The sequence below is a fragment of the Rhea americana genome, unplaced genomic scaffold, assembly GCF_003343005.1.
Source record: "Rhea americana isolate MKP2758 unplaced genomic scaffold, rheAme1 scaffold_130, whole genome shotgun sequence".
Lineage (NCBI taxonomy): Eukaryota > Metazoa > Chordata > Aves > Rheiformes > Rheidae > Rhea > Rhea americana.
In genome coordinates this window covers 1,589,571-1,661,659 of record NW_028185373.1, presented here as the reverse complement: position 1 = coordinate 1,661,659, position 72,089 = coordinate 1,589,571, and the positions used below count along the sequence as shown (strand labels likewise).

The following is a 72,089-nucleotide window of genomic DNA, read 5'->3' as shown; positions in this document are numbered from 1 at the left end:
CTTCATGCCTTCTAACTGTCAATTTTGCCCTCACCTTGAAAAATAAATAAATAAATAAAATAAAACACTTCACCATAACCCAGAAGTCGTTGCCTTCTCTTTTTCTTTGAAAACAACAACAAAATTGTAATAATAGAGATGTTTTTCTGGCTCTTAAATAACTCAGATTGGTTCAAAGGCCATCAAATTTGTACCAGAAAAAATAGCTATCCTTCCCTAGTATCCCTTATAGTAGGGACAGTCTCTGTTTTCACAAGTGCAAAATATCTGTCAGTCCTTATGAAGTACCTTCAGGAAGCCTACCTAGGTCCTTGCATGTTTCAAGAACTATATTGCCTTCTCTCTTTTTTCAGCCAGTATTTCTCTGTATAATTCTCAGGCTGCAGCAAGGCTAACAATAGTACATCTATGAGTCTGTAAAAGAGGGAATGCATCTGATGAATTAGGAAGAGGGAATTAGCCTCTGTTTCTCTTTGAAAAATGCTGTTATCTGTGTGCTCTGCCAGTTGAAACACTGAAGTGATATACACAATCACAGCGTACTTTGGGCAATGGCAAAGCAGGAACTTTCCTAGGGGTACAATTGCTAAAATCATAAGTAAAATATGGGAAAGGCAATAGCCATTGCTTCCAGTCCCAGTCCTGTTGCCATGTAACAGTATTAAAGGATTTCTTTCAATTTCATTGCTAATTTATGGATAAAGAATGCATTACTGAAAGCCTAAGTGAGGTAAAAAAGGACCATCATTTAAAATGAAATATTTGTTTCTTGTTGGATTAACTTAACCCACACATGTAACCCTAAGCACAGTCTGGGTTATTGCATTACCCTTTTGCTTCTGGAAACCTGGCCTCAGCGCTGATCTAGGTCACAGACAGAAATGCATTTATTGTCCTTAACTAAATCCCAGAGGGGACGTTTGCCCTTGTGACCATCTCGCCAATACCCCAGCAGGATTTGGTCCCAGCGCCGCATAGCTGGCTTTTGCCTTTGTGAAAAGAATCATGATGCGCCTGTGAAGGTCAACAGAGAAGAGGGCAGGAGCGGCATGCTTTGCGGCAGGATTTTTGTCTTCTGCCCTTCTATATGCAAACACACAGAGAAGTACAGGGCGGAAAACTGAGACTTGCGTGCTGAGTTTGTGAGTGATGACAATTTAATTGAAAGCACCAGCACCATCTGAAATGTCAAGGAGGTGCTCTAAGAAGACAGAAATAATCACATTTTGGAAAGCTAGGTGCAAAGTGAGGCCTATATGTGAAAGATAACCCTTACAGATCGCAGATCAAGAAAGACAGGCTACCAGATAGCCAGCAGGCTTTGCCATCAGGAGACACGAGCTGAGAGCTCAGATTTCTGGGGCCCTTCTGGGCATGCCCACCAATCTCCCCTTTTCTCTTGGGACGCAGTTTGAGATTACACCAGAGCCACCTAGCAGCAAATGAGACGCAAAGGGGCAGTGCTAGTCCCGCTCTTTCACCTTGGCCCTCGAGCCACCGGTCCTCACCGCTTGCCTTGCATGGTCTGACTCTGCAGCCAGCAAGTTAAGTCAGCCAAAACCTGACTCCCCCAAAGCAAGACAGCAGCTTTCACTTGGTTTAGCTCCCTGAACAGGCTGGCTGGAGGGAGAGGTGGGTGCTGGTACCAGCACAAAGGAAAGGAGAGCCTCTAGTTAGCAGAGAGCTGTTATATTGCTTTAGCTATAATGTAAAGAGTACAGCAAGTAGCTCCACAAATACTGGTATTGTTGCAGCAAAAGGGATGGGACTGAGCTAGGAACGGACAGGGAAAGAGAAGAAATGACAGAAGACACTTTAACTGCCATTGCCATTGAGAAAAGATAGCCTAAGCCAGTAAATCAGCAGCTGTTCGTAGGGAGAGGAAGTTTGGTTTGATAGTGGGTTGTTGTTGGCTTTTTTCACTAGATCAGTTGATAATTTTGGAGAAACAGAGCAGCTTTCAGGCACAAAGCTCTTCCTCATTTCTGAAACAGAAAGAAACAGAAAGAGCAATCTTCATGTTAAAAACAGATTGAGATCAGTTGTTCTGGGTTTAATTGAATTATGTTAATCAGCGGGACAGCTCAGGAACAAGTTTAGTCAGCATTTGCAAAGTACTCATGAGGGAGAGGTTTTAAGAGAGGTGGGTAAAAGCTGTTTGTGTGATAATAAGGTGCTAGTAGGAGGGAAAAAATCTGTAATATGCCTTAAAAGTTAACATCTTGTTAAATCTGAGATGTCTTTTTAGTTAGTAGGTTAATTCCACTTTCTTTTTTGTTTTTTTTTTGAAATTATTTTGTATGTGCCTCTGAGTGTCTGTTTTATATATAAAAAAAGTTCCTCTACTTTTGATTTAGCGTTTTTGTCTCTATGGGTTGCTTGTGTGAGTTAATTCTGCTGATTAGTGGTTGCTTAGTGGTTGCTTGAGCTCCCCCATGCTATTTCTTCAAAGGTAGCAGTGCACTGAGTGGTATATACATCATTCTGGAGTGTGCATGTGAGTGCTGCATCCCTGACTGATTTGGTTGTTGTGGATGTGTCATGGCAAGTTTTGCATTTATTGCGCTAAAGTAATTGCCCATATGGGGGGCCTAGGGAAGAGAGTACAGTTAATTAATTCATGTGAGGACCTCATACTCTACTGCAATAATGCCTAAGAAGTACCTGTATGATTAATAAGAATGGCTTTTAAAAAATCATTTATCTTCAAAATAGTATTATTGAACTTGTAAACATGTGGCTTCTCATAGACTTAGCCTTTAATGCTACTGCAGTTTGCTCTGTAGCATCATCTGGTGGTAGAAGCAGGGAAAAATTACCTTTCCCACAGCTTATTTCTTCTACATCTTCCATTATTATAATATTTCATAATCCTTCTTTGCCTCTTTATCTCCTCCCCACCATACCTTATTCTCTTCTAGGTAATTTATTGCTCTTAGAGTCACTGGAGTACACAAAAAACACAAGATGCATTTGATCTGGGTGACCCTGAAAGACTGCTAATCCCTTGGCACTTTTTAGAGGCAACCCTTGCTCTTGCAAGGGGAGAGGGGGATGCAAAAAGCTTTGAGGCTTCATGTGGAGTTCAGCCCCTGCAATACTAAGTGGGTGCTGGTCCTACCCCTGCATCCCTTTCTTATTAAATGCCATTGTGTCATTACCTGATTATTGTTGGGGGCATTTTGCTTTCTTCATTTCTGAAACATGTTTAGTGATCTGCCTATTCAGGAAATGATAGGTTAGAGGACCCAGGTGTTCTCTAAATTTATATTCCTATCTTGTGCATTTAAGATGTATTCTGTTACTTGGGTCTGCTGTGTTTCCTGGCTTCTCTTTGTCTTGACAGGATCGCAAACGTTTCCAAAGGGCCAGAAAACTTGTGCTGGTGTTTCTAATGGAGATATTGAAATTACATATTTGTTATTAAATTCTTTAGTTACTCTATTACAGAAAACTCAGAAAGTATCTCTGTGCTGTCTATTTTCAAATTCTTTTTTCCCCAGCAGAGCATTTGCACGTGGCAGACTGGTTCTGTGTCCTCCAATGGATGGGTTCCCCCCCCAAGCAAGTCCTTATGCCCCTTGTTTTCCTTACATAAGATGCCATATAAAGACCTTTTCCATGTGCCCACAGAAACTGGAGCACTCATTTATGCTAACTCAAAGGCTTTCTGATCTCCTTTCAGACTGGTGGTTTTCAACCCCTCTGAGTCAGATTCTCTTCCAGAAAGCTATCAGCCATCCTCTCCAGACACCGTAGGATGAGAAAGGAGATTTCTTTCACAGTTTATATTGTCACAGCGCCAAAAATTCTTCTAGGTTTCTAATTATGAACCTAATTAGAAAAGGGCAAACTTATTCTTGTTGAGCTGATATGCCTACATTATTTCTTCCATTTGCTTCCCTTGAGCCACAATGCCTTAAAATTATCAAGCACATGGAACAGACTATTAGGTTTTACCCAAACTTTCCTCTTGGCCAGATGTCTGAAGTTAGCATCTGCATAAAACAGGATTAGCCATTAAGCATGTTGGCTGAGTAAAGAAATATACAGGGGTGAGGGTAATAAGGAATTCAACAAAACAGTCCCATTTAGTAGAGCAAGTAGTGTCTTCTGAAAATGTTCCTTTCAGGTCTTATTTTAATTGAAATGGCCTGACCTATGCACCACCAAGGAATTAAGCTTATATGACTTACAGAACCTTGCAGTGCCCAACTAGGCTTCAGTTTCTCACAGTGGGTGGATGTGAATGTCTGGCTGGTAAGTACATGAGTTCCCGACAACGGGCTTTCTCTGAAGTGCTAAAAACTTACGACAGCCTGACACCATCAGCTCTCACAGTGCTGGTAGTGCCTGAATCCAACTCTGCTAAAAATCCAGTGGCCAAAAAATGGGAGGAGATGGTCCATAGGAGATCAGTGGTCTTTTTAGGAAAGTTGGTGGTTAGTCTGTGGTTCATGAGGCACAACTGAAACTTGTGTCATCTCTGAGTTACCTAAAGAACGAAGATGGTAGTACTTACGTGAGTGGGCAGAGGGAGCTGTGTGTACATATACAACAGCTACTGCACCTGGTTTTTTACTTCTTGTTCTAGCCATTATGAATTCCAAGTATTTTAGTGAAGAGCGGAAGGCAGTGAGCCTGTCAAGTGAAACCTAGACCAATATTGCCATCCAGTGGTTAGTGCGTATTAACACACTTGGCATTGCTAATATGCCCTGAATGCCTTCAACTGAGTGTCACGAGGGCAATTTGTTGAAGTAAGTTTGGATTATAGAGCAAAACTGCAGGTTTCTGCGACGACACGTTACAGACTCACATAATGTTGTGCATACGAAGTTCAGCTAGCCCTTATAAAACAGTTTGAAAAGGAGCTCTGAACAGAGGGTGCTGGACAGGGGGCAAGGAAAAAGCTAAATGGTTTGTACTAGAGAAACTGGAATCTCCCTTTCACTTCTAAGCAGAAAGCAGGTTTTTCTAGCATACTGCAGAGCGAGCTGTTCTGGCACAGGCTGCCTGTGCAGTCGGCTCAGGTCTGGAGGAGGAGGAGTGCAGCTTGCAGAGGCTGCCTGGGCAAAAGCAAAGAGAAAATTCTCTGATTAAGCAGGATGGTAGCCGAGGGTCCCGAAGTCAACATATCAGCTGCCACAGCTGGCTTTGCTGTGCAAAGATTGCCCATGGTCAGTGTTGACGCAGTGAAAGGGAAGATACCTGCTACAGTGGAGGTAATTGTTCCTCCCGCAAAGGCAGGATGAAGTTGAGGGTCCCATCTGCAACCCAGTAGCAGCTGCTGCGATTGCTGTTTCTCCACAGCACCCTCACGAGGCTCAGGATGTCCCGGAAAGCCAATGGCTGTGGCAGAAACTAAAGAGCAGATGGCTTTGCACACCTCTGGGAGGATGGGCTCTTCGAGGTACGGCTGGCTCTGAACTGCTGTAACTCGGGTGAGTGTCCAGCACTGCTAGGAGGCAGGGTTGCCAGAGGGCAATCCCCACTCATTTGTGAAATGAGAGAGGGGCTGGACACAGTAAAAATTGCTCATCCAGAGCTAGTGCCATGGAAGTGGCCTTCTACGTGCTGAATTTAATGGTCTGCTGTTGATCATTGCCCCTGTGCAGGAGAGCATGTTCCTACCCGCAGCGCGTCTGGGACATGCCTAGATCCTAACACCACCAGGCCACGCTATAAACAAGAACAAGAATTACTTGGTGGAAGCTGGCTGGCCTGGTTACTAGCCAGAGGGGCACCAATGGAGTCTGGAATGAGTATTTAGCTAAGGTTTTGGTCTGCAGTGCTGCACAGCACTTGGCTGCAGTGGCTGTGTTACACCTGCCCAGGCTGAGCAGCACATTCAATCTGTGATGAGCAAAGGTTACGGCCATCCCTCAGATCTCTTGGCATAATGGCATGTGGAGTTACTCTTTAACCAGGTTATGTCAGAACGATCCAGGCCAGCAAATCTCCGCTACTGACAGTGTGTGAATTACTGACAGGACAGGATTAGGGAAGAGCTGTGCATGAAGTTAGGATGTGGTGCTAATCTCCAGCAGCTGGGTGCAGTAACCTTTTTGTCCTCTGCAGTTGCAGGCAGACCAGCATTATCGGAGCGTTTCCCAGGCATGTGACAAAGTGGGCCACGTGCCAAGCAACGTTAGGAGGTTAAAATTATGCCCGTTCTGGAAACGTACAGGGACAGTCCCACTGGACCCGCGTGCTCATTCGGAGTCCTGGCGCTGACAAGAGCTGGACGCTGTTCAATGCAGATGCGGGTTTCAGCGGATGTTGCAGCCTGTTCCAGAACAGCTACAAAGCTTAGCCTGGGAAAGGCCTACAGACAGGTTTCTAAAAGTCTCTTGATAACTATAAGTGAACGCAAGGGGGCTTTTTCTTCCTGTCAACAAAACTGACAATAATAATGCCCGAGTCCTGACTGGGAATTTGTGTATTGATCAGCTTTGGCCACCATTTATGAAAGCATTCCGGATTATATGAACCTAGAGAGACGACTCCTCTGTATACGCACTGGGTGCAAAGTCTGCATGTTTTTTCCTGTGGTGCACTTTGTGCTTTTGGCAGGCTGTAGGAAGTCTGCTGACCAATGGAGAAAATTTCCAAACAGATGCAAAGGTAGTCATATAAACATTAATGATGCAGCAAAGTGAAAACTCTATTACAATACCTGTCTAATGCATCTTGCAGCTCTATTCCCACTTACTGGTATTACTGTAGCATCCAGAAGCCTCATTTCGCTGACTGCTGGGCTGCTCACATGCCCCATGTGTTCTGCTTCTTAACGTTTCTTACTCATGAAACAACTCAGTCACTCCCCAGCCACCTAGTGTCCTGAGAGAGTTAGCTGTGTGTTTAAAAATCTAAATAAAAACACATCTTCATCCATTATTTTGGAGACCTGTCTAGACTATCCTAATATGTTTGACAAGCTTGATTTCCCATTGCAGAAATGTGTTAGTTTCCCCTATTGTATGATTTAGATATTTTCTAACTGTGTATTAACTAGCATTTTCACCATGTTTATTTTGTACTGAATCAATATGACTGGATTCCCAATTGCCATGATTACCCAACATAGTAAAGGTAAGAGCAAATCACCTCATCCTTTGGTGTGCTGTCACATTCTGTATTATGCAAATACTGAAGAGCAATACTGCAAACAGTATGTGTCAGGAAGTGCTGAAAAATATATCCATATTAAACTGCATGGGACGTTGACTCTGGTATATGCTTATGTGGGTTGAGATTTGAAAAGCAATTTATACATTGAGTGACATCACTGAGAGTTTAATTCCAACTATAATGACTTCACAGAGAAAACCCTAGCTAAAAATATAAGAATAGTTTATTTTTATACATTGTAAATGAAATCCTTATTATTTGTCATTTTTATATATTGAAAATGTATTTACCTTTGTACGAAAAGGTACAGGCTATCTTTGAACTTTATTGATTTTACGCTAATTGATATTTTAAATATATTTTCCTCATATAGTATTTCTCTATGTATGTATGTGTATACATATGCGCAATGTTTCAGTTGCATTCATTTAGGTGCCTGGACCCTCTCAATGGGCAAAATAACATTCCCAAATATGTAAACATTTTTACAATCTCTAAATTTTTTTAAAAGTCCTTCTTACAAGTTTCTGGTCTATATTCTGTCTCTGACCAGCTTAAAAAGCAGTATTTTTATTTCTTCTGATGACTAATTGAATTCCCAGTAACATGAAGAGCGCTTAGGTCTGAGTCCCAGTGCTGCTCTCCAACACGTGAAGCCGGTCACGGCCGAGCACGTTCAAAGGCGCCTGCCCATCTTCTCCCTGCTGGCACAGTCTCAAGACACGGCCTGCCTGTAGCCACTTGTCAAAAACAGGGTGAAGGGCTTTGACTTGCCCTGGGCTGGCTCTGCCTGCAGCCCCATCTTCCCGTGGGAGCAGAACCTCTGGGCTTGCTGTTTGCTCCAGTGAACCCACGCGCGGCAGTTGAACGTGGGGCTGCCTTGCCGGCAGCTTTCTGGGCGCTCGCCCAGACGCACCAGGCAGCCAGAGCTGCTGGGGGCTGCGGTGGCCGGAGGAGAGGCGCCTGTAGGCTTGGCAGGATGCTCAGCCAGGCAGGTTGTGGCTGTGCTTCTTCGCCCATAATCCAACTAGGCAAATAAACTACTCGAAGTGGAGAATGTATCCACCTAGCAATGCTAGTTTAAATAGGTGTTTCAAGAGAATGAGGCCCTTGATTTCATACTGGTGATACTGTAATATTTGGTGTAAGTAGTTCAATTATTTTTAATGGTCTTCTTTTAAGCATTGTTCCTTCCTCTCATTTAATTCTTTCTAATTCTGACTTTTCTTTTTGTTATTTTCCTCACAACTCCCCTTTTCCTATCATATCTCTATCATCCTTCTCTATAACCACTCTCCCTTTCCATCTTAGCTCCTAAGGTAACTTGCATGTTCAAAATCTCCCTTTGGTTGTGGGCTCTTGAAAAACCCGTTTTGGCAGAGGATTCACAAAGCTTGAGCGGAGATGGAAAGTGGCTACACAGGCAATGCCTCTGCAAGCACCAGAGTCCCCCTCTGGCTGCCCAGGGGCTGAATGCTTTCTGTGGGTTTCTTGGTTTCTTGTTTTTTACAGAGAGCTTGAAATGTTCAGAGCAAGCCAAACTGTGGGAGAGCAGAAGGCTGAGAATGGGAAAGGAATCACTGACTCCAACCTAGGGGAAGAAAGAAGGTTTCAACTTGATTTTTCTGCCTCTTATTACCATATTATTTTATCACGAGTTTTCTGATAACTAGTACATTTAGGAATGTAATCTGGTCCTGGACTAAGAACATCTGAGAGTTGCAGATTTATTTTAAGTGCATTTGTAGCCACTCACAGAGAAGAGCACAGAAAAGTTGTCAAAGTCCTATTTTAATGTCTCAGAACAAAAAGAAAAGGAGCATAAACAGTTGTGGGGGGAAATTACCGCTTATGACTTCAGGATCTAAGAGTTTTTTGAACACCTAGGACTGGCAGCCTAGGAAAATGATGATTTTCACTGCAATAAATGGATATTTTTATGATAATCTGCTTTGTCTGTTTCTTGGGAGAATTCATGTTTTTTGTGTCAAAACGTTGCAGTGGCAGGGTTACAAAGCTGGAAAAAAAGGGTTAACAGAGCAAAAGCTTATCATGATAAACTGCAGAGAAAGTCATGTCAGTTCATGGAAGCCAGAAGTCTCTATTTGATAATGGAAAGGCTGAAATTATGCCTTTTCATTATTTTAATCAAAATATTATTTGATTTTGATATAAGCTATTCAAGCCTAGTAAAAAACACTTAGTTAATACTTTAAAAGCCATCCTAAACTTCAGATATGCTGCCTCCCAATTTAGTTTGATTGCACTAGCCCAGAGGATCACTTTGTGTTATCTCTGCAGCTCTCAGAAAGGCTTCAGAAAAATTGTCAATTATTTTTTCTGCAAACTCCAGAAAATCCAGATAATCCTTTTTAGTGAATGTGACACACTAACTCCTGTTGCAAATAACAATCATTCTAGTAACTCCTAGCTGCTTTATGCTCTTAATTTCAAACTCCTAGAATGTTTTGATGGAAGAAATCTCGGAAAGGTGGCTTTCAATGTAAAAGGAGGTAAAAATGTAGCTCTTGTGTGGGAGGTCTGAACGGGGGCGCTGCAGGACTGAACATGCTCAGGAGAAACTCCAAGAAACCATTTTTCTCCTAAATTTTTTAGTCAAAGGTCCACACAGCCTGTGGAGGAGAAAAAAAAGTCTAGAGACTCTCTTATAGGCTACTGCTGTTTGGGAGAAACGTAGGTAAACCATATCATAGCATTACTAATATAATTACGAACTTATAAACATTTTAATTGCCCACTGGCAGCTTTTAGGAGCCCGATCTGAAATTCTCCTGCCTGGAGGTACTGACTGAAGTACCTTCTCCCAGCTATTCCCACTGTCATGCTCTGGCATGTACCTCCCAGTTTCTTAAAAGTGTGCCTATCATGGGGTGTATGGATGAGAGAAGGAGTGTTAAGCATCAGTTTTGCACTGCTTTCACAGAGGATCCACTGCTGACTCTGAGATCGCCAGCTGTCTGTACAACAACCTGCGAACTCCCCTGAGAGAGAGTGGAAATGGCCAGTCCTGTGCTGGTTCAGCAGGGGATCTGTGTGATTTATTAGATTCCCCAGAAAAACACACTGGAATAACACAAGCAGGCTTTGGCACTACATTAAGAATTTAAAATCCAGCTCTTTGAATGTTAACCAGCAAAAAAATTCAGTGGATGGATCATGAATAGCACCAGTGCCTAAGAAAGGTTGTAGTAACTTGTGGCTACAAGCACCACACTGGGTACAAAGGTCTTCATCAATATTTACCCAAACCTGTCCTTTGAGACTCATATTTCAGGTTTATTGAGCTTGTACAGCAATAGAGAATTAGGGACTTACTAGGAGACAGCTTATCTCAGCTTAGCTACCAAAAGCACAAAAAGATGTAAAAAGATGAGTGTTATTTTTAATCTTTTATGTTCCATTTAAAGCCCTTCCAGGCTGACACTATTTTAATTATATCAATACTTTGGTTATCAGCACTACCACCTGTTAATTGGAATTACTGGCTTTGCACTAGGGAGTCTCCGTCACAAAGTTTCTAGCGTATTAACTCCTGATTTCCACAGTGCTTTTTATCTTCAAAATGCTATACAAACATTAACTGAGTTAATTACTTCTCCCGGAATCCCTTAGAGGTAGGGAAGTGTCATTACCCACACGCAATCTCATGGGAAGTTTAATGGCACACACAGTTTTCTCTGGGACAATGCAAAGGCTCAGGGTTGGACTGGGTTCCTCAGCATAGATCCTTAGCGCTCTCTGGGATGCAGCAGAGAGCCTGAAGGGGTGCACAGGGGCTGGCAGGTAGGCAATAGAGCTCCAGGACCCAGGATCCAGCAGCAGCTACAGGCCAGAGAAGATACCTGGGGATACCACAGATGGAGCTAGACACCTACGTGTAGACAGCTGAGTCTAAGTGAGAGCAAGTATTAGATTCCTTCAGATTTCAGCAAATAGGATCTACATTGTGGGACTCTGCAGGAAAATCCCCCCACACATAAGCCTATTCTAGGCCATTCGTAACAGAATAACAATCTGCATGCAGAACAGCCCTCTTCTTATCAAGCAAGCCTGAACAGACATGTACATCTTGTATTTTCTATGTATTAGGTGATTCCCGAATGCCACCCGTTTTTTATGGTTCCACACCACGAGCTGATACTAACATTAGGAATTTAGCTTCCACCTTTCCAAAGGAAAGCTTTAGATGGGAACACCACACAAGCAGTGTGTTTATTGCAGTGGGAAGCCACTGCTCACTCACTGTCTTTGTGCAACCGGGGCTCTAGCTCAACAGAGCACACTCGGCTGCTGAGCTTGAAAAATAAGAATAGCCATAAATCTGCTGCCAGAGGAGGAGGAAGATCCAGCCCTGCTAAGATTCTCAGTTGCTAGAACATGAGGCTGCAGAGAAGCAACGGTTGTCTGCTTTCCTGGCATGCTGGGATAAGCACACCTGTACTCATCTCGCCAGCAATCTCTTCTTCAGAGATTCAGAGATACACATTCAAGGAATTAATGATCCTATAGGAAGTATTATTATTCATGTTGGCTGTTCACCTCTCTTTAATGTGAAGGAATAAACAGAAAAATGACATTAATATAGATTTATTGTCAGTGAGCTCGATGGGTGAGCACCTATGAACACAAACTCAGGAGATCTGGAATGATGTCTCCCATGGCAGTCTTAGATTTGCCTCATATCTTTCCAGAAGAGTTGTCAGAAGTAGAAATACTGTGTTTTTTCACGTGGCATCAGAGATACGGTTGCCATGGGAACCACAACTCTTGAACTTCCCTCTAACTTTTTAATCTATATAAAATCATAATCAGAATGCACATTAATGTGCTGCAGAAACGTTACGCTTGATAGAGGCCATATTTTTACACCACAAAAAGAGTTTGGGATCTTTTGGGTTTTTTGCACATTTTGCTTAGAAGTTGATAGTTCCTATCTATAGAGATTAGACTTCCATTAACCCACATGACACACTAATTATTTAAGTTGTTGAAATTAGCCCTTTAAATAGGCAAATTAGGAAACAGTCAAGGCTAACATGAATCCCAGTTCTTCAGAGATCTACCTGTGAGTCTCTTTATGCAGTGTGAGCAAGCCTTTTGATCAACACGAAAAACAACTTCATTCTAGCGGGGGCTAGAATGGATACGCTATAAAACTAATTTCAGAGAGGAGAAAATATTCAAAACCATGTGTCAACCCAACGTTCAGCCTATCACTCCCATACCTGCTTCAAGCCTCCAGGCTCCAGCTTAGCTTTTTCCATCAGTATCTATAAGATGTGAATAGGCCCAAATTCTAGATTTTTTCCAAGTAAAGATGGCAGAGCAAAGGTACAGGTCAAAGAAGAGTGGAGCTTTGATGTCAAACAGTAAGTGCTAGGGTTGTAAGAGACCACACTTCATTCCTCATGTCTGCCAAATCCTCAGTCTGACTGTAGTTAGATGCTGTCAAAGTTAGTAATCTCACCTGGCACTTTGTTCTTTCCTCTCTGGCTTGACTCTGATGTTCTAAATAATAAAACAATTTGTTATTGCCACCAGACACTGATCAATTTCTTTGTGGTGGATTTTCACAGAAATTATTCCCTGCTAGCAAGTTTTAAGAAAGTAAATGACTGAAAAGGAAGTATGTGGGAAAAAAATTCTGTAGCTTCTTGTGTAAGACTCCTGTGAAAGAGTACTCCATGTAAACCAATACTTTTGTATTACTATTGTGTTGCACAAAGGAATAGAATTTAAAACACTCTAAGGGGTGAGGCTATAGCCTGTAAGAGCTTAGTGATCTGCACGTGCCATATAAACTCTCGTGTATTAGTCCTTCAAATTCACATTTTACTTTAGCCTTCCACTGCTGACATTACATTGTCATGTCATGTTTCTTAACATTGCATCTTTGTAAGCTGCGCTCTACCTTAGATATCAAGCATCTCAGAGTTCAGGTCAGGCTTTTTTTCGTAGGTCTCTGTAACCTGTTCTTCACACCTACTGTGACAAGCTTTTGAAATCATTATTCGGAATTATTTTCCTTTACATACTAGGAGGCCTGACACATTTGGCTCTTCTCTTTGATAAAAACTGCTTATGCTTCTGCTTGTCCTATATTCATGTAGAGGCATGAAGAAGGGTGGATCTTGAAAACATAACTCCAACACAGAAAGAATAAACCTGCCTGATAAAATCAAAGGCAGATCTGGAGATAAGCCTAAAAATAAGGAGCAGTATAGCAAAGCACTCATGATGTTCCTCCTTATGAAAGGACACTGACAAAAAATAGTGTCACAGGAAGCCAAAGATCATTGATACCATGAGTCACTACTATCCTTCCATGTTTACAAGCAGTGTTTAAAATCACACAAAACCTGCCTTGAGGCATTGAAATACTTAGTTTTGAACCAGCCAACATTCAGGATGCTGCAGTTTGTGCCATTACCACAAACTTGTTCGTTCATGACTACTTTACGAAGTCTTTTCTCCTCACACACAGAAGGTATGAAACTCTGGGAAGATTATCAACTCTCAGTGCCAAGACTCCTTCCTCCCAGACAGGATGCAGCCTAGCTCTCCTTCTGTCCCAGCTTCTTTTCAGGATTAAACTACAATCACTCTTATCTGTCTTTCAGAGTAATATTCCCTGTGTTATTTATGTTTTTCTTTCCTGTTTCTTCTTTCTCAAGCAGAGAAATACACCATTCAACCAAACTAATCCCTCTTCCTCGCAATTAATGTCAAGCCCCATAAAATTCCCAGGAATCGTAGCGGAGCCTAATGCATGAAGCAGACCTTGTGCTCCCTTCCCTAACCTCAGGGCATTTTCAGCCAGGTGTCTTAAAAAACACCTGGGCCTTCAGTCACACACAGGGACTGCCTCAAGTTACAGGTATTATAGGATCATTTTGGATTTTTTATTCAACTTCTTCAACAGTGCAGCAGGAAAACAAGGAACACAGGTTTACCAAAAAGGCATTTATCAAAGGCAGTCATTTTATTCTTAAAACACCTGGAGGTTGCAGATCTTCCAAAAAAGTGCACAGATGCATCCTCCCCACGTCTGATGTTCATTTTCCCTTGGAGTCTAAGACTTGTAAGCGTTTCAGTATGGAGAGAAGTTGCTTTGTCATCTCTTCCCTACACGTTCCTCAGGCAGGTACTAATCAGTGGTGACACCAAGAGACTTGCCATTTTAAGCAGAAATCCCTCTGAGGGATAAGCAGCCCGTTACCGTGGACAGCGTGTGTGCACAGGGGTCTCCGAGAAGCCCTCTGTAAAAAACAAGTCTGCAGCTGAGCAAAACCGCCTCCAGCTCCAGACTGAAACCTTGAGGGAACGAAACACTTTCTGGACAGGGCCTCTACCTTGAGACACAAAGCTATGCTGTGGCAACTTTGGAGGCGTGCCTAACTTTTAAATTGGAGTTCATAAATCGATATATTCCTGGGGGGGGGGGGAGGAGTACAAAAATACACGGAAGAAAACACTTGCACAAAGAGGAAGAAAATTTGCAGATGATTCTTCACATTACTGCTTCAGGGTATGCCTGAAAACCCAAAACGTTTTCCATGCCTGTATGAAATCGTAACACAAGGGGACACTAAAACCGAAAGCTCCTCGTTAGGAAGAGGAGGGTACAAAGCGAGGCTCCTGAGGAAACGCGCATTTCCCCAGGGGCCGAAGCGTCGCCACGCTGTGAGACACAAGCGGCAAGCCCCAAACCCCGGGGGCTGCCGCTCAGCAGCAAACGCGGCCACCGGGGCGCCGCACGCCCCTCCCCCCCCCGGCGGGGCGGCGGCCGCCGGCCCAACGGTTCCTGCGCGGGGGGGGGAGGGGGGCGGTAGGGAAGGCCGCGCTTATCGGCGCCGTCAGCCCGCGGCGCGCCCGTTACACAAGGCGGCGCCCGGCCCCGTCCCGCCGCGGCCTCACCTGCCCATTGGCTCAGCGGAGGGAGCCGCGGATTGGCGGCACCGCCGCAGCGCCCCCTCCCCCCCCCCCCTCCATTGGCCGCAGCCCGCGATGTGATAGCTCGTGGGAGGAGGGGGGACCAAAAAGGCGCGCTGTGATTGGCCGCGGCGCCGAGCGGCCGCGCTATATAAGAGCCACGGGTGGGGGGCGGGGGCGCTGGCGGGTGTTGCTGTCTGCTGCTGTCCGCCCGCCGCGAGAAGATGGCGACGCTGAAGGCCGTGTGCGTGATGAAGGGGGACAGCGCCGTGCACGGCATCATCCACTTCGAGCAGCAGGCAAGGGGAGCCGCGGGATGGCGGCGCGGCCCGCTCCGCCCGCGAGGGCTCGCCTCGGTGCTGAGTCATGGCCCGACCCGGGGCGGGGGAGGATTGCAGCCCCGAGCAGGCTGCGAGCGGCTGCGGCTGGGCCCGGCTCTGTGGCGGGGCGCGGGGTAGCTGTCTGCGGCCCGCAGGGAGCCGCCGCTGCCAGGGGTCTGCAGCGGAGTTCAGTACTGGAGCCTGCCGCAGCCCTTCTGCGGAGCCTGCTTGTCGCTGCCAGGGTGGGACTTAACGTGGCTTTGACCGCTGCGCGGTCTGAGCCCTTCTCTATGCTTCTCGAGTCAGTTATCTCCCACCACCCCAACTCCTCCAGTTTCTGGGACGGCATTAGGGCAACGCCGTGCCGGATGTTAGCAGCGGCGATGTTAGGGTTGGTTGCAAGCTGAAGTGCGTAACTACTCTTGAAAGCAAGTAATCTGATAAAAGGCATTCCCGTTGTTTGCTACACTAATAGGAAGAATGCTTTCTAGATGGCTGAACAAATGCCAGTGTTCTGTGAAGTGCTGTCTTGGTAGATGGGATCAGTTCATGCAGGAAGGTAACCATTCCTGTCAGCTGCTGAACATGGAGTGAGGTCTGACTGAGAAGCTTAATTTGACACTTAACCCCCTTAATACTGTAGTTATTTGGGCCCTAACAAACTCTCTTTCCACTGAAGGGTAATGGACCAGTAAAGATTACTGGAAAAATTAACTGCTTGTCTGATGGAGATCATGGCTTCCATGTCCATGAATTTGGGGACAACACAAATGGTAAGACTTCTATTTATGCTTTCCCTTTAGAGTTGTATCCTGGCTGTTCAGCTTTAAAGAGCTTCTGGTGTTGTAGCACTGACTAGTATGAAGTGTACTTAGTAGTTCTCTTGAGTGTTCTATGAAAATCTGTTTATGCAAATTGTTTTTATGAAATGATGACATTTCCTGGGTATTTCTCTATCTAATACTCTAAATTTGTAGACTAGTATTCAGAAATCTGATGTATCAAATACCAAGATATTATGATAACCTAGTGTTAACTGAGAATACTATCTTCAGCTAAACCAGGAACATCAGAAAATGTTTTGTATTCCAGAACCTTGTTGTTTGACTCCAAGAGTAATGCTTACAAGTCTGTTGCAGGTTACTTCACTCCAATGATCAGTACGGATTTAGCATGAGAGTAGCTGTTTCATCATTTGAAAGCTCATTTCCTCTGGCTGTGGGAGGACTATCCATCCAAACAGGTTTATGTTATTAGCTGTGGCAAAAATCTGTACTTCTGACTGTGATCTGTTTCAGGGTGTACCAGTGCAGGTGCTCACTTTAATCCTGAAGGCAAGCAGCATGGTGGACCAACTGATACAGAAAGGTGAGTTTAATGTACCTGATCCTTTATTGGATAGCTGTTCAACTTTAATGTAGCAGCTATTTAAGTGAGACCCTTTTCTGCCTGAGAGGCTGCTTTGTGAGTAATGCCAGGACAAAACTAGGTAGAAAACTGATAATTGCAGCAAGTCTTCTAGAGTCTGATCGGTCAGCAGGACCTGTATTTTTAAGCTATCTTTGCTTCAGACAAATGTAGACAAAATGTCTTTGAAATGTATTCTTGGCTTAATTGCAGCTTAGAGGAGAAATAATTAAAGATTTTTACTGGGTGAGGGTACTTCAGGATGTGAGTGGAGGGGGATTCATGTGTTAATGCCTTACTTGGTCAGTGGTGACCTGCTTCTGTGTCAGGGGCCTGCTCAGCAAACAGCCTTTCACAAAGGGGCCTTCAGCTGTAAATGACCTGTTGACCTGTATGTAGGCCTATCATGTGGCAAAATTGGGATCATCTGTGGAAGGGCCTGGAGCTTTAGGGGGACTCTGAAATGAATAGAAGCTGAGTGTGCCTGGTGTGGTGGCTGTTTGTTGGATGCTACTGGGCTGTGCTTAACCTGTCAGCTTAGGCATGGTAATGCTTACAGGATATACCCCTTAGGGGTTTTTTGAGTGCAAGTACGGGGTCTGTTTGTGCTGAACACTGCTGTGCCTTCGAGGGAGCTGAGACCTGGGACTGAGGCCCAGTTCTTCCATAGGAACAGTTTCACAGTCTGGTTTCCTCCTTGGGGCCCTCACGTGTCTGAGACCCATGCTATCTAAGCCTGAGCAAGTGACTTAAATAGTATGCTGAGCATATAGTATGGGAAGGGGCTGTGCAAGAACTGTAGGCCAGTGTGGCAGCAAGTGTAAGAAATGGGCTGGTCTTGTGCGAACAGGTCTGGAGTAGCATTGTGACTGACTTGGCAGTGACTTGCTTTTAAATGCTCACCTTAAGTCCATAGCTACAACTTCTGTGACTGATCAATTAATACTTGAATGTTTAATTGCTTGCCAGACCAACCTAACTGTCATCCAGACAAGTGGCTAGCAGCCAGCAGTGTGAAATGGCTTGCTTGTGGCCTTTCCAGGCAGTCAAACACTCCTATGCTAAAGATCAAAATTGCATGAACATGACCTCTGCTGGTTCTGTTTAGTTAGACTCCTCTCCTAGCATAACCTGCATGCTCAAGACGGTTGTAGTCTAGGGAATTCTCTGTGAAGACAGAACTAGGTAATGCTTCAGTCTGTACAGAGTTGAAACAGATTGGACTAATCTTCCTGGAAGCTAAAAATGGAGCAAACTGTTAAAGGGAAAACTGCCCTTGTTCTCATTTTATGACTTAAGTTCAAAATAAGGAATCTGTGCTAGACCAAGAAGCTTTTAGTCAGCATTCAACTAGCTGAGCTGGTAACTCTAGAATACATGGAGAGTTTATTAGAAACAAGCTGATACTCAAGTTTCTGAGTCTAGATTGAAGTGTCTTGTAACTCTGTGAGCTTGTCTTTCTAATGTCTGCAACCCATTTGTCCCAAATAAAAAAAATATACTGGAATGTCCAGAAGCTGCAAACCAACTTGCAGCTTGAGGCTAAAATTCTAATGGAAAGTCCTGATGGAGAACTGGCTCTAAACAAAACTGATGAACTAATGTCACGAATATGGAAAAGTACTGAATAAGATACTGAATAAACTTGAATAGTCATTCCTAGTACTGATCAGAACTTAACTAGCATTTAATGTATCCCTTGTTGACCTATCACTTGGCAAACTGCTTTTACTAATCCTATTTAAACAAAAAGTCTGACTGCAGCTGCTTGTAGAATAGTGGATTTGTGATGCATGTTAAAAGCTTTAAGCGTAGCAGCAGTGCTTGTACCAAACCTTGTATGCACAGAGAGGTTGTTTCAACTAATTGAGAGCATCTCTCTGAACAAAGGAAAATATCCTTTAATAGGTAAACTTGGAAGAAATTCTTGGTTTGCCATATGAGTTTTATGGCATCAGCTTGCCTTGCTAGGAGCCATGGTGTTCTTTTCCCACAGTTTTGATTAACCTTTTGATTTAAAATTCAGTCTTAAAGAGAACTTGATCAGATCTCTTGAACTAAGTATTAATAGTGGATATGTAGAATAACTGGTGATGTTGATCATAGATCATAGAATGGGTAAGGTTGGAAGGGACCTCTGGAGATCATCTAGTCCAACCCCCCTGCTCAAGCAGGGTCACCTAGAGCATGTCAGGCAGAGTTTCATCCAGGCAGGCCTTGAAGATCTCCAGAGAAGGAGCAACAAGGACCCTGCCTTGCTGAAGCCTGGCTTGAACCAGAGACCTTTAGATCTGCAGTCTAATGTTCTCCCAGTTGAGCTAATTCAGTTAAACGAATGTTCAGCTCAAGGTGATGGAGGACCTCAGTATGATAAATGTGAATGTTGTATTGGCCAGACCATCATTTAGGGTTTTCAGTGTACCAAATTTTCTGTAAGTTTGTCTGTTTCTTTGTCCACTTGTTCATAGGCATGTGGGAGACCTTGGCAATGTGACTGCTAAAGGAGGAGTGGCAGAAGTCGAAATGGAAGATTCAATCATTTCTCTTAGTGGACCTTATAGCATCGTTGGACGTACCATGGTGGTAAGTGATTTGATGCACACTTAGATGCTTTGCAGAACTCTATAGCAGTCTTGTAAGCCACTGCTAGAGGCTTGTGCCTGGTGGGTTTTATGTAAATAGCAGCTCAGCTTCCATTGTGGAAAGGTTCTTCAAAGCTTTGCCTGAAGATGTTAATATCACAGTAATTTATTACCATAGTGATATATTACACTTGCTGTGTGGCTTGCTGAGGGTATTCCTCTGAATTTAACCTTGCTTCCTTCAGCTGAGTGATGAAAGCTTCCTTATTTGAGGAAACAGCTGGCAGTCTGGCCCAAGTGCTGTGTCACTGCAAGGCATGACAGTAGCACTTCAGGGCTGTGTTCCCTGTGACTGTTCTAATGGCTGCTGGCTTAATTGCCCCATGGCCTCCCTGGGGGAAAGAGGGAGAAAGGAAGAAAGGATGTGGCTGATGGGATTAACAAGCCTGTGGACTTGACAGTAGATGAGTGTCCTCAGTCTGGTTTCCCCTGGGACATCAGTGTTTGCTGAGACCACTCTACTCTTGCTGCATGAAACATGGGCTTGGACTGATGACCAAGTAGCTGAGATGTGTAGTGTAACACTTGTAAAGGAGCAGCCAGGGCACTGTGCCTTTGCCATAACCCAGCCTTGCTGTGTAGGGATGAACTTGAATTTGAATCAATGTTTGTTTTGGGTGAGTTGTAACACTTTTGAAACTTGGGTTTTTGCTAACTTACTGTTCTAAAATTCAGTTGAAGGCTACTTTTTGTACAAGTCTAAAGCTTGGCATTCAGGGATACAGTAGAAAGAACCAGTCAATTATGTATACTTTGCAGACAGCTGGCAATGCTACTTCTTGCTCTTAGTACTAATGTGAACAGCTGTGAAATGATTATTAGTGATGTAATAACATGGATTAAGATATCTTCAATTCTCTTTTTAGGTCCATGCAAAATCTGATGACCTGGGTAAAGGGGGAGATAATGAGAGCAAATTAACTGGAAATGCTGGACCTCGTTTAGCTTGTGGTGTAATTGGAATAGCAAAGTGCTAAGTATTGTTCCTGAAGTGCTTAAGATGACAGTGAGAAATGGGCTGTATTTCATTGCAAATGCTGTATCTGGCCTTGTTCAAAAAAGATTTACAGCTTAATCTCATTACTACTTTGCATTCTGAGTATCAGTGAAACTGGTGAAGACTGACTTAATTTTGTACAATGTATTTTGCAATTAAAGTGACCCTGATGGAATGTCTTTGTAGTCTTCTGCTAAAGCTTCTGCTTTAATCATTAAGTATAATCTTCACTAACTGGAACTTTTGTTCTGTGTAATGGAAGATGTTTAACAGTGACCACAAATGCTGAACACTAAAATTTAGTATTGTGTAATTTGATCACCCTTATGAGCTCTAGCAAGACTACTCACCAAAGAGCAGTAAACACTGTATGCACTGGGGCTTCCTCCTGGCAGAGTTACAGCGTTGTAGGTTTCAACCTCACCTAATAAATGTGCTGGGCAAATACATCTTGGTCTTGCTGTCTGTGGTGGGGGTGGGGAGCTACCTGCTTATTCTCTACTGCCTAAAGATACAGGGCTGGACTTTCTCATGCCAGTAGTCAATTTGCAGGACACTACCAGCATCCAACAAATCACTCCTAGTCAGTAACCCAGGACTGACTAAAACCTTTACTTGATCAGTATGCTCAATAGTAAGGAGAACGCATGATTTTTGTAGTAGTACTCCAGATTTTGTGGCAGTACCTGATGTTCTCTGCATGTTACAGTTGGGTTGCATTTACCTAAGGACAACTTCTTGTTTGAAGAAATACCATCTTGCTGTAAAGTTTAATGGGGTAAACACTTAAGATGATTGAATGTGACTGCAGATTTAGTGTGTGTGTGGGGCGGGCGGGGGGGGGGCGGAGCTTAAGCATATAGAACAGTTAGGGTCCAGCATGCATCCCTATGCCTTATCTTTGGGACCTTAGCTTCATATGGTTGGATTGTTCTGGGCAGATGTAGAGACCTCCCATCAGAAAAACCAGGGCTGTTGTGCAGTACAGATTTTTGATGCAGTAGTCAATGACGCCTTTCTTGAGGCTATGCATCTAGCAGTGTCTAGTTGGGGGATAGGTCTTTGATTAAAAGATATATGGCCAGAAGTCCCATATTTAAATATGTAAGGCCTTTCAGCAGTGTAATTACTGTGTAATAGTGCCACTTTTTTAATGTGTACACATCTTAAAAAGACTTAAATCTGTTCAATAGAGAAAATTAATTTTAATGAAGACTTGTATCAACATTCCTTTGTATCTTGTACATAAATGATATTCATGGAAGTAGTTGGTTGTTCTTTTAGGCACCTGAAGTCCAGTGTAGCATGTTACAAATGGAATGGCTCTTAGTATAGCAAGAATATTGTAAAAACACTTCAAACTTACATTCATTGTAAGTGGCAAACAATCGTGTGTATAGCTTCTACCCACCTGAATATTTTCCAGTGGATTAGTGTATACTCTGAATAGCTGTAGCAGCAGAATTAAGATAGTGAATGCATATTTCATGTCACTTAGCATCACAGACTGCTGAATACTTTGAACACAATTCAAACGCCACCACCATTGCCTCTTCTGTTTACATTTTAGAAGCTTAGGAGACAGTTATGTTGCCTTTCCTCTCTCTCAAAGGGGAAATAATAAGTACTAGATTGAAGTACTATGCTCATGTCTTCTCCCAGCTGTTCTCAATGCTGAACTTTTTTTTTTTGTAGGCTTTTTTTTTGAAGTCTCATGTGTATACAGATATTAACCAAATAATAGAGAACGGATTTCAAAGTAAACTGCCTGATGGCAGATTAGCTTAGAAGTCAGTGCTGTATTTTAAACTGTAGAGGTAATGCTCTATGTACAAGCAAATTCTGGCAAGCATTGGTTCAGTAATCAAGATATTAATTGCTCATGTTGGAAGAACTGTAGTGCCCATATTAGCAATGGATGTTTAAATTGAGCTTACTACTTAACCTTTAGTACAAACTTCTGGACTGTCTTTCTTTAAAGCCAAAATTTGATAGTTAATACAAATGTAGGATATAGTTATGCTCGTGATACCTTAAAGATGAAGCTTTCCCAATATGTTTTATTACAAAACTACTGATTCAGAAGTAAGAAACCATTCTGCAAGTGGCACTCACAACTTTTCCTGGGTAGTGTTTTCAGCCTCTTAAAGGGTGGTAGTGAAAATGTGAGGTGGCATTTGCACAAGCTGTTAACAGATAAGCCTTCCATCTCCTTCGTTCTTGTCTTCAAATCTTTTAATAAAGTGTATTCAATAAAAAAAATCCTATCTCCTTACAGAATTATGGCAGTTGTTACTAAAACAGTCTTAAACTTAAGACATAAACATCTGGTTTTGTATGAAAAAAGTTAGTTCCACTGGCCCAGCATGAAACAAATGTTAAGGTCACAAGTTTTAACACATGGAAGTTGAGTTCACTACAAGTATGTAAACAGTTTTTTTTCTCTCTTTATTCTGCTATTGCAAGAACATAAAAATATATGTCCTCTCCCCCATCAATAACTCCATATTTGCCTTCCCACCCTATGCCCTCCCCCAGAAAAAAACCCTCTGCCGCAGAGCAGCTATGAAAAAGTACTGATGTAAGAAAGCAGCTGCCCTTCATTTTGGGGAAAAAACCCCAACTTTAAATGTAGAACACACCTATCTTGAGGAGAAAAAATATGCACAGGATTCATACAATTTTTCCACTACACTTCTAGAGTATAACAAGCTTCAACTGAATGTCTGGTGCAATCTGAGCCTCATCTTCTGRTGCATGGGCTAATCAATAAGAGAATATGTCTAAACACAGAATTTCAAGGGCTCTGTGACTCTGCTCAATTTCATGTAACAGTCTCTTAAAACTGTTTGCACCTGAAGGGTAAACTACTAGAACTAGTATTTGCCCTCTTAAAATTTGACAAAAGTATTTAAATGATATGGAGAGAAGGTGGCAAAACTTACACAAATACAAGAATATGCATTCGTTTTCCATCAGTTTGATAGGTACAACACTGAGTAAAAATTTTAAACCTACCTCTTGCTGGATTACAGGAGGTAGATATCGTTAACACAGACAACAGTAACAGCCTAGATTTGTGTGAATGAACAGGCAGCATTTTAAAATCCTTAAGCACCCTCCCACTTCCCTACCTTTTCCCGGCCCCATTTAAAAAAAATAGGTTAGCATTTTATATTGTGATTTGGTGTCTTTGATTTCTCTTCCAGCCCACTTTCCAAAAAGCATCAATGAATAACAAGTACAAAAGATGCTGAACTGGTGTGCTTCCTAGCCCACCACACACAATAATTTTATAACATTACAAGCAGAGCAGACTATGTCTGAAGGTGTCCACTTTTTAAAAAAGGCTAATTAGGGCACCATTTACCACAGAACCAATTGGAGGGAAAAAAAAAAGAAAAAAAAAACCTTGATTGCAAACATAAACAGATACCTCTTCAATTAACATTTTAAAACCACTAACTTTTACCTAGTATGGTCAAGTAGATCATTAAAATGCAGCAATCTAAAAATCAAAATGACTATTACAAATAAAAATTTGCTTCTGTGAATAGCTACACAAACAGATGTATTTCTTTTAACAAATATAAACAAAACAGTCTAATTTAGACTCCAGTACAGCATTAACAGTTCAAACTTTAAGATGTTGAACAATCCTTTTCCACTTCAGTGCAGTGTAGGAAGAATAGCACACATTAAAGTTTGTTACGAAAATAGAGTTTATTAAAAACACATCCCTATTGTTTTGAGGAGCTTTCACCGTTACCTTTTCTTAAATTAAAAAAAAAATAGAAAGCACTTCTACTTCTGATTTGTAAACTTTTTAAAGTCAAAACTTTAAAAAAGTTACAGCAAAAATGGGTAATATTTTAATCATATCTTCAGTATTTTGTGTTATGTTGTGGCTATTTTAAATAGAAGGGAAGCAATCAAATTGCTTACAATTCCCCACCAACTACTGAGGGGCTGTGATATAAGCAGAAGCAAGTATAATACAGCAGACTGTACAACTCTAAAGCTCTACACTCCAACAAATGTCACTGTCAGATTTTGACAAGTTCCAGTCTCTAACGAGGAGCCTCCGCAACTGAGCCAATATCCTTCTCAGCTTGTTCCACAGATGAGGTAGCCTCAGGTGTTAACTCTTCATCAGGTTTTACACCCATAGGTTCAGACTCTCCTTTAGTAAGTTCTGAAACAATGTCTGCGTCTTCCATTTTGCCACTGTGAGACTCGTGGTTTTTGTCACCATCTGCCCTGTCTGTCATCTCAGGTTTCTCCTTTCCTCGGTTTTCTTCCTTGTCTCTACGAGACTCCCGATCTCTAGAATCTCTCTCTCTGTCTCGATGGCCACTGGAGCGCCTGTTTCTGTCCTCCAAGTCTCTGTGTCTGTCACGCTCAGGGCTTCTCCTTCCCCACTCTCTCCTCTCACGATTACCGAGGCGCTCGTGGTCTCTGTCATCGGTGCGGTTACCGTAGCGCTCGCGATCGTTTTCTACCCGATTTCCAAAAGATCTCCTTCCAAACCTCTCCTGGTCTCTGTTAGGAGTGAAAGTCTGCCTGTCATTCCTGAACTGCCTTCCATCCCTATTCTCCTCCGGGCCGCCCGGTCCTCCGCTGCCTGGCATCCCCCCAGGTCTCACGAAATGCCCAGGGGGTGGGAACGGGGTTTTCATTCCGTGAGGGGGAGGCATCCCAAAGCCCCCTGGCCCAGGCGGGGGGCCTCTGTGCATCATGTGGGGAGGCATGTGTCGCGGTGGCATCAAGGGAAACCGCTGCAGAGGCGGCGGGGGCATCCCTGGCGGTCGCTGGAGGGGTATCAAACCAGGCCGGGCTCCTAAGAGGCCAGTGGATGGAGTCTGCAGCCCAACGACCGGAGCTGGTGGGGGTGGCGCAACTGCTTGAGTACCTGCAACAGACAAACACACACACACAAATAAAAATAAAAATAAAAGCCACGGGTTGACAGGCAGGAGCAGCGGCATTTTTACAGGCTCAGGAGTTCTATTTGGAACTGTCTCCTGAAACAAGTAACGGGTGAGGGTGGGGGTGCATGCATCAAACCACTTGCTGGTTTAATGAGAAACTTAACTTACTGCAAAGAGAACATATAGATTTTATGCTGATATTTGTTTTACACTAAAAGTAATTAATACTCAAACGGATAAACTACTCATCCTAAAGGCTTCACCTGTGAAGAAGCAGTTGCCATTTTGCAGGTAGAGCTCTCAAGCACAGTTCACTGCTGTGCTTTTGTCAACTGGCTCCTGACTGTACACCTTCCTAATAAATTATGCTTTCCCTGTTTCCTAATTAATTAAGACATTGCATCTCCTTTAGCTAACCTTAAAAAAAAAAGCTTTCCCCCATATTATAAACATGTCCACATCATATCATCTGGTGACAATACTTGAGGTTGGACCTGGGTCAACAGCAAGATTTTCAAAGTGCAGAAGAGGCAGCGGATACAAACTAAGCCATGAAGCCAGCGTGAAGGTCAGAACAGGACAGTGGGAGGAAACAGATTATGAACAGCTCAATTTACCATTCCAGGCCAAATGGCTACAATAAAGTTTAGTTTTAGTAAACTGAACCTTGCAATGTAAACTAAAAAGAAAGAAAACATCAAAGTTTTGGACATTTTTAATACAGTTTTCCATCCTTCACAGCACATACCCAAGGCCAACTAGTTTCCATTTGTACACCTGGACTCTTGTTTAGCATGGTCCTCAGGAGTGTTWAAAAAAAAAAAAATCTAAAACCCCCCACTCTCAAAACACGCTGTTTGCGGTTGCTCAGCCCAATGCCTGTTGACATCAACACAAGCAGCAGTGAATCAAAACGAACTGAAGAGTCCTCAGCTCCAGAGGAGTACTTCATCCGAAGCACTGCGCGCAAGCCTGTCGCGCATGTCTGCTTTTGTTTCAACTGGTAACACTACTGTCTCATCTTCCGCGCGGCTTTTAAATTGGCTGTGCCCCATGCTCTTCTGCTCACTAGCAGTCATATTTACCTGCAAATAAGCCCCACATCTGAGAAAGCACATGAGCAGAACACGTGTTTTTGTTTTTAAACGTGACTGCCACAACTCATTAGAAACCATCAGCAGTTCTTAGGAGAACAAGCGAAAAAAAAAATCTCTCCTCTCTCTTCTAAGAAGTTTGTTGAGACCATAAAGAATGCTTTATTTCTGACTCTATCAATTAAAAATGAAAGTTAAGAATACAGGTTACATACAATTTTGTAACTCCTATCCCTGGTAAAAGTGAAACTTCAAACAGCTATGTAAACTAATACACACTAGTACTAAATATTTAGCAAAGTATCATCACTGAAAACTTCACTTTGATTTCAACTTAATGAGTAAAATGGAGCAGATATCCCAACTAAAGTTTCACTCAGTTGCAAAGCTTCTCCTCAGCAACTTACTTAGCAGTTCTATCCCAACTAAGCTTGAGCCTCCTGAAAAATGCATTTAATGCCTTTCACTACACCACTTCTTACACTAAATTACTCCCAGAACCTTCTCCAGCAGAAACCTTTTGATCTTAATGCCCTTTATATTCACATTGGAAGGAAATTATATATTGCTGATCAGTAAGTAGAGCTTAGGTAGCAAAGACATCAATATTCTTCCAGTCCATGGTATCATCTTACCTTCCCCTCCAAGCAGTCACTTCTAAGACAGGATATGCTACATCAACGCTCTTTTGACAGAAATGATCAACCACCAACAGTTTACTTTTTGCTTTTCTTAATTTTAAAATGAGCAGCCCACCCCTGCTCTTGCATTCCAAAGCAGGGCAATAAACCACCTACTTTAAACTCCTTTGTGTAACTTCATACTGTGCAGATCTGACGAGACAGACATATGGCTAGTGAAGTCTTCCAAGAATTTTATTTTGCTCATTTTTAGACTTGGGGATATTTTTGCTTTTATATTGCAATTTTTTTTCCTCCAGAAGATTTAGTAAAGCATAAAGGCATAACTGATACACCACAAGTCAAAGAGGGTAAGCGAATACTTTTGCTCTACGGCAATAGAGTAGGTGAGTGTATGAAAGCATGAATGTGAAGTGTGAAGAAGATATTTTTAAACAAGTACCAGTAATTTAACATCTCAATCTTATTTCCACACAAAATTAACCATAGAAGAAATGTAAAGGTACCTAGAAACCACTCTCTTTCAATCTGGACTGCATCATTTGGGCAGCTGAACAATTTTTATTTTAAATAAATCTACTTAAGTTTTTAGGTCGTAGTACTCTGTAGAAAGTACTACTAGAGTTTCTTTACAGTGCTGACAAGTCAGGCACTAGTTAAAAATTTACTCAGGAGAACCGTCCAGAAACACATCCAAGTTTACTGAAAGTTAATGGCACAGACTGCATGTGCAATTTAAGATCCCTGTTATCTCAGAAAGACACTTAGGTAAAATTTATTCAAGTTTCTCAAACTTGAAAAGAAATACTAGAGCTCCTAGAGAAGAAATAAAAGGATTTAATGACCATCTCATACATGTGCAGACAAGTGATACAATATATCTGCTCCAGCACGTATTTGTTCCTAAGTGCATGTCTTTCCAAAACCTTTTCTTCTTGCTAATGGAATCTCCATCCATCCATTTCACCAACTGTTCGTTCTGCATGACTTAGTTAAGACATGGCTTTTATTACTGGTCTTATAATGCTCAGACCTTGCACCTAATATGTTAAGTTCATTTCGTTCAAATGTGTAAAACTATACATTGCTTCCACAACTTATTTCTATTTGTGACTTTTACCAGCAATGCATGCTGTAAGGTCCTCAGAACTCAAGAAATGTGTTTAATATGAAGAGCTCAGATATAAATATACTAGAATAACCCATCATCAACCCCATGAGTGTTACTTCAGAGATATAAGAACAATCACACAGTGCCACAAGTTTCATAATTTCACTTTACTCATCAGGCATAGCTCAAAATTGCTACAGCTGTCCTGAAGAAGTATCTTCTATCCAGAGAGGCCACAGTAGTCTTCCTTACTGTTTGATAAATTAAGTAAAAAGTCAGATTTCCATATCACTGGAATTCCGGTTCTCATTATCTTCTCTTCTGGCTGGAGAAAGCCCATGTTCCCTTGTGACAGTTATCAGAGTTAGAAATGCTAACAGAGGTGAGAAGTGTAGCATTTGAAATTTTTTTTTTTAACAGAATGCTGCCCAATAAGTGATTCCATCCCGTATCTCCTATAATCTGTTAAATTATTTCTCAGCTGTGCTGCTACAAGAAAGCAAGTGAAGAAACGGTATTTAACATACCAATCTTGCTTCAAATACACTTCCTTCTGGAAATACGACAGAAAGACATATGGGAACAAGAAGTCAAAAGCTTAGGATACTAGCAGAACAACAGGCTCAAGGTTTACACCACAAGTTTGATGCTGAAATTATGCAACATTTAGCATGCCACATTAATGCTGTGCAGTCAGGCTGCAGGGGGATGCTTCCTCTTAAAACTAGAATATTAACTACTACCAGGACATTCTTGGAAATGGTACTAAACAGTGTTTTAAGTTTTTCATCTTTCTCTGTAGTTTTATACAGAATCCTTTAGAACAGGCCAAGACTGTAAAGACAGACCCCTAAATGTAAGTGCCTAAGTATGGACTCTTCAACTAACTTGCCAATATTTCCCAGGGTAGTTAATGCCCATCACTGAAGCCAATAGGAGTTTGCTCCTATTCACTTAAGAATCTTATACAAGGATGTAAGAGTCAAATTACACAAATGTACAGTGTTGGTTACAGGTATTAGATTTCTAAAATTCCTGCTTTATAAAACATGCACATTAAACTGATCCAAGTCAAGTGAATCATGAAGGCAGAATTTAATTTTGTGAATGGTGCTTGAAAATTCATGTTTACCTCTCCCCTGAACTCTCATTCAGTAGTAATATCTGCATGAATGTAGAATTCATATATGTAGTTAGGAAACATGCAGTGTTTGTTAGGCTTTTAACATGGGCTATCACAAAAAAATTGGAAATGTAGTAAGTTTATCATTGTTAATATCCTGTATTAATAAAAAGTTGAATAATTCCTTTTTACAGGATCCACTTTATAATACACTAATACTCTGGTTAGCTCAGATAATATTACACTGTCTTTTATACTTTAATGCAGATTACAAAAAGAACATGTAGCTACTTGGGAGCAAACCAGCAAGGGAGAAAAGACTAATACTTCAGCGTGCTTTAACAGGAAATGAATACCAAGCTCCATGAGAACTATGGTATACTAATTTTTGATAATATGTAATAATCAGTGTAGGAATTTTGTTAAAAAGAGCATTAGACCATGCCTACAAAACTGCAAACTGGTGCATTTAATTAAGATAATGGATCACAGAAGCTGAATAAAACAAAGCATCTGCAACAGCAATTTATTACTGGTCCAAATTACAGCATTTGCTCAGCACTCAGACCAAGTTGACAAATCAAACCCTATCACTTTCTGCAGTAGTTGCATGTAAAAAGAATCTAAAAAACTTTGCTCTGCAGATCATTTAAAATATATGAGCACATACTCACAAGAATCAGTTACAATCTGGATCATCTTGTCCAAATTAAGAACAAGCAGCTATAACAGCAGTGAATATGATCAAGGATACAACTAAATTAAAACAACCTGAAGGTGTTTTTTTTTTTTTTTTTTTTTTTTTTAGAAATTAGCACAAAAAATTTAGACACAATGTCCACAAGGGATCACTGCTCTGGAGCCACAAACATGCCACTGTTTGAAGTGATGGAAGAATTACATTGCAGGAATGAATGAAATTAGTGGAGATGAAACAGAATGTAACTTACATTACTAAGAAAGCATATGAAATCTTACAATAATCCATCAATTTAGAATTACTTTATAACATATCTTCCATTAAAAAAAATGGACAGATAGATAAGCTTCATTTTGAAGTTACAAAAGTTAGGAGAGTTCCTGTATTTTTACAGGTTACATAAGGTATTCTCAGACAAGGTTATTGGGTTCAGATTTCTATAAGAGTCTCTTCAGAGCAATCTTCATTCTTTGAATTCAGCTTGCTGAAGCATGTTCTTCTATCCTGCCCACAATATCCGAAGAACATTTCTTCATTCTTCTTGTTAAACTACTGAAGCCCCTTCATCCCTATTTCCCCAAGCAGAGTCCTCACGATATACTTCATGATGCTGTCAGACAAAATCTTTCTTCTATGTTCTTATCTCAGCTTTGAAAACCACATCATGGGCATGTTTAAGCAGCAGTTTAAGAGGACTTCATGAGAAACTAGTCACATAACCAGTCATCTATTCACACTGCTAAACCATATACTTGAGAACACAAGGTCCTTCAGTCTGAAGCATCTGATGTCCTTTGCTTAGTTTCCCATGGCAAACTGAAGGTGATGCTGTACCTACTTGTTTGCTTTGTCCAGTTCACATGTCTCAGACCTGTACAAGCACTAAGGCTACATTTAAATGGTCAGACCTGCAAGCACTTCTGGGCTCCTGGACTTGGATGCATATGTAGATTGCATCTCATGTCCGCACAGGTGGTGAAACCCTGGCACACTCCATTTCCCATGTTTTGATTTCCCTAGGGATGAAACCTGACACATAGAATGAAAAGGAATGATGACACAGTCTGGCCAACTCTTGAATTCAGATGATGGGGAGGGCAAGATGTCTTCCTTGCAATCTAGATACAGCATAAATGGTCGGGGGACACACAAAAAAAAAAATCACTTCTCATGTTTTTCTTCCAGCTTAGGGAGAGATCAGATCTGGTCTCTCATATGCAGAGTTAAGCTCAACTGCTCAGTGAATCAAAGTGTTTTTAAGACAGGAGTCATTTGTCTCAACTTACTGAAAAGATTTAAGAGCAAAAGATACTGATACTAGTTTTTTTGTTAATCTTTAATCATGTAAAATGTCATAATCTCTATTTCTGCTAGTTTTGTTGTATCTTACATCTCCTTGTGAACAGTCCCCTGTAACTCTGAAATGTCAGGATGGAAGGATTTTACATAACTACTTGATTTTATAACTTCTGCTTGAAATAAGACACTTATCAACATAAAATGCAATTACTTGAAAAAGAAACAGAGGGCTCTTAGTACTTCAGTTCTCCTACGTTGTAAACGCACATATTAAGACAAACTTGTAATCTTAAATAACAAACAAAAACCCTATCTCTCTGACCCCTTGTTGATGAGACTGACTATATGGCAACTCCATCCTCAACAATCCCAAACACAAACTAATAAAAATGAAGGTAAATCCTTGATTTTTTAATTTATCAAATTCAGTTTCCTTGAGTTTGTAAGAGTAATAAAGCCACATAAGCAACATGGACATTTAATTTACTTCATTTCAATCTTCATTTTATAAAAGATGTTTCTTCTGTATACAGTGATACAGCACACCGCAGAGTAACTTAATGCATTTCAAAGGCTTGGAATAAAAAGTTCAGGTTATGATGTGTAAGACATGAAAACATGAAACTTCAAATAATTGTAATATAGTATTACAAAATTATTAAAAATGTCATTTAGCCATTAAGATATGTGTGTCTTGAAAAAATGTACAGTCAGGTAATCCTTATCACTATAGAACTCTCAGCCCATGATGAACATGAAAACTCTCTTCACCAAAGGATTTTTCTTAAATCAGTCTATATTTGTCAAATGGTCAAGATACTCTCAAAACAACTATTTACTGTTTTCGGATGTCTGCTCTGATAGACTCCATAAGCAGCCTGATTTTTTAAATGAGAAGAGGCTCACTAAAAAGTTCACTTAGAAGGGTGTCATTTTGAGCTTCCAACATGAAATATCCAAAAATCACTAGTCACAGTTGGAAAATTTATACATCAAATCCAAAAGAGCAATAAGCTCTCAGAGAGAGAGAAGAAAAAACAAAAACAAAAACAAAAAACTTAGTTTGTTCTGCAGCTGGCAATGCACATTTTTGGCCATAAACACACTTAACATTTTCGTGTCCTTGTCATGCTCTCATTTAGAGGTCAAAAGCACATAATTGGAACAATCCTATTATAATTAGTAGGAAACTTACAGTGCATTTTGAGTATATACTTGACACTGAACCATAAAGTGCCATCCTAAAATAACTATTTAGCAGACCCTTGTAACATTAAACAGCATGCAATCTCTTTAAAAATCTGAAAAATCTCAATATGAGAAATAATCTACGTAAGGTATCTGAAGTTAACTTGTTTCGCTTGTTGAAATAGTATATTGATAAAAAGGTTTCAAAACCTGTAACATAAGGTTTAATAAAAGTTGTTTTTTATTTTTATTAAAATAAATGTATTCCATACAGAAAAAATGTCATTTTCATAGATTAAAAAAATAGTTTTAAAAGAATACTCTTCTGCTATATGTTTATAGCCATTATACATGTAATAGTTAAGCCTAAAATACAGTTCATGTCACACAAATGTTTTTTGTTAAGATTCTTTTGTATACTATGAACTGCAGTTTGTTGAACTAGACAGCATCTCATTCTGTCTTGAATTGTAATTTAAAATTTACAGCTTTTTTGTTTCTTCATAAAATAACAATAACACTAGTCTTACTGCTTCTTCTGTGCAAAATCAAGCCTTTAAAAATTATTTAAAAGCTAAACAGGACAGAAATTTGAACAAATGTTGAAAAATCCACTTTAGTTTCCCATAAACTGTAAATGAGTAGCAAAACAAAAATCTTAATTTAAATTCAGGAAACAATAAACTGAAGAATATATATGAAAAAGAACTTACCAAGAAGTGGAATAGCTTGGGTAACAGGAGCAGGTACATTAGTAGGTGCTACAGGAGGTGGAACAGTCCCGTACATTTTAGAACTATCACTGGTTTCAGTATTCCCTCTGGATCCAGAAACCACTGTAGGGATGGGATTTCCAACAGATGCATCTTTTGTAGTGTCTTCATTTACACCAGCTGCTGTAGCTAAGAAACAATTGAATTGACATTAAAAAAAAAAAAAAAAAAGTCAGTTTCTCTGCCTGCATGGTATCTTTTTCTATAGCCACTTGCCTAAGACTCAAACACTTACAATTGGGGATGTTTACTGCTGGAGTGTGAGGAACAGATACTGGAGGAGTTATAGGTGGAGGTGGTCCAGGAGGAAGAAAGCCTATAAGAAAAGTACATATTAACATAGCATATCACTTTTCCAAAATCTGGTGGTGTAGCTTATGTTGCAAATACTTTTACTGGCTATGTGATTAAAAAAATGGACTTAGTATTTCTAGAAATACATAAATATACCTGGGGGTAAATGCATTGGGTTAAACCCGGGTCGTAAAAACGGAGGTGGTGGTGGCGGCGGCACCCCAGGAGCAAATCCAGGAGGTGGGATTCCTAAAGGTGCTGTGAAAGCAGGTGGTTGGAGTGCACCAACCACAGGAGGACCTGACGGATGTGGCGGAACCTATGAAGAGGAAAAAAGTGTTATATCAAGGCCGAATGGATTATGTGTTGTTTAAATGCAGACTTCTTTCTTCTGTGCTTGGTCCATCAAAACAAGAAAATTTAAGCTATCTTAAATTACATTGCAGTAAGGTGTCTTAAATAATTCATCTAATTAGAAGTCAAAGAACTCCAGCTTAAAATATCAACATTAATCTTGTTTGCCTCTGTTCTTAAAGAAAGAATGATCCTCTGTGGTAAATCAATGCTAAGACATGCTGATCTATTATCTAAATATAGCCTTTATACAGTAGTTGGAATAAATTTTACTGATCAGCATGATACACTATTATGCACATAACTTTGGAGCTATTAAAAAGACTATTTATTTAAACTACCTGAGTTTGCATACTACATTATAATGACTTTTACTTCCTTGGTCAATTATTATTATTATTATTATGATTTTCATTCCAATTCATGTCAAGCTGCTTCTGGATTGAAGCCAATCTAAAATAAATCAACCGTCAAAATAGTTTTCATTAATACAAAAACTACATTATATACTACTAATTAATAGCCTCTATATTAGAGTGTCACTTTTAGTTTTATAATAATCTGCTGACTGGGCCCAAGTATAAAGCTAAGCTCACTGAACAGGATGTGGAAAACTACCGCAGATGACATAACACGAGAAATTGGCAGAGGTGACAGATAATGTGAAACACTGACAAAACTTAAGAGAGAGCACCATGAAGGACTGCTGGTTTTTGATGGTGGTTAAGGGGGTGTTATGTGAACAACCACCAAACTTCACACGGGGGAGAATTGTGGGGACTTTTCAGGGAATAGGACTTTGTAAGGCCACGGTGCCAGAAATACCATACAAGGCCAAGATTAATTGGATGAACATTAATTTTGAGTAACCCTCGAGGTGTTTCCATTAATCACAACTAAAAACTAGGGAAAGTGCTTCAAAAATCTTGTAACCTAACAGCCTTGGTAGGTCTTCTTTTGTTTGTTTTAAAGAGTGATAATCCTCCAAAGGAAAACAACTTCAGAAAAGTAGCTAGTGATAGAATTGCTGACTGCAGTAACTTTCAATTAAGCAAGCGTGTACATACAGAACGCGAATATAACAAAGAATCAAAATGGGGTATCAATAAGGTAAAAGATTTAAAATAGATGGGAAATTAGTTAAGTGCTATCAGTACTTAATAGGTTAGAAGTTGGGAAAATTGTGGATGAAGCATATGACTTCCAAATTTTTCCAGTTTTCTTCCAAAAAGTTAACATTCTAATGTGTATTTGTAACTAACGTGTTATAACTTTTCCTTTAAACAAAGGGAGAGAAAAGGTGGTGGTAAAAAAAAATAAAAATAAAAAAATCTATGCATAGATGTCATAATGTCTGATTTAAAGTTAGATTTAAAGCATGAAAATTTCTCTGTTAAAGAGATGAAACCAACAGATAATAAACACTGACAAGTAACACACACAGAGGAATAGTAAAGTTTCAGAATAACAGGTAATGAATTAGATAAAACAGAAATGCTACTGAGCAGAGCCTTTATTAATGGGGAGTCAAATACTGGGAAAAATTTATTCCAGTAGCAACACTAGGACTTAGAATAATTAATCTCTCAATAATTCACGCTGAGAATACCTTGTGCATCAGGTTTGGCCTACGTCCAGGTACAACTGTTTCTTACTGCACACCTCTCAGACCGAGAGCCTCAAAGAAGAATAATTGGCCTAGTCTACTTACACTGCTTCAAGAGAGGTAAATATGCAAGAGCACCTGGAGTCCCCAGGAAAGGCTGCCAGGGAGGAGCTAATTTCAAATGCAAGGGGTAAATGATGGACCAATACACAATTGCTACATGCGCATATTTGAAGAAGGAATGTAGGATTGGGTAATACAGCCAGAAATTTGGCAAGTACACACTCAAGTTGGATCTTGGTTTCTAGCGAGCAACCCATCGAGAACGGACTTTGGGTTGGGCTGGAAAACTTATGGGAGGGTTGGCCACAGCAAGCCCCTCAAACTTCAATACATGACCCCCAGCAAAAAACGTTAGAACTGACACAACTGGTAACTTTCAACTGAAATTAATTCTAGATAACCAAGAAATGGATTTAACTTGATCTTTAACACTGCAATATAACTTAAAAATAAACATGGACGTACGCTCAGAGTAGCCACTGAGATGGATTACCCAGACCTGCAGGAGGGGGACCATAACCAGCAACAGTTCAGGTACGTGAACTGACAGGGAAGAAGAGCGCTCACTCCAGTAACACAAGGCAAGTAAAGCATTCCACCTAGCTTGCCAGCAGCCAAGGACCCTGTGGCTGAGAAGAGGCTGTGGGAGCTCTCAAGGCCAAAGAACTAGACTTACCTACATGGGCTGTTACTCTTACAGGGACATTATTGATTTTTAAGTGCCTTACTATATACAGGTTGCATTAAAGGGTGAAGGCAGTGCCAGCAATGACAGGTCAGATTGCAGCTACTTGCACCTCTCGCTGGTAACGTACAGCAGCGCTGGGCTCCCACCCACGTGTGGGCAACCCACTTAAGGGGTACCATGGGAGGCTCATTCCAGCTCTGCCAGAGAGCAGAGTGATGCAGCTCCTTCTGATCGTACCTTTAAGTGGAGGAATGTTAGGGCTGCAGGCAGGTGACAAAGACTAGGCCCTGGCCTGAAGTGAAGCTATCTGAACAGGATGTGAGAAACTACTGGACACAACATTAGAAACTGCCAGAGGTCACAGACAACAACACGAGCTGACAAAAGTTACAGACAGCACAGTGAGGGATGACTGAATTTTGCAGGTGGTTAAGGGGAGTGCTATATGAGCAATGACCAAACTTCCCAGTGGATTGGAGAAGAACCCTGAGGATCTTTCAGGGAGCAGGACCTTGCAAGGCCGGCACCACCAAGGTAACCACATCCAGGAATACCATACAAGAATGGTATTACCTAGGTAATGGTATCACAGTTATATAGATTTATGTATAGATTGAGCAAAATCAGGACCAACAAGGAAAAAGTAATTTGAAGAGAGTTGTTTACTTGGGAGAAGATTTAGTCAGAGAAAGGGAGGAACAAGCACAGCAAAAAAGGTGGTCAAGAAGCAAGAAAAGGAAGAGTAAGATATGGCAACCATGCAGCCAGAGCTGCTTGGGGGTACCTGTTAGGTAGCCCTGTGCTTGATCATCGCAGCCTAAATCAGGACAATGCAGCAAACCTGCTGTCCTGGCACATCATGTATATAAATGATGCCTTCATGGTCAGAGGGACTGACCAGGGTGGACAGGGTGCTTTCCCTGGTTGCCAGGAGAGCACCCACACAGATGGAGCGTGCTGGCATCACTGGGCCAACACTAATTCCAGGTTTGACAGAATGAGTGGCTTTGTAGCAACCTTCATACATCTTACAGCCCTAAACACTGAAGCCAAATAAGAATGAGAGCAACTCTACTTGTATCACAAGCAAAACCACATCAGGTAGATAAACTGCAAAAGTATTTAAAAAGTGATTTAAAGAACAACAACAGAAAGTTCAATGAACTGCTTCCTTTAAGTATTTAAAAAGTGATTTAAAGAACAACAACAGAAAGTTCAATGAACTGCTTCCTTTAAGTATTATGTCACATTTACATACCTGAATAGCAAAAAAAAAGGGTTATTTTTACCACTAACACCATTTATATCATCACAGCTAAACCAAATTTGTAAGTTTTGAGAACTATTTACAAATCATTAAACTATTTTAATTTATAGCACCCTGGAGAAGACAACTATGAGTGAAGCTAGGGACAAAGACCAAGTATGGCTCCCCGATCCTAGTCTGAAGGGCAACTCTTCTACCTGGAGAGCAGCTCTGCAGAGAAGGACCTGGGAGTGCTGGTGGATGACAAGTTGACCATGAGCCAGCAATGTGCCCTTGTGGCCAGGAAGGCCAATGGTCTCCTGGGGTGCATTAGGAGGAGTGTTGCCAGCAGGTCGAGGGAGGTGATCCTGCCCCTCTACTCAGCCCTGGGGAGGCCTCATCTTGAGGACTGTGTCCAGTTCTGGGCTCCCCAGTCCAAGAGAGACATGGAGCTACTGCAGAGAGACCAGCATAGGGCTACAAAGATGATCCGAGGGCTGGAGCACCTGCCCTATGGGGAACGGCCGCGAGAGCTGGGCCTCTTCAGCCTGGGGAAGAGAAGACTGAGGGGGGGATCTTATCAATGTGTACAAGCACCTGAAGGGAGGGTGTCAAGGGGACGGGGACAAACTCTTTCCAGTGGTCCCGTGTGACAGGACAAGAGGCAATGGGCAGAAATTGAAGCACAGGAAGTTCTGCCTGACCGTGAGGGGGAATTTCTTCACTGTGAGAGTGACGGAGCCCTGGACCAGGTTGCCCAGAGAGGTTGTGGAGTCTCCTTCTCTGGAGATATTCAAGGCCTGCCTGGATGCAACTCTGTCTACCATGCTCTAGGTGACCCTGCTTGAGCAGGGAGGTTGGACTAGATGATCTCCAGAGGTCCCTTCCAACCTGACTGATTCTATGATTCTATGAATTTGCAAAGACCGCAGGAAAAGTTTCTTTGCCATAGTAAAAAACAACTGGAACAAACTATCTTCACTCTCACGTTATGAAACTGGTGGGTTTCTTATTCACAGTTTGTTTTTCAGTATAAATTCTATTAAAATAAAAAAATCACTAACATTAATTAGTTTATTTTAATTATAGCTAACTGGTATTAAAGCTCTCTGAAATTCAAAAATTGACCCACATGTTCATTTAGTGAAAATACTTTACAGCACTACAAGAATTCAGTGTCAGAACACCACAATTCAACGTTTCACATTCTGAAATCATGGGGCTGGCTAAATTATTTTTGTCTTTGAATAATTTGAGTTCAGGATCTTTTCTGAGTATCTGTCATGTTGTGGTTCACAAATCATATTTTCCCAAGATTTAAAATAGTTTTATTCAAACTTCTTCCTTTTTGGAGAAGGTACACTACTATTTTAAGTGACCCAAAAAACTATTACAATAAAAGAAGTAAGAATCTTTTCCCAATTAGTAAAGCTAAAAGAAAAACATTATACAACATTGGAGGGAATAAAATATCATGCAGTGATAGTTAACTAACAGTAAAATTTTAGACAGAGCTGTTTTAAAGAATGAATATACAACAACAACTTTGATTGAAGAAGCCAGATAGCAGCAAATAAACAACACGAAAATTTTTAAATAGAATTTCCAAAGGCTATTAAAAAAAAAAAAAAAAAAAGCAATTTGCTTATTCTACAAGGTTTATAACTTATTTAAACCATTATACAAAGTTTATAACTTATTTAAACCAAGAGCGAGGGAAATTAGCTAAAAAGAATCAAAAAAAAATCATGCAGTCATAAAACAGAGGATGCAACTCATCCTATAATAAAAAGAATCTACTGTAATAACTTATTCTGGATTGAGATATTAGACATTTACGTTACTTTGAAGAAAGATCTGATAGCCTTTCTGAAGAAAGATTCTGGGGGCTTCCCTTCATTAACATTTTGGTTTAAAGCAGCATGAGTTTTTGAAACAAATCCTCCATCATTCCCACTATGTGTTGACTCAGTTCCCAGGGCAGTTTGGGTACAGGCTACATCCCTTTCCAAAGGAACAAAACCTGAAGTTCTGTTCCTGCTGGACACGAAATGGGCTCCAAACCCTAACGGACTTGGTTTTTCAAGTCTTCCATTGCCACTGTGACTTAGCAGAACAGGAAATGCTCCTCAATTACACTGTGTTGCTCTTTTATAAGAGAGAAAGGTCAAGTAACAGATTTCAGGTGCTTACTAGATTTAGAGCACAGGAAAATCCCCTACATAAGTGGCCAGCATGGCCAGTCTGCTAACAAGAGCAGTTACAACTGAGGATAACAACATGAAATGTACAAACAAAATCAACTATTCAAGCTATCAATCATCATGTGTCCTCCCTCCCTGTAACTTACGTATTGCTACCCTGAATTATTATTTAAATTAAAGGTTTTTTTGAGATAGCCAGAGCAAATGAGAAGCAACTCTCACCTGTGGAGGAGGTACAGTTATTGGTGCAGGCATGGGAACGGGAATTGGAACAGGTAAAGCTTTGGGTATAGGCGACACTGGCTCATTATGTGTAGCTTCTGCACCTCCATTTTGAGCTACTTCATTTTCAGACTTCTTGGGAATCCCCTTCCACTCTACATAAAAAAAAAAAGAAAATCAGTAGTTCAGTAGAAGTGGACAAATAGTCAAGTACTGCCATGTAAAACCGGTATGTTTTATGATGTTTAAAACAATGAACCAGGCTAAAAAATACATTTTTCAAATAATGAGAAGCCCATAGCAATAAGAATTATTTAAAGGGTATTTCTGAAGATAAAAATCTCCAAATTACTTTGAATACAGTACACCAAACCACTGGCACTGAAGCATGGTAAGTAAATCTATTCCTTTCATTAGTCACTTCACAGTTCAGTTCTTTGCATTGACTGCGTGTATGTATGGCCAGGATTCTAAAGCATATTACCTATAACAAAAACAGTAAGGCTGTTTTGGGACAAGCTTTCAATAGATTTCATTATTCTAGGGCAATCTGAAGAGTTATTTTTGAAAACTCAATATTTACAACTCAAAGCAAAATGAGAATACAACAGTACAGAATCACAGCAAAGTAAAAGGAACATCAAATACAGGTTCAAATTGATTTTAGAGCAGAAACACAGCTTCTGCTGTCTGTCAATACCTCTTGAGAAAAGCCAGTTGAGGAAGACAAAGGTGAGGAGACAAAAGGAGGCATCATGGAAAAGAGGGAAAAAAAATTGCGATTGGAACACACTACAGTTATGTTTATCACTAATTGGACTTTCATTTACAAAACACACTTGATTTATTTGTGTGCAATTCTCATGAAGAGATGTTACTGTTTAGAATAACAGCCACCTAGCTATGGCAAACTAGATAGAATGACGTAACAGTCAAATCACATTTCAGTAGCTAGACAGCACATCATTCAATGCTTGCATAGTTAAAATCAGCAAAGTAATCTAGAGTATCAGTTCAAAGATAAATGCAGTACTTACATAAAAACTGAAATTATTTATTATGCTTAAAACTACATCAGCTAGCACTAAAGCTTATCACTAGCAATTCTGTATCGATATAACCTGTAACTGATTGAAGCTACTGATTATAACAGGTGTAATTTTCTTAATTTAAACAAAAAAACACCCTGCTATTTTCACTGCTTACATACAAAATAACGAAGATTCTATTTAGGTCAAAATAATACAACACTTGCCAAAGGAACTGAAGCTCTTACATGCATGAAAACAAAAGGCAGTTTGAATGGAAATATTTAAGGTGCTGTCAGCTCAGCTGCTACGAAGGTACTTCAAATGCAAGCTCTCTTGCCAGGAATACCTCCCACAAACCGGAGGGGGTCTGTGCTGGCTCGGGGCTGCCAAGTACCACACGCTCCCAAGGTGGATTACTGTCAAGGGCAAACTGCAGCGCAGCTGACAGGTCCAAGCAGTTGTTTAACCCAATCTCTCCTTGCACTAGAATTGCAAAATGCCTAGTAACAGACTGCTGCTGACTACTTAGGCACTCTCTGCAATCCACAAGATACACATACTCCATCTCTTAGACATTTGAAGGCTTTTATATGCAACTTAAACAGTCAGGAAAGTCAGCCACACCAACTTCAGCACACAGCATAAAGGACAACTATTTAAAAACATCTTAAGGTCTAGCAACATTTTACCTGGACTAAGAGTTTCGTTGTCCAGCATTCCCCCTTCACAAAAGCTTTCAAGATCTTCAGGTTTCACTTTGTCCCATGGTATGTAGGTAACACCCAATTCTACATCCCAATACTGCTTGTAATCTGGCTTTATTCCTTTATTCAAAGCCCATGCAATCTTGGGAAAAAATACATGTAGTCAGTAAAACATTTTCATTTTAAATGTTTTAATTTTCAGTTTTCAAAGAACAGCATTATACTTTGAGGTTAGGAAGCAAAAGTGAATACTCCAATTGAAACAGCAGGAAAAATACTCTGAAATAAGAGTTACTTAAAGCAGAATTAGTTCTTATGAGCTATTCTGGCTTGATTCTTGCATACAATTTCTAGAAGTGGTTTCATTTCAGCTAACTTTATTTTGCTTAGAGAACAGTGCCACTCTCAAGTATGACATTCTACAAAAGAAAGAACTTTGCTAATAAATGAGTTCTACTGTATTTATTAGTACTCTTTGAAGCATTACCATATATAATTAAACTCAGTTATACGAAAAAATAACCAGCATCAAGAAAAACATAGTTAACAGTCAACTGTGATGATTAAAAGAAGGACACCCTTTTTGCTGGTCAAAGATGATATTACCAGCAATCTTTTATGGAATCTAATTCATTAGGGAAACGAAATATATTATAGAATAGAAAGAATACTTACAAATAAAAGCACAGTTCATTTACATAAAATTACAAAACAGCCTATCTAGAATACATAGTCTAGAATACATTAAAAAAAATTACAATAATTTTAGAACAATTTGACACTTTCCAAAAAATAAAAAATAAAAATACCTTTATAGATTTCTGATTGACTTTGAAGTTGCCTCGGCTCAATTTTTGTAGGGCACGATAAGCATCTTGTCTGTGCACCATTACAATATAGGCACATCCTCTGGGTGGTATCATCTGTTTGCATTTTAAGAAAAAACATTAGTTTTGCTGCCACAATAACAACGTAATGAACAACATAAAAGTTTAATTACACTTAGCTGGAGCATCAGCAGGTTTCTCAGAAAAGACTATAGAAGTATGAAATGTTTAAGTGTTTGTACACCTAAGACAGCAAGCATCTTCCTGAAATAAGAACTTCTGGCAAATGAGAAGCAGCTTCATACATGCAAGGCTTATAACTGTATTCCATGTGAGAAGAAGGATTAGTGTTGCATATTTAATCCTTAAAATGGCTAAAAACTAGTATTCATGCAAGTGCTGTGGCCTTGGAATTAGTTAATCTGTTGGAAGAATCAATAAGCTCTAATATCTCACTTTGTTCCAAATCACACAAATTGCCAACTACTCCTTCATATTCAATTTTATCTGCAGGTTTACTAAAACAGTTATTATTTTTAATGTATCTGAGGGGAAAAAACTCTATCTTGTTTTAAACAATTTGGAAAGTGCAAGAAAGTCACAACCACAAGAAGTTAAATTTGTTTCGTTTTTTAAAACAATTGCATAGCTACTGGAACACAGCCATTGTTCATACATAAAATATCCTTAACATAACAAATCTTAACAACATTTTTCCAAGGTTATATCTAAAAGAGAAAGAAGCAAAAGCAACTAAAACACTAGCTGAGCGTCTACAATTTTATAACCAGACAACAGAACAGACTAGAAAAACAAACTCAGTAGCACAGTATTTACACCGTACCTACCTCCTCAAAGGCCTTTTATCATTCCATTCTCATCAGAGAAAGCATGAGTTTATGAAAATGAGATAATCTTCTGAATTAACCCCAAGGGCATTCTTTTTTAAAATGGAAACCTACACTAAAGCAACTGTCTTATTTTTCTTCCACAAAGTGCACAAATGTATTGAGTTTACAGGTTAGAACACACAGATATGCTGTCAGAATACAGAGAAGACACCTGTTGATTACTACGAATGTATCAAAAAATTTTGGCTTAATGTAGACTGAAAAGCCTTTTTGTAACCAAGACATACGAAAGTAGCTTGTACTACACCATTTATACTTACATTTATTGATTCAATTGGGCCAAACTCTTCCAAAAGACTTCCAACATCCTGTTGAGTAGTCCTTTTGTCAAGTTGTCCTACCCAAAGCGTAGTACTGCAGACTACAATCAAAAAAAAAAAAGTGTTAACACAGGCTTTAAAATCACTCATAAATACAGATTTCATAAGGCAAAAATGTTAAAATACTCATGTTAAGAGTCACTTATGACATTCAAATGAAAAAGCCTGCTAGTATTAAAATATTTCTTAATCTTTAAAAAAACTTCTTTCAAATATTCCATTTAATCTGCCTGGAGCTGAGTTAAGAGAGTTAACCACAGCAACTACATCACAATCATTGTTAGAACACACTCACTAGTAAGCTCTCTAGTTAATGAATATTAAAGTGACTTGCAAGTTCAGACTATGAGCTCTGCAAATCATAAAAAGGAAAAAAGAGCTTTGCTGCTAACACTGCTCCGCAAAATATCCAACACATATGGTGGGTATTCTGCAATAAGGTAACTCACTCTCATTACTAGGAAATCCAAGCTACAGGCCAGCATCACAAGTTACAGACGGTACTTACAAGCAAGACGATAGTTAGACTGTTTATGGTGACACACCCATTACTAGTGAGATTTCCTCCAGAATGTGGTGACAAATCAACTACAATGAGTAATAGAACTTATATCCTCTTTAGTGACCTATTCAATGCCATTTCCTTCTATGGTTAAGAGAAAAATTACTGAAAGGAGATTTTTCTGTCATGAAAGAGTAAGCAACATGCTTATATCTCACTTCATTCTTCAAGCTAATAAAATATTAGATGAGATCAAAATATCCTATTCTCTGAAGACTATTAAGGCAACTTTCAACACTCATCTCTGCTTTCCCCACTATGTGACACACAGCTGCTAAACTTAAGGAGTCTGATGGGATGGAATCTGGGAGAGACACTGGCAAAAAGTGTATGTTAAATCACTGCTGGTAAGCTTTTAAACTAACAGCCACCAAATTTTGCCATTCTTTTAAATTAATGGTATTGTCATCTCCAAGGTTTTTAAGCTTTTGTCCCTTTACATCAAGAAGAATATCCTCATTTTACTTGATAATTACAGGGAAGATTTCACATCCCCAGGAAATATTCAGAAGACAACAACCACATTTTGTCTGTAAACACAGGCAAAGCCAAGATTATTTCAGAATTCAGAACATTAGCCTTTGACTTTTCTAAGTCAAAGCTCCTCTACAGATTTAAGAGGCACAGAACGTTGAATTATTATAGAAATTACGATCACGTGCTCAACTGCTTGTTGTTCTACTTTACCTTACATGTCTCAAAGGAAAGAAAAGAAAAACATGTTTCAGATTTTTTTCTTCCTCATTTTAGAGCCAAAATATTTCCAACTTAAGAGATATTCCAAAAAGGCCAGATTGTTTAACATAAGGGTAAGGAAGAACAGGGATGTAGTGAATCAATTCTTACCAGTTTTAATATAGTTGCAAAAATAAATAACAGCACAGTTTATTCTTGCTTTGTTCGGATGAGTCCCAAGGACCATATCAAATAGCACCAAACTCAAGAAAAAGGGACAAAGAAAGAAAGAGGGATCTGGACCAGAGAAAGTGTTCCAAATAGCACTAAGCTGTCCACCACCTTCACCTGATACATAGGTTATTTCCTTGAAGTCACCAAAGACAAAGTCAAATTTCTTTGAAGAGCAAGCAAGCCAAAATCTGAACTTATATATTACTAAACTGACAATACTTATCTAAACTCAGCCTCTGCTCTCTAGCACTGTAAGAACAGGAAACAGAGCAGAGAAAGACAAAACGGTTTGAAGTTATAAAACCTAATTCCTTCCCCCCCCCCCCCGACATACTGAACTGTCTCTTGCACGTGTTTTGGCAAGATGCTAGTTGGTAAGGATTAAAGAGTAACACATCAGTGAATTATTTCATCAGATTAAGAGTTGTCTGGGATAGCCTGAGCAGACATATATACAGACAAGATAAATTTTTTTTTTTGGTCTAATAGATATAAGCAACATTTTCCTTCACATTTATAATTCTTCTCTACGTTTGTCTTATTAGCGTTAGCTCCTACATAGGCATTCGTTTGAAAGCACAGTAATTTATTTACATTTTCTCACATATTGGGGTTGCGCACGATATTGAGCACAATAGTGGCAACAAATACTAGGCACAAAAAACCCAAAATCCATAAGGAAAGCGTTGAGCATCAGAAAAATAGTACTAATAGAACTTGCAAAGCATTATCAACAATAAACAGAAAGAAGGAACTTACCACTAACAGTTTCTGACTTTATCTGAGGAAGGCCTTTTGACCTGCGTTCCCTCTCTCTTTCACGTTCACGCCTTTCTTGTGACCGAGACTTAGGAGAGTGTCGGCGTCTATCCCTCGATCGAGAGCGAGATCGACGATGACGTGATCTTCGAGATCTGGAGCCAGATCTTGAACGCCTCCTCTTAGGTGACCTAGTTTAAACATTTACATTCAATCTCTCTGACCCAGACACCAACAGAGAGAGAGAGATAGCTACTTCACATATTTAACTAATCAGGCATGAGTTCAGTTATAAAAAAAATATATATATAACAAAAATAAATAAATAAATCCAGGTCCATTCACATGCATTTAGAACTACAGAAAACTATTACAGCAGCACTCCAGCTAAAGAGTTAATTAGTTTTAAATTTCTAATCTTCTCTGTATCAGTTTTGCAGTGAAGTGAGTATCAAAACTATGTTATGCTATTATAGAAAGAAAATGGCATCTGCTTAAAGGAGAAAAATGTTAATTGCTTTTTCAAAAGAACTGCTAAAAAAGTTAAAAATAAATTCTGCCAGTGAAATTATATTTAACTTCCAAAGAAGTCATATAAAGTTTGGCAAAGGGGAGGACTGGTAATTAAGTAGATGGTTTTGCTTTAGTACCGGAGCCAGATCTGTTAGGTCATGGAAACTGCCTCTCTGACAGGCAAAGGACCATAGCACATTGGATCACAGGTCTCTTCATAAGAAAAGTGTCTTTCAATTGCAAACAAAATTAAATTATCATATTTTGCCTCCCTAAAATTTAGTCAGCATTGACAGATATGAAAGTTATTCTCTGCTACTAAAAAAGAACTGTATGGATCTCCAGTTTTCCTCAGAAGGTAGCTGCTGGCTTTCGGAGGTACACAAATCCTTAAGTCACTAATTTGCTTCCCATTAACAGCGCGTTAAAGTAACATTCAATAGTTAGCTGAATTTATCCTCATGACTCCCCTGAGAGGCAAGAGATTGAAAGGGTTTCTCCCCTGAAAAAGGGAAACTTGAGTAAAGTCCTTAGCAGTTCGACTCCTCCAAGAAATTCACTAGGGTTGTCCATACAGGGAATAAAACAAGGACAATAATTTCTTACAAATAAACCTTGAGTTAAATCAAAAAGGGACATCACTGCTAAATACATCTTTTGGCATTCATTAATAGAACCCAAGCTGTACAGCAGAGTTGGGCACCTAAGAAAAGCAACCACAAAAGCAAGCACACAGAACAGGGCATCCGTGTAGCCAACAGGGAATAGAGCTAACAGAATTGTGTCCTAGGGCACTGGAAATGAACTTCAGCAGCAGTTCAAGGAGTTAAGCTCACCTCTCAGCTTTTCACTGTTCTCTCACAGTTAACAGTTACGCCCTCCCTTCCCCATGGTAGAACTGGCAGCACAATATCAGACTCTCTGAGCTGCAGATAGTCTAGCTCTCCTCAGTACTCATAAAAAGCACTTTCAAATTCTGGACATGAAGTTTCTTATGTTAAAATCCAATACTTGACATAATACATATCCCCGTTAAAAGAACTTCCACTAATTTACCTTGATGCAGATCTAGATCTTGACTTTCTGTTGTCAGAAGCATGTCTTTTTCCTTCTTGAATAGGGGGCTGTTCCACTTCCATATCCTAAAATATTCAGTTCGATTGTTGTTACTCTGAGCATTTTATTTCATTTTGTGCCTTAATTGAATTACCCAGCACTAAAATTATACTGAAAATTCATGTATGTGAAATTGAAATGTAATGCAATACTTCTCAGAAACTTCACCACTACTTTATAGTTACTAACAGGAAGACAGTTCAGTATTACCTGAATTTACTGTGAAAACATATTAAAAATAGCTTATACAAAATTCACATCTTCAGTTCATAAATTAATATAAATATACAGAAAACCCTAACCAACACCGTAAGATAGTTCTGCTGGAAGGAATCCAAAACATACTGCATTTTGCCTTTTTCTAGAACTAGTGAGATCACAGGTCTTCACATAAAGACAGCTTAGTACCATTCTTCTCATTTTAAATTTTCCTTTTCTTGGAATAAAAGAGGTAAATACATTCACTTGCTGAGAGCATATCATAATTTTCAATATCCCTACAAGTTCCTTAAAAGCTCTTTTAAAAGCTTTTTTCAGATACAGAATATTAGCACCTACTTTAGGAACTCCTATAATTTTATTTATTTATTTATTAATAAAGGCTCAAATAGTCTTGTTCTTTGATTTCCTCTTAACAAGCCAGTTACTGAACGGACAATGCCCTCCAAAACTTCAGGAACAGGAGCAAGGTGTTTACATACACTCCCTCCTCCTTTTTTTAAAAAAAAAAATAAATAAAACTTTTACAGACTTCTGAGTCCTCTTCCACTATTTCAGAGACCCAGTGAGCCCTTCAAAACTAGCATTTTCAAATAGTTTCTCTCCAGAATGAGATTATGTTGTTAGAACTCTGGTGAACAAAAGATGCCTCTGAAGCATGATGGAGACAGTAAAGGGACAATGAGGGGAACTGAGAAGTGGACAACCAAGATGCAATCCAAAGTCTTTCACAGAAAAAGGCATACAACATACACATGCTGCTTCAAATATCATACTTGTCATGTAGCACTATGGCTATCCAAATTTCTCTTGGATAAGCTACCATCATAGCCATCTCCAGACATGGTTATCATGGTATTTCTTCTCCTGAAGAAACTACGTATATTTGAGAAAGTTAAATATTAGAACACAAGTACTTATTTATTGGAAAGGGTCCTCACCTGCTGATGTGTTTTCTGCATATGTGTTTCACTCTGTACCGGGAAAGGAGACTGAAAAGTTTGCTGCACAGTTGGTGTTGGTGGAATCACAGGCTGAGCCATGGGTGGAAACTGCGGGGTAGGCAGGAGACCGAAACCTGGCATTTGCCCATTAGGAGGAAGTGGAACCTGTAGGGGGGGAAAAAAAAAAAAAAAAAAAAAAAACCTTCCAGTTAGGATAAAATTATATTAGATTTTCCAGTTTGCTCAGAGTAAAATTGTCACTCTGCTCCAAAGTCACAATATAAAGCCAGAAGCCTGAAAAAGACGAAACAGGTTAAGCACCTTATATGTAAACCTAGAAATAAAAAACATTCTTCAAAGATGTATTAGAACAGAGAATGAAAACAACTTTCTTTAGAAAGTCAGCAAGCCAAGCCATATTCACTCTTCACTTAGCAGAAGCTTCCTTGCTTCTCCACCAAAGAAAAGATCAAAACACAAAAGACTAAGATAACAATTTTAAAATCAAAGCATCTTTAACAAATAATAATAATAAAAAAAAGTTACCTGGTGGCGCATTGGATCCTGTTGTATTCCCATCATTCGTTGCTGAAAAGGATCCATATTTTGGAGTTGTGGAAATACTTGCTGTTGCATACCTTCTCCTGGAAATCCACTAAAACCAGTAATATTTTGGTGAGAAAAGTCAATACAAACACAGGGTTTTTTGCCCTTTTTAAAAAATATTCCTATGTACATTTACACATTCTTGCTTCAAATTTAGAAAGAAAATGATCTTAAGATCCTACTTCTCTTCTAAAAAGCACAAACAAGCCCAGGAAGAAGGGCTTCCTTATCTCTTCTCCATTGTAAGAGGAGTCCATTAACATTTTAAAAAAATGACATATAAACACTACGTGTTTAAACCTCTTTTTCCCCTGCACTTACACAATTCTGATAAACTCCTCAGTCTATAGAAGCATTTCATGAAGGGTATCAACCTTAGGCTAACTATCTTTCTTACCAATTCCTCTATCAGGAGCAACAGAAATGAGACCTTTTCCTCAAGGAAAAATACATTTGCCATACTTTTGCTGGAAAAACCCCCAACCCTTTGGTCTCCAAGCTTTGGAGCAGAACCTTGAAGTCTGGGAGGCATTTAGGGCAGAGAGAGGAGAAGGGATATGTGCATCTCACTGGGATTAAAGTAATGCCATTCACTTCCTGATTCAACACACAGAATGGACAGTGCTCAGGGAATTAATGAGGTTTGTGCAGTTAACAGGACCTGTTTACAGGATGCTGTTCATATAACAAACTAAACAAGATTTCAGGAAGATAAAGGAATTTCATGGTGACGTGAATGGAACTGTGCAGTGTTTTGAGGTACAGGTGCCCTACAATTCTTAAATGATTCTGGACAGTTCAATTTTTCATAGCGAGCATCTTTCATTTTGTATGCACAGAACAAGACTACATGAATCCAATTTTCAAAAGCATCTTACGCAACTACAAAGTAATAAGGACAACGGCTTTAGAGTGCTGTAAACAGTATAAACATGCTGAAAAGCCTAGTCCAGTGATGTTGATTGGGAATATACAAACAGTGGATATGTTTGACCTACCTCATCTTTCTGAACTCCAGAGTTCCCATCTGTATAATAGGAAAAACGCTACAAATTTACCTAAAAGGCATGTCAATTAACTAATATTTGTGGAACATTAAAGCGCTTAAGGTGATGAACACAGTAAGAAAGGTAATGACAAAGTTATTGGTTCTGTTTTTCAGAGCAGGGTTTGGATGGCATATACAGAAAATAAGACATGGGGCCACATATTGAAGCAGGGAAAAAAGAAATATTGACTAACCCAGGTATTGAGCACCATCCAGCCTGTGCACTGAATGAGAGAGAGGTCCTGTGGAAAAAACTAGTATGTGATCATGTAACTAAAGACTTTATCATAATGCATATCAAAAGGGGAAGAGGGGTCTGAGTTAGTTTGCATAGGTATTTAACGTTTGAGATCTTAAAGCTGCAAAGCCAATTTTAAGTTTTAAAAGTTAATACACAGAAGTACTACAACATTTAGAACAGCATCTTCGCTGCCACCAGCAAAGCAATCCAGCTGATTAATAACAATGTCCTGACACAATCAGTTGTGTGATAAAAACACAAAATTCATCTTGAAATCAAAACTAAGTTTCTTCTATCAAACACATTCCTCAATCAACGATGCAACATGCCAAACTTACACTGGAACACTCAAGTAAGAAAACCCAACAGCTGCTAACAATGTTTTAGCTTTGGACTCTAACAATCAAGCACTCGGGTAATGTGGATTTTTAACCAAAGTTTTGTTCTAAAATCTCTGGATTACAAAGAGAATCAATTTTATTATGATCACAAAACTTACAAAGCTGGCTGAGAAATTGAAGGAGAAGGAGTTGAATCTTCTTTCTTTGAATCTTCCACTGCTTCCGGTTCATCATCATAGTCAAATCGATCTAGTAACTTCTGAAAAAAATTACATTGAGTCAGCTATTTTTTTCAATATTTTATATAGTTGGTGACAAAAATATCCTTATTACAAAAATATCCTTATTAGCAATGCCTTATTATCCATGCAGCAGCTCCAGAATTAAAGAAAAGATTAGAAGCGGAGAAAATATGGAAGTTAACCAAACTTTTATTCAGCTTTGGAAAGCACAAGAAGTCTCTAACTGTTGAAAAAGAACAGGAAAGTAACCTCCAAACAGAAGACATGGAACAAATTTGCACTGCTTTTTTTCCCCCACCAAACAGCAGACATTGAGGTCACTCATCAATTAATCTTGAGTTTTAAGTTGTTGAACACAAAAAAACAAAACTTACCTTGTCAAATGATGTTTTTTGCTCTGGTGGTGCAAAAACAGCTTTTTGTTCTGGTGGTTGTGCTGCTGTAGTCTTCAACTGAGCAGTAATAGCTTGAACCTGAGCCATCACAGTGTTATCTATGACTGGTGACTGGGGTTTTGGAGGCTGCTGAAAAGTCTGAAGAATCTGCTGAAGCTAAAAGATACATATCAAAACAAAAAAAAAAATTTTGGAAGCAGAAAAACTCATGAATGCTATTTCTCTTGTAAGTATTGTTCAGAATTTAAAAGGCTTATTAGGCAACTGTTTAATCTTAGAGTTAAAAATATAACTGGGGTAACAGTAATTCCCCCATCCAATAGCTGAATCAGTACAGTAAAATTGATTTGACACTGTTGCAACAGAATCTTTTGGTGAAAAGGTATGGATATTTGAAAGGAGAGCGACAAATGCACTTAACTGGCTTAACCTTCCTAATTTTAGACCATGAGAAAGAATTCTTCCCACAAACCAGAAAAGGTTTTCCATTAAAATTATAATTAAACAACATCAATGCATGGTAGAAGATTAGTTGTTGATGAAATTCAGGACCTATAAACTGAATTCATAGCAAGATAAACAAAATCAAAAAATTTTGAAGGGAAAAAATGTCAGACTTAAGGGAAATAAAAAGTTTTGGAAACTTCAGCATACTCTATCAGTATTAAAAGGGGCATAGCATCTAAATTTTATATCAGACTGAGGCACAGAACAAACACCAACAACCACATGACTGAACTATCAGGGTGGAGAATTTTCAGCAAGACGAAAAGTCACTTTTTAATACCTCATTGGCATACTTCAGCAGATCCCATGATTACAGTACTCAAGCATTCCAACACTGCAAACATTTTGTGTATCAAAAAATAAACTTGAAATTTCATAACTGCATCAAGCTAGAGTGAATGTTTTACAAATATGTAATTGAATTTTCCTCAAATCCTGTAATTACTGGATATAAGGATCACAGAATATTCAAATGCTGACTTTAACCCTTACAGGTTTCCCATTCAAGACTTTACGGAGGTTTATAATATTCCTGATTTGAAGCAATACATTTCCATCTTTTTTCCTCTCATTCAGTATTTCACATACTAATTTAGACAGAAGAGAATCAAATAAAATCATGTTACCTGTTGTCCTTGTGTTGTTTGAAACAACTGAGCTACAGCTGCAAAGGCATCAGAACTGGGCAACTGTGGCACAGTAGCTACTGAGTTAACAGTGACTTGAGGAGGCTCTGAAGGAACCTTTGCTGGAGGGGGTGGTGAACCTGAGAATTTGATGGGATTGAGAAAGCACTATGTTACTTCAAAAGATACTCATCTTACTCTTCAGTGCATACATCTACCTTCTCAAAAGGATTATCTACAATAATGTATTTAGCCCTAAAAGCAAGCCAGCTATCCTATCTGAACCATCCCAAGAGCACATTCTATCCTTTTTTCTCCTTTAATTGCTCTATTTGCTACCCAGATCTACGTATTACAGCCTATTTTTCTTGTGTCTTATTGTATATCTGAAAACTAGTTCAGCATATTTTCGATCAAAATTTAGTGTCTGTAATTCTCCTACAATTGTACAGTTAAGAGAAAAACTATTACTCAAAGCACTATTAAATCAATGAGTATCAATACCTTGTATTAGTTCTATTGGCAAAGTTTAAAAATTTGGACTCACTCTTTTGGATGAGTATGTCAAATAAACCACCTAATGGTTTATTTTAAAAGAAACTCCGGAGTTTTTATAATCATATTCCTTAAATTCATTTGAAATATACAGAAGACATAGAATGTATTTTCTAGCAGTAACTGAACTTTTGCTGAGAAGTCTCGTAATGAAGGTTTTAAAAATTATTTCAATGAATACACAAGCAACTTGTCTTTGGTAAAGTTTGTCCATGTGTCATTTTTGTGTAAACATAAGTCAAGCCTGCTTTTGATAGATAAATATCCCTACAGTAAAAATCAGCTTTTACTAATTCTTCCAAGAAAAGATTATTTGCACCGAGCATTACTAAAACTGAGATGAAATTTTATTACGACATGCTATTATCTCTGACTTCATGAGCAGCTTTCCCATTCTTTTTGATTTAGATTTCAACACTTTGTACCAGTGAAATGTTTATTAAAAAAAAGTAAATTAGCAGTAATGCCATCAATTCTTAAATGCTGTGAGCAAGTAACTGTTCTTTGGCAAATACATTTAATAATTTTAATGAAATATTATTAAAGATTCAAGGGAAGAAGGTTTTAAAAAATTTGTATCGCAGTAATTCAGCTTTAATATTACTGTGATTCAAAACTAGACAGCACAGAAATATTAATTTGAAAAAGTAAACAAATATGCTTGCCTCACAATATCAGATTCTTTAAAGCCATTAATCTGCTTGCAGTTCAAATAACTGCAGTGTTGACAAACAGCAAGCAGAGACAAACATGTTGAATAATATTTTCCCAGAAGTCAAATACTACAGAAAAACCCTGCAGAAAGATACTTGTGATTGTTCTGAAATATAATTTAACTCCCAAATTACTTCCTGAATATATTCAGGAGGATATTTGCTTGCTCAAGAGAGAAGCTATTTATATTTCTCTCTCTCTTTTTTTTTTTTTTTTTTTTTTTGGCTAAACAGACTTTGCAGCATTACAAATTACTATTTCAAATAATGCATTAATGTATTTCTTGTTATTCATTAAGATGTTTATTTCCAAGTCAAACTATCTCCTCTGGTTTATGTACATAATCTCATTGAAATCAGTAAATTCTGTACATGTAAATCTATGCAGAAGACAAAAAAATCTGTTAGCTACTAGTGATGAGATGGAGATGGAAAAGTAGTGCCACTCACCTGTCGTATCAAACTGAAATGGTATTATAGCCACCTGTTAGTGGCTCATTTAAGCTCATACACTAAGACATTTATTCCCTGCCCCATCATGTTTAAAAATTATACCATTAGATATGCTTTCCTAAACACTGCCGGAAAATATTTCACTTATGCTACTGTCCATCATTATTTCATGGTCTGTCACCACAGCTCACTCACATCATTACATTTTTGGCCAGTCCTGCTTTAACAGACTTCAGTGCAATAAGTATGGAAGGTACCAAAGCTAAGTCTAAAATACAAATTCAAAAAGGTGGCCCTCCAAAGAGGGAAGGAAGCGTGCTATAAATATTCTGCTCCACAGTTCAATTACCTCGCTACCAGCTATTTACATGGCATCATGTAAGCCAGTGAAAATTCTATGAGCAGACAGTCATTACTTTACTTTTCAGATCTGTATTTTCAACCAGTGGTCCATATAAAAGTCTATCATCAGGCACAAATTTACTGTTCAGGGATTTGAAAAGCCAATATAAAATATTTTGGGGGTTGCAAACTGAAAGAGATTGACAGTGACTGCCTTCAGACTAAGTCCCTCACTACAAGATGATTATCTTACATGTAAGATAATGTTTTACTGTTCCAGATTCTAACCAAAAAAAGAAAAAAAAGAAAATGAGAATAATAGAATTGAGAAGGAACAGAAAACATTTCAAACAAATACACAAAAATCAAATTTTTCCTTTAAATGGGGAACAAAGTTATTTTCAAAGAAAATATGTACATATGCATACATACAATATAAATGATCATTCACATCCTAATAATTTCCAGATGCACATAGGAAGCAGAGTATCAGCATTTACTTAGAATGAGTTCAGTTGCTCCACACAGTTGTGACAACAAACCTGAGCTTATTAATGTTACTGCTGCAGCTGTGAGTAGGTGCCTTACAAAATTCTTCATGTTTGCTAACAAGCTTCTAATATCATTCTACCTTTTAAAAAGAACACAAAAAAGTTGTAATGTCATTCATACCTTCGTTATTAGTAGCGTTTTCTGCCATTGGAGCAGCAGTACTAGTTCCTGCCGCCATATCCAGGAGAGGCTGAATGATCTCAATTTTAAACACTCCATTTTTCTGCCAAAGGTTCAGGACACGAACTATTTTACTCTGTTGAAATGAAAGGAAGCATCAGCACTAAATACAGCTTTTCTAATTCACAACTCCCAGTTTACCCTCTGTACTTAAGAAGAAAGAGCTGAACAGTACTGGAGTTTAACAGAATCAAGTATACTTTTTAAACAACCACCAATATCGTCACACAGGTCAGCAAGACACAGTATCTGTGAAAGACACAAACTGCCAATTTATTTTGCTATCTCCTTTAGTTAAAAGCTCCTTGTGCCATTTTTCTTAAGCTGTTCCAGCCAACCAGAAAACCCAGGTTTGACATACAATACAGGAAGTCAATCATCCCCACCACTTCTTCACAGAGGGTCATAAAGGAGTGAAACAAACAGCAAATGCAGCAGGAAAAACAAAGAAAAGGAACACAAGATGGAAAACTCACATGAATAGCAGGGCAATTATAACAGAAAATACCCTAGTATTTTAAGTTGGGGAAAAAAATGTTTGCTTGGATTTTTTTTTCCTACTAATCCAATCAATTCTGTGCTGGCACCAGAAAACCCATCTCCCTCATCATTTGAAAGATCAGGAAAGTTGTGGAAAATATTCTGATTATTATAGTAAGATAAAATTAGAACCTCTGACTGTCAGCTCCTCAAAAGACTAGAAAGTAAAATGAAGGCCAAAAAATGAGTAAATTTAGTATTATTTTTAGTTACATGTTAACTTCACAGAAAGATTGTTAAAAATGATATACATCATTCTCTTTTGCTATCAGCTTTAGTTATTTTATAACTGTAGATCTGTTTATTGTTTATGTACTGGCAATTCAATAAAGTAAGCACACTACAAATAGTGTTACTTTCCTAGTGGAAAGGATCTTAAAAATTATTTTTGCAGTGAGATATCAGGTAGTTCCACAAAGGAGATGGATAGTCTAATCCATTCAGGTCAACAAAATGGCAACCATAAATAGAGAAACAAGAAGGGCCAGCTCTATTTCACAAGAGTACTACCATGAAATTTTGGAGTATCAGACTTAAGGTCTAAAGGTCTGCAGGTTCCATATAAGAAACTGCAGAGCAGCAAAGGCTTTCAAAAGCTGTTAAATCAGCTAGGAGGAACAGATTTTACTCTTAAAGGATTACAGCTATGAAAACAGGTGAGTAGGTATTTTTCTGAAAGCCACTCAGCAACTCCTAAAACATACTTTCCTTGGGAGTCTTTTGAAAATGTTCCAACTTAGAGAGGGCATAAAAAACATCCTCTACTGGTAGCAACTGGAACCATCATCAATCCAGAACACTTTGAGGTTCTGTTCTTTCAGTAAGTAGGACAAAAGAAAGAAAACTGAGGCCTTCAGTCTTGACGATAGAGTGTGCAAATGAAATTGTTAAGTATAGGATTTATAAAGGCTAGAAAAATTAAGATCTCAATTCTGTTAGAGTAAGTCTGGAAGCAGAATCTTTATTATCCACAACACTGGCACTTCTACTCATTCTTCATTTTGTGGGAAAGAGACACTACCTTCCATAATAAGTTTTCCTCAAGAAGAAAAAAGTTTAAGCATATTCACAAACATTCAAACGTCTGCATGCAGACGACGATTAAGTTACGCAAAGTAATTTTATAGCTAAAACTGCCACTTAAGTAATACCGTCAATAATCTTTCTCAGCATATTTTATCATCTCACATAGTAACATACACTGCAATTGACAGAGAATTACCAAATCAGTTTTCACAAGTGGAAATAACAAAGTAATGCTGTCATTAATTCACAACACTACTCGGTAAGTTATAGCTATACCTTGTCTTCAGATGGACAAAGATATAAATACTGGAATGTAGCGGTAATATTTTTAGAGAATCTTGGCCCAAAAACGTCCTTGTCCGTTCCAAACTGGTGACGAGACTGACGAACAATAGAGTCAATGACATACAATCCAGGGACTTTATATTCTGGTTTGCACTGAAAACATAAAATAATTCTCCATTACACAGTGATACTAATAAGGTTAACACGCGTTTGCCTTATCTCTCTACAAGAAATTATGCTCTCTATATTTATAGTATACTTGATGTAGAATAAAACAATTTTATTTCTAGAACTATAAAGACTCCAGAGAAGACTATGTCCAGTATAATACCAAATAGCATGATGTATTCCCCATCAATCCACAGATCTAATATCTAATGGCACCACTAACAAAAAAAATTGTATTTCAAAACACAAATTTTATCATCTTTTATATGAAAACAAATATTTGAATACATTCAAAAGGGTGCAATAGCTGTTAACACACTGCTATTATCTAAGGACAACAAAAGGTGAACTGTAATACACTGTTCACATGCAAATTTCTACAAAAAGTTGTTAAACTTAATTTTATCCTAGTTAAAAAGAAATCAGTGCAGGGCTTCATTAATGAGTTAAAATGACAAATATTTAAGAAGAGGTTTAAGAACCTTAACTTTAGAAAAGATTTCAATTTAGTCAAAGAGCTATGTAAATGTGTAAAATGACAAATATTTAAGAAGAGGTTTAAGAACCTTAACTTTAGAAAAGATTTCAATTTAGTCAAAGAGCTATGTAAATATGTAAAATTCTAAAACCAGTATTTCCACCCTCAATTCCTAAATAACTATGCCCTTTTTTTTCTATTAATAATTAGCATTATTAATATATTCACTGCTTCTGTCAGTAGATATTATTATCTGAAGATTGTATTTACTTATTTTTACCTTTTTGATAAACTTCTCTACAATCTGGACAACATGCTTGTAGAGCTGGAAAAGATATAGATTAATTAATTTATCATCTATTTGACACTGCTTCATTTCTTTAGAAATTTTTTAGTTCTTTGTGCTTACTACCAGGTAGGAAGGACTACAAACAAAATATTGTACTCACGTTCTAGAAAGAAACAGCGCACAGTTAATCAAGCATTGAGAAAAAGATTTCATGGAGGGAATGGACTGGGATAAGTCATTCTTTCTGTTATAAGTGTCTCAGTGCATACACAAAAGAAACTGCTTTCAGAGTATTAGTGACAACTTTAGGGTTTACTTTCTAAGACAGAACTCTAATATGATGAATTGCAGTTGCATGCTGCAATATTTTAAATTTTGTCAGATAGAAATCACAACACCACAGTGGATATAGCATTAGAAAGCAATGATTCAAAAATCAAGCTGTCATTATGCTACTAGTCTAAAACCAAAAGACGATACTCACCACCCACTTGTTTCTACATAACATTTTTAAAATCAACTAGAATAAAACATCCATGAAGCTACAGAGACTAGAAAAATCCAGAGATACATTTACCTCAAATATAAAATAATAAAAATATTGCTACTATTATAGTTTCATTTTTGTTTTATTGTACGTTACCTTAATAGCTTTAATGGCAGCTTTTGTGATGAGAATCATTTTTGCTCGGGAAATAGGAGGTTTCATCTCCATGAGTGAAAAGAGCTAAACAGAGAAATTAAGAAATATTAAAAAAAAAAAACTATTCTGAAGTTTGAGCAGTTAAACAAAAATACAGTATTTCAGACAACTGTTACTGACATTCCACACAACTACTCAGTGCTGGCCCTTGAAACGAGGGGACTAACAGGCAGAGCTTTCTAGATTGTTTTCCTTTTGGAACTAACCCACATTCACCAATTCACAAGCTTTTGATAAGGTTGCTGTCAAAGCTCCATTTATGTCTAACAACAGGTATCTGCTAAGTTATGGTTTAGGGAGTCACCATTTTAAAGAAACAATATAAAGTAGAATAAAGTATAGGGTTAAATTAGCCTGAATGTCTGTTTAGAAAAAGAAATAAGATGGATCTACAGACATCAAGACTGGTATATGCCTTTAGCTAATTTGCTTACAAGTCATCCTGATGGATGACCAAATCTATACTAAATTTTCAAATTATCCTGCCATATCGAGGCATTGCAAATGTCTTTAATGGAGATATTTACTACTTAGTTTGCTGTGGACATATCACGTTACTATTAAAGTTAACTGTATCAACTGTTCTGGGGAATCCTCCAAACTATTCTCCATGCTAATGTCACCAGTGGAAAAGTTAATTCCTTTAGGCCAAAGGTTTCAAAAGTGGCTAGTCTTTAAGAATGACAATTTAAGGCACACTGTGAACCTGACTTACAGGATTCATTACAATTTAGTTTCTTTAAACGTAGCCCAGGTACTCTACTTCACTAGGTTTTAATTATACCAAAGTTAGGAAGAGTGTTGCTCTTCTAAGACCATTAAGAATAAAAAGGGAATCATAAGTACTAGATTAGAATAATAATTAAAAAAAATATTTCTGAATTCACAAAAGGCATATTCTGTATTCAAAACATATAGAATACTGGTAGAATAAGTAGGTTCTTCAAATACGAGCAAAAATCTTAGTGGAAAAAAAAAATCCAATCTTCATATTTACAGATGACATTACCACAACTTATATCTCATCTCCCAAGCGAGGAATTCTATTACAAAACACTTCCACAAAGTTTTGAACAGAAATGCCTTGTTCTGAAAAAAACGCCCAGGTATTTCTAAGAAAACACCACTCTGTCTTGCAGCGTTCACAATGATCCTGAAAACAAGCATTAGCCTCGCATTTTACAGACTGAAATTAAAAACTTGCACATATAACCATCAGAGTTGGTAGAACACCCACATGGGCAACACAAAGGGGAGGAAACACGAGTACTAGCTTCCCCAGTCCACAGCACCAATGAAACAAGGCAACGTTCTTGCCTGCTTCTGCCCTTGGCTTCATACAGCAGTATTTTGAGAGGACAGGGGAACAGGAGATTTTGGGGTTTTTTTTGAGGGGTGGGGAGAGTCTTTTTAAATGGTAGCCCTGCACCAGCACTCATAAGCATGCATGTACATGCACAAGAAGAAACCAAAATCCCATATACATCTCACCACATTCTGGACTAGTCTGCTTGCTCTGTGCCTATAGTGAATTCTATATATTCCATAACTTGCTATGATAATCTCATATCATAAAATAACTAATTGTAAAAATTATACCGTATGCCAATGTTTTTATTTTGTAGAGAGAATTCTTTTGGTCTACTGTCCGTAGAGCTGGAAGCACATTCCACTTGGCTTGACAGTACAGTTTTCTCCAATCTTACTTCCCATCTTCCAAGTAGAAAGAGAAGCCATATCTTTCCACTACTGCTTTTTAACTCCTCCTTTCATCTTACAGTTCATGATTAAGTACTCCAGTCGACTAAATATTTTGTGTTCTTCCCACAAACTTACCAGCTATTTAGCTGTTGCTTAATAAAGGTAGAACCCTTAGATTGTCACGATTTGTGTAAAGCAAAAAGCGCGCACACAGGTCTTCAGTATTTCCTATATTTACATAATCTTTTTACCTTAAAATTTTCACAGAAAATCACAGAAAAACTGTTCTGCATTACATCATTTGATTTTCCTCCTCACAATAAAATACAGAAAAAGTAGAGGCCCTGAATACTAGCCACAAATGTGATAAACAACTTAGCATAAACTAATATAAGAGACTAAAATACCTAAAAGCAAGTAAAGTGGTAACAGAACTTTCACTAAACCAAAACAAATGCTTTATACAAATAGAACTGAGTAAGGAAAAAAAATGTATTTACTTTCTTAATCACTGTCTTAATTCATTTCTTAAATCTCTTATTCCAGGAGATATGATTGAAGAAAGATTGTCTCTTGAGAGAGTGGTAGCTAGATATCCTGGTCAATACCAACATCAAGTCAAGACCACAACCTCCCATTACTAATCTCCACAAAAGGCAAGTTCCAGTGCCAGAATGCTTGATTTTAAAGCCAATCAAGCCATAAAAACCTACCACAGGCTAACATCCCTGCTCACTCAGAAATCATGATATGGCCAAATAAAATCCATCAGATGAAAGACAGAAGGAGAAGAAAAGTGTTTGTGATGTGACTCACTGAAAAAATAATAATTTTGAACTGCATTTCTTTAGATGAACAAAGTCAATGCTAACATTAAAACTGGAAAATCTGTTTAAGAGGTAATGACGGGGGGGGGGAGGAAGGAAAAGAAAAGATCAACAAACCAACAGAAGGCCTGAAAAATGAGATGAATTGGGGAAAGAATGAGCCAACATTGCATGAAAGCCATACCACATCCTTTCCACTGCACACCAAGAAGCACCTGGCCCTGTAGCAAAAGGAGCCAGTCCTGTATCATGAGAACAAAGGCAGCAGTGTCACGGTAGCATTTCAGCATTCGTCCTTCAGAAACACAACTGAAAAGAACCAGGAACCTGGGAGCACTCGTAGCTGGACAGAAGATGATAATAAACAAGCAGCAGCACAAAAAAAAAAAAGAAAAAGAAAAAAAGAAAAGAAGAAAAGTGTCTGAAAAGAAGGTACCTCAAGAATGATGTAATAACAGGAGACTAAAAGAATCCAAGGAGAAACAAACTGCCAGAGGGCAGGAAGAAGGGAATTCAGCTAGATGCACTAAAGTAGCAAGGAAGGATGCAACAAACAATAAGGTAACTTGGAAAAGCCATTAATTAAAGAACATCAGAGGTCAGAATGGAGGCTAATAAGCCACAAATAAACAAGAGCTTTGGAAGAATAGGACTGAGAAGACCATTGTAAATTGTTCCTTTGCTGTTACAGAGAGCACTCTGGGCAACAGCAACATAAACATAGTAAAAGCAATGAGGTCAGTACCTGCAGATATTTCCAGGGAGTAAAGCTCAGAATGAACTATTGCTAAAAAATGCACCAAACAAAAATGCAAATGTATTTGAAATATCTATATTTATACATATATAAAAATACATTCTGCCCTCTCATGACACACAACCCTATCTTCTGGAACAGTGCATCAAAAAAAATCAAAAGCTTGTTATCTTTTTAAACTGTCACAAGCTTTTTAGAATAGCAAATAAGTATTTTAAAGATGATTTTTATTTAATTTTCAGCATCATAGTTACAAGCTTAAAAAAATATTTTAAAGAAAAAGGTAAATCTAAAAATTAAGTAACCTTAGTAATTCCTCATGAAATTTCAGTGTCAGATTGGAAACTTTTTCAGCAAGACTATTTCTACATCCTTTACATCTGCATATATTCACCCAGACTTGTATCCTCTTTCATGTACATACATTTCTCAAATCAATATATGCAAAAAAAAAATAAAGGACTATTTTTGGAGGAGCATCCTTACGAGTGTCCTTTCAGTAATACTGAAAGATATCTAATCTATCAAAGGGCATCAGGACCAGCTAAAGAAGCAAACTTGATGCAAAAACCTACACTACCAAAAAACAAAAAAAAAAAAAAAAAACAATGAGTTTTGAAAGACATAACAAAGGCAACAATAACTTGCAGCTTGAGAGCTTTTTCAACCTACTTCTTTACAACAGAGGTCTTTCACTGCAATGCTCTGCCCTGTAAAGCTTGACCTGTGAGGAAATGATTTCTCTAACACTATGTTCTTACCCACCCTAAGTGGATGTCTGGAAAAAAAAAAGAAAACAAACAGCTTCACAGTTGCTCCCTACCACCCTTCCCCACCTAGTGACACCACTGGTTAATGAAATAAGCATGACCCTTCCCCACATAGTGATGGATCCAAGCTCTCATTTCTGCTGTCTACTCCCCCCACAGCCCACTTCTTTGCTAGCAAAAACTACCCTAGCTATCAAGTTAAGACACTGAGGAAAAGTGGCTTTCAGCACTGAGCAACAAAAGAAAGCCCTGTTTACTAGCAGGAGGAGCACAGCAGGGTGAGAGAGAGCAGAGGAAAACAGACGAAATAAAAAGGCCTTTTTAAGTAAGGCCTAACTAGCCTACAGACTAGTCCAGACTTGCTTCTTTGTTCAGTTCTGGCAATTTCAGTAATTTAAGTCTTTACTCTTTCAGGTATGATAGTCTTACACGTTCAAAGTAATATGAAAAAACGCATTCCAATGTTACACAAGCTCTAGCATAACGTAACAATTTAAGAACTCTGAAACTTTTCGGGAACCTCCCTCCTTATACTTGAAAGCCTATGTAATGTGGCAGCACTGGGGGAACACCAGGTCTTTAAAAAGGAATCTCCTTTGTCACTGCTGTATCAACCTACGTACAACAACAAAAAAAAAGTACAAAACTGCCTACTATACTCAAGCCACAATACAAAACAATGATTCAAAACTATTCCTGCGTACTTTCCACAGCAATATGGAAGCACAGAACAAAAAAATTTATAGTGTCAAAAACCTCAAATGTGGAAGATTCACCTGCTCATTTTCAGGCTTAGTAACTTGTTAATAAAGAGGAGTCACTCTTTAAATCTTACTGGATAGCACCAGGGACACTAACTGTATTGCCTGTTATCAGAGAGCAAGCTAGTAAGGACCCCCAAATTAAAACTCAAGACAAAGTACATAAGTACTGTAGAGTGGCAGGAGATTAAGCAAGAGAACTAACACGTTTTCCAACTCAAACTGTAGATAGAACCTGTCCAAATTCACATCCAAGCCCCCGGATAAGGTATTCTGGGAGGGGTGGGTAGCAGGAGAAGGAATGGAATAATAGCCTTTAGTCTTCCCAGAAGCAAATTATTCATTTCGACACTCTATACTTTGCTCCTTTTGAGGATCTATTTTACATAGAAGCATAGAACCATGGGGTTTTGAAGCAAAGAAGAGAACCGCTATTTTCCTTTTACCCACAGCCTTGCCTAAGAACGTTAAAGAGACAGCATGTATGCGCACAGCACGTCTTAGAAAAAAAAGAGCAGGGCAAAATGTGGGAATCCTGTCAGCTTCTTTTTGCTACTGAGGTCCTTACAGGAAAATCAAAACCAGGCAGTGAGAGGTGCTGGCTCCCAGAGAGGTAACAGGGCAGCACAGTAAAGATGTAAGACAAGAGGTCAGGGAAAAACAAACAAAAACAAAAAATGGCTCTTGCACTTCCCAAGCCTGTAACTACTTGGAAAGAAGTGAAACAGTATCACCCAAGGATAAGCCCCTGGCGCAGAAGAGAAAAGATCAGGGGTCTTTTGCTGTGTCTCAAGCTTGATGTATATTTTTAAGTCTACTTACCTGTTTCCAATATGAAATAACATGGTAGGAAAGGTAAAAAGGGAAGGTAAAACTACCTTTTAAGTCCTGAAGCAACTTTCCTGGCTTTGCTCTTCTGCTGAAGTTTCTTTGTGATTAAGATGCACCTTTGTTTACAAATAAAGAGCCATGGCTCAGTTTTATATACTTACAAAATCTACAGAAAAGAGGGAGCATAGATGCATGATTTACTGAAAGAAATCTAGTGTTCAGTGATTAGTGGATATCAAATATTCAGGCCACTGTTACAATACTCTCATTCAACCTGCCTTCTCCAACTTTCAAAGAGTAGTCTAACAAGCCCTCAATAACTTTAACAAGTTTAACATGTCCATGAACATTTCTCTAACCAGGGTTTACACACACAGATGGCACAGTCAGTACTCTGGGTCACTACCCAGAGTCAGTATTCATTCATCATTTTTGGAATCTATTTTATTCATGCATTTAGAAATCACTCAAGGCAGCCAAACTACAAGTCAACTATACATAATTAATTGTAGTTACTTGTTCACATACCTACAGAAAAAGGATGATAGCTGTGACTAACAAGTACAAATATTGTACTATTTTGTTAACAAAGTACCATTATTATTAACACATTTTTTTTTAAATATACATGAGTACAGAGACAATCTATTAGTTGAATATATTTTCCTTCCCCTATAATACCTGTCAATTACTTTCCTCTTCAGGTCTCCAATCTTCCTTAACCTTCTAAGAAAAGGAGAAAGGTAATGATGTCTACCAAACTTCTGCTTCTCAGCTACATCTCAAGGGATTAATGTAAGTTTTAAACTCTTGAATGATCTGTGAAGCATATCAAATACAGGGAGCTGCTGAAGGTACAAGACCATCGTAAATTCATGGCTGCCAGGCTACATTCTTTGCAAAATAAAGCGAGATTTAAATTTGACCAGATATGAACCTCAGGTAATCAAGAAAAATAATACTTCATCCACTAAGCTATTTCTATTGCCTAAAAAGACTAGTCACAAAATCAGAATCACTGGCGAGAAAGATCTACAAAAACACTCAAATAAAAATGGTAGCATAATTTTTTGAAATTTATCTGCCTCTTAGGATCAGTGTATTTACTTCTATGCTCATGAAGTCTTGCATGCTTCCTAAAAAGCTGCTCATCTCATTTCTTCTCCTACATCTCTAACAAGATGTTGCAACTTTCCACATTTCTGGAAACAGTTTTGCTAGTACAGAAGAAAAAGACAGAGCTCTTTCAGGATCATAGTGATGCTGCTCTTTCAGTTACTGCGAAGAGGTTATAAAAGCAAACAAAGCAACTTCCCTCCCCCCCAAAAAGGTGCACATTACTTCTGCAATGATTTCAGTCTTGGACATAGAGTAAATAAGAGATTAAATTCTGTATAAAACTGTAATGGCGCTCTCTCATCTCATCCTTCCCCCTCTACACTATCCAAATAATACTTGAACTGCTGCTTAAGCACTCTCCCAGCATATGTGGGAAGCAGCAATCACTTAAAAGTGCACCCTATTGCACCTATTGGAATATGAGAAGTGTTTTAGGCAGCAGTAACAGGTAGCAGCTTTCATTGTTTTCCAAAAGCAAAGGGTGCCAGATTGCACAGAAGATGGTGATGGTCAGTTAGTCTTTCCTCCAAACAGCAAATACTGGTAGTTGTGTCCTTGCTGCTTTGCCATACAACAGAGGGAAACTAAGGGGGATTCATGAGTTTCAGTAAACTGCTGGAGAGCCACTGTGAAGGATATCCTGCCAAACTCTATTTATAGGACTTGGGGTGGGGTGGGGGAAGAAGAGGGCGCAAAAGAGAATAAAGGTTGCCCAGGTTTCAATTATCAAGTTAAAACCTGTGAATACTACTCTCCAAAGAAGGAAATAAAGCCTGCTGGCGCAACAGAGTGAAAAAGAAAAGGACTGGGGGAGTGGAAGGAGACTATAATAAGAGCATGCAAACTCCAAAATGAATTCTACCATTAGCATGAAACTGCTATATTAGATCAAAATACAATTGCTTTGTTCATTAAGTATGGACAAATAGTGAAGGAGCAAGCTGCAGTTGTAACCTGAAAGAAATATCCCATAAATATCTATTCTGTTTGTGAACCAGGGACACTGAAGGGGGCTATCACAGTTTTTAACAGAACACCTACATGAGACACATTGTTAAATGAATATACTCCATTACTCAATACAAACACAAAATTACAACAGAGCAAATTTGGCTTTTTTCTACTTCCAGCAGCAAAAGTGTCTGGAAATCTCTATTTCTGGTCTCTAAGCAATGACCAGTAAGTCTCTAACTAAGACAACTAATAAGTCATCTCTGAAGTCTTCCAGTTTAAATGAAAACAAGGCAAGGGTTACAAATTCACGAATCATGGCAAAGGTGTTTCTTTAAAGCTTGTTTTTAAAAAAAAAAAACATATCCAAGTTTTGCATCATTAACAAGTTACCTTTTATAACTTACTTACACTGTACTTATTAATATGACAAACCATGTACACCAAACAATGCATGAATCCCAACAGAGTTTAAACTAATTTTCCCAGGGAAAAAGATACTATTTCATGTAACTATCAAGTCCCACCTATTCACTTGGTAGTATTTGCTTAGAGTGCAATTAGACTTGAGGGAAAAAAAAGAAAAAGAGAACCACACACATGCTTATTTCTGTAGAACAACGAAAATTTTAAAGAGAAATTCATCAGTAAATGTACTTTCAAAACACAGATACAGAGGACAGGATTAAGAGTGTGGGCAACACAATCAAACATGATCAAATTACGCAAGCCAGGTAAGTTACCACCCATCAGCAGTGCCAAAGGAATTGACTCTTAAGTGTTCTTCCCTAGCTTACCACAATTGCTAAGTGCAATGCATTAGCTCAAACCTCTCTGTTTTAAGTTTTACCTCACAATTCAGAAGGGCAGTTAAGATCACATAGTTATCACAAGTAGCGGACAGGCAGAAACTTGTTACTTCACTGCAACGTAATCATATGCCATCAGAAGCCTATAACCCAAAGGACAAAAACTGAACTGAGTGAAACTAGAACCTAAGACAGTCAAAACTATTAATGATTTTTACTGAACCGGGTGAACAGTTTCAACCAAAACAACCTGCATAAAGGTAATGGTGCTGGTGTTTTTCTCTTCCTCCTTAAACTTTTTTTTTTCTGAAAAGAGGATACCAAGCTAATAGTTTAGAAGACATCTAATTTACAGCAGTGATTTGAACTTGGGTCTCTCTCCATCCAAAAGATTGCTGTAACCACAAAATTAGTTCAACAGATCACAAATGATCATACAGCCACCTGACACAACGAATGGCACCTCCTCTCACATGATACAATGAATGGCACCTCCTGTCACATAGACTAGCAAAGAGCTAGTGACCTCCCCTTCCATGCAAGGAGGAGCAGTAAAGCTGGAAACAGATCACCTCTAGCACACATAGGAAATCCAGCGCAAAACTCACAGCTGCTGCAGTTAAAGCTGCCACTATAAAACCAAAATTCTCTTTCTACAATGGTATTGTAGAGTGGTGCTATTTTGACCAGTAAGTTTAGGAATTCTTGACCCACAGGGTATTTTGGGATAACTTTGATCTTCTTTGTGAAGCTACTTTACTCTCAATAAAATAATTAACTATTCAGTGAAGCAGAGACTGGTATACCTCTGTAGTCCATACAACCTCTATGCAGGAGAAAATAAGGGAAGACAGTCGATTCCTCTGCCCACCTCACTACAGTTCTTCGCATACACTCACTTTCCCATCACATTGTGAATAACACTGAAATCCTTTGCTAAACATCTCTTCAACTTTCTCCACCTTCATTGAGAAAGGTCAGAAATTTAATAATATTTGACTGTAAATTTCCCCTCATCAAAAAAAGTCTGAGACGTCTGAAATTTTAGTATGTATTGTTTTGCATGCACAGCTTTAGATAACAACACTGGGAAGTTCAGAGGGCAATTTAAGAAACAGACTTTATGTCATTATCTGATATCATATACATACCTATGATCAACACAGAAATTACATAAAGATCCAAACTCTGAATTTAGAAACATGCGAACTTTATGCATAAATAGTCCTATGGAACTACTCGTATGTACAAATGAATGCATAGAAGAGATTTTAGCAAGTACAGTTTTCTTCCTCATAACTGATGTTCAAATGAAATTCCATGTTGTAATATCATGTTTCAGTATACAGTTACCAGAATTTCACAAACTATTTCTGACTGTATCAGACAAAAGTATCAGGCTTTTACTATGTCTGAAGAAGATACAAGAATTAAAAAGTGCCATTTTCTAAAACTGTGGCTAGACTTCGGATACCAAGACACACTCTTGTTGGTTTAAAGTCACACATACTTTAACAACTGGGTCAGTAAAAAAGTATTTTTTGTTGTATGAAAAACATTAAGCACCGTCTGTACAATTATATCTTATTGGGGAGCAACATGGTGAAATGAATTAAGTGAAAACAACCACTTGCCAGAGTTTCTATTTAGTCAAGTAAGAATATTTTTGTCTTCTGTTTTCAGGAAAATTGAAAATGCAGTGCACATGCCATTCAACTCTAATGTACTTAGGAATGATGCTTTGTACTTGTACATATCACTGGTTCAAAACAGTGTAGCACACACCCATAAAAAAGGCAAATAAAAAAAAATGTAGATACGAAGTTTGCTACCTAAATTTCACTTTGTACTTTTACAATTTAGTTAAGGATGAGTAGATTTTCAGTTATTTTGGTTGTGATCCTCTAGTGCAACCGACAAGCGGTTGCAGGGAGTGAACTTTATACACTATGACTTCATCACATGAGAGTAGTCTGCCATTTTTCCTGTTTCTGTTCAGCAAACAGGCACAGCAACCTAACCTTCAAAACGCATTAGACATTCTGGAACAGGTTCCGTTTTAGCTTTAACTGATTACCTGTGATGACAATGTGTGTTCTATTATGACGAGTTATGATCTGCAAAAGTCAAACTACCAACCTGAAGTAGGAGCTGCATCTAATCCAAAAATCATTTTAAATTATGGGACAAAAGCTTTAGAAAGTGCAGATTAGAGTTATTTTGTCATATAATATAGAAAAATATCCATGTCTGCTCTGTCTCAAGTTCTGACTGGGTATCTAGAGTACCATAAAAATGGACACGGGGACTTTCCGTGCACCATGAAAAAGAGGCTGAATGCCTTCCACTGATTTCCCCACCACCACCACCCCCAGTGTCGGGACAGATCCTCTAGCCTCACCCCCAGCCATCGTTGCTATGCCGAGCTACAAGCGCCCTCGCAGATTTCCCTCTCTCTGTTCAACCTCCAGCCTATCCTGTTTGCCGCCTGCTCACATGGCAAACCCCTGCTAGGAAATAAAAGTGCCTCGCGCTCCCGAAACGCCGCTTCCCTCCTCTCTCTCTCACACACACACACACAAACACCCCAAACGCTTCCTTATCAAGGCGCACGCCGTGGAAACGCCTCGCAACTCCGCCACTCTCGAGCGGGCCGAGGAGCACAGCGGTGCGCGGCGGCGAGGCTCCCCTCAGCCCTCTTTCCCCTCCCCCTCCACGGGCCGGCCGCTGCAGCGTCGCTCGGGAAGCGCTTCAGGCCGCGGCAACTCCAGCGCGGCGGGCCCTCGCCCTCCTCGCCTCCATCTTACTCGGGAGACCCTCGCCGCCCCCCCCCCCCGGGGCCGGGAGCGGGAGGAGGCCGCAGGCCGGGCCCTGCCCGCCGCAGGCCTCGGGCCGGGCCCGCGCGCCCCAGAGCCGGAAGCGGCGCGCGGGGAGGGCGGCGGGGGGGGGGGGGAAGGAGAAGGGGGGCGATGGCGGCTCGCCTGCCCCCCGCCGCGCCGCGCCGCGCTCCCCTCCCCCGCTCCCCGGCTCCCACCTCCTGGTTGAAGGCGTTCACGGCCTCCATGTTGGCGGCGGCTGATGCGGGCGTCCGCGCGGGGGAGGGAGGGGAGGGGAGGGAGGGGGAGGAGGGGCGGCTCGGTCCCGCTCAGGGGCTCCGCGCGGGCATGTCCGTTTGGCGGCGGCGGCGGCGGGGCTCGCGCTCTGCCCTCTTCCTCCCTCGCTCGCTCGCTCCGTGCGGCGTCTCGCTGGCAGGGCCCCGGCGCAGACCGTCTACTCCCAGCGGGATGGCGGAGCCCACGCCGCGCACAGCACCCTGGGATCGTGCAGGCCTCCCGACCCCGCGCCACCCACAGGAGAGAGCGGCGAAGGGGCGGGGGGGGGAGGGGGGAGCGCGCGCGCGGCGCGGCAAAGGCACCACGTGACCGTCGCGGGCCGGGCCCCCGCCATGTCACGCCAGCCCCGCCCCCGGGGAGGGGAAATGGCGGGGGGATAAGTCCAGCTCGGCGCCATCGTGCTGCCCCTTCGCTCGCCGCTGCCGCGGCGTGGGGGCGGGGAGGCGGCGGGTGAAGGCAGCGCCCGCTGCCGCGCTTGTCCTTACGGAACCGCTTTTTTTTTTTCCTTTTTTTCTTTTTTTTAAATGGCTGGTGGGCTGAGGGTCTGGCCTCTGAGCCCGCGTTGCAACCCGCCCTCGGAGCTGTGTCGTCGTAGGAGGTGGGGGTAGGGGGAGAGGCGCTCGCGTGGCCGCGTGCCTTAGATACTGTAAAACAGTCAGAACAGAAAGGCTGTTCTCGGTGATGTGCCTTCCGTGCTGATGATGAGGTGATTAATCCGGTTTGATGGAGCGTTTCTGTTAGTGACTGCGTTCAAACCACCGACGGGAGCTAGTATTAAAGCGAAAACTGCATATATCCTGCAAAAACGTAGTTTCGGGGGCATTAATTGACTGTCGTATCCCTTAAGGGGCACATCTGTCAAGCACATCATCGAGTGCTATAGCAACATATTAGTATCCATGGCCAGTCATAGCAGTCTGAAGTGTGTTGTGCCATATAGTACAGTGTGTTTTAACCTATAAGGTCATCGTTTGACCCAAGTCCAGGACATCAGCCAGGGAGTGAGCTACAGAAGGGGGTTCAAAATGCTACACATACCTCAACAGAAAGCATGTTTGGCTTTATTTACGTTGTTCGGTTAGACTGTGGTTGGTATTTAATAGAACTGTTAATCAAGTGCGAGTTACCTTCAAGAGTCCCCTCTCCCTTCTATCAGTATAAGGCAGTCTAGCAATTATGTTTAAAAGTTGATAAAACTCAAGATAGAGGGACAAGACTTCTTGTTCTACTTGTATTTTTGCAATCCATAAAGGAGCTTTTTTGTATAACTATATGGCTAATGTTCGGAAGACACTTTAAAATGGATTCTGAAGGCAAATGGAGAGTTTGTCCAAATGTCATCAATTTCTCAAGAT

At 39.4% G+C, this 72,089-nt stretch overlaps 2 protein-coding genes across 4 annotated transcripts; one reads left to right on the top strand and one right to left on the bottom strand.

Moving 5' to 3' along the window:
- The first annotated feature begins 15,260 nt into the window (after positions 1 to 15,260).
- SOD1 (superoxide dismutase 1) lies at positions 15,261 to 20,902 on the top strand. The gene is made up of 5 exons (XM_085297796.1): positions 15,261 to 15,386; positions 16,087 to 16,180; positions 16,706 to 16,775; positions 19,283 to 19,397; positions 20,323 to 20,902. Exons 1-5 carry the CDS (start codon positions 15,312 to 15,314, stop codon positions 20,431 to 20,433), a joined length of 465 nt encoding a protein of 154 aa, XP_085153922.1. The 5' UTR covers positions 15,261 to 15,311; the 3' UTR covers positions 20,434 to 20,902.
- A 3,255-nt stretch (positions 20,903 to 24,157) lies between these two features.
- Positions 24,158 to 70,975, bottom strand: SCAF4 (SR-related CTD associated factor 4). 3 transcript variants are annotated; one of them, XM_085297793.1, is made up of 21 exons: positions 70,656 to 70,973; positions 59,036 to 59,119; positions 58,384 to 58,428; positions 57,449 to 57,610; positions 55,547 to 55,682; positions 52,812 to 52,951; positions 51,658 to 51,834; positions 51,200 to 51,300; positions 50,654 to 50,701; positions 49,352 to 49,460; positions 48,803 to 48,970; positions 47,583 to 47,668; positions 46,014 to 46,204; positions 43,724 to 43,824; positions 42,535 to 42,648; positions 41,711 to 41,867; positions 39,991 to 40,145; positions 33,764 to 33,926; positions 33,549 to 33,629; positions 33,254 to 33,442; positions 24,158 to 25,365 (listed from the first exon to the last, which is right to left on the bottom strand). In XM_085297793.1, exons 1-21 carry the CDS (start codon positions 70,683 to 70,685, stop codon positions 24,524 to 24,526), a joined length of 3,279 nt encoding a protein of 1,092 aa, XP_085153919.1. In that variant the 5' UTR covers positions 70,686 to 70,973; the 3' UTR covers positions 24,158 to 24,523. The 3 variants fall into 3 exon arrangements, with proteins under 3 accessions (XP_085153919.1, XP_085153920.1, XP_085153921.1); XM_085297795.1 differs by lacking the exon at positions 24,158 to 25,365 and adding an exon at positions 25,374 to 31,171 and having other exon boundaries at positions 70,656 to 70,975; XM_085297794.1 differs by lacking the exon at positions 50,654 to 50,701.
- Between the last annotated feature and the right edge of the window lie 1,114 nt (positions 70,976 to 72,089).

Excerpts from the sequence above, each read along its gene's own strand:
- SOD1 (XM_085297796.1), top strand. The coding sequence starts at position 15,312 with ATGGCGACGCTGAAGGCCGTGTGCGTGATGAAGGGGGACAGCGCCGTG. Across the intron at positions 15,387-16,086 it reads TCATCCACTTCGAGCAGCAG|GGTAATGGACCAGTAAAGAT; the intron begins GCAAGGGGAGCC and ends TTTCCACTGAAG. Across the intron at positions 16,776-19,282 it reads GGACCAACTGATACAGAAAG|GCATGTGGGAGACCTTGGCA; the intron begins GTGAGTTTAATG and ends ACTTGTTCATAG.
- SCAF4 (XM_085297793.1), bottom strand. The coding sequence starts at position 70,685 with ATGGAGGCCGTGAACGCCTTCAACCAGGAG. Across the intron at positions 57,611-58,383 it reads TAGAGAAGTTTATCAAAAAG|TGCAAACCAGAATATAAAGT; the intron begins GTAAAAATAAGT and ends TTATGTTTTCAG. Across the intron at positions 55,683-57,448 it reads TTTGTCCATCTGAAGACAAG|AGTAAAATAGTTCGTGTCCT; the intron begins GTATAGCTATAA and ends TCATTTCAACAG.